This window comes from Talpa occidentalis, unplaced genomic scaffold (assembly GCF_014898055.3).
Source record: "Talpa occidentalis isolate TD23 unplaced genomic scaffold, MPIMG_talOcc4v2.1 talOcc4.15, whole genome shotgun sequence".
NCBI classification, from domain to species: domain Eukaryota; kingdom Metazoa; phylum Chordata; class Mammalia; order Eulipotyphla; family Talpidae; genus Talpa; species Talpa occidentalis.
In genome coordinates, this window is record NW_023601543.1 from 43,757,195 (window position 1) to 43,827,361 (window position 70,167).

General features: G+C 39.2%; 1 protein-coding gene across 2 annotated transcripts; it reads left to right on the plus strand.

Moving 5' to 3' along the window:
- Nucleotides 1-24,807: 24,807 nt before the first annotated feature.
- RLIM (ring finger protein, LIM domain interacting) lies at nt 24,808-51,678 on the plus strand. 2 transcript variants are annotated; one of them, XM_037512244.2, is made up of 5 exons: nt 24,808-25,003; nt 26,808-26,871; nt 41,174-41,366; nt 42,880-42,963; nt 44,199-51,678. In XM_037512244.2, exons 3-5 carry the CDS (start codon nt 41,198-41,200, stop codon nt 45,815-45,817), a joined length of 1,872 nt encoding a protein of 623 aa, XP_037368141.1. In that variant the 5' UTR covers nt 24,808-25,003; nt 26,808-26,871; nt 41,174-41,197; the 3' UTR covers nt 45,818-51,678. The 2 variants fall into 2 exon arrangements, with proteins under 2 accessions (XP_037368141.1, XP_037368142.1); XM_037512245.2 differs by lacking the exon at nt 26,808-26,871.
- The last annotated feature ends 18,489 nt before the right edge of the window (nt 51,679-70,167 follow it).

Here is a 70,167-nt window from a genome sequence, read left to right on the forward strand (position 1 = left end):
TTTTTTTTTTTTTAATATTAATTTTTATTTTTATATTCCCCCATACAATTGCAAACGCCCCAGTTCGACCCCAATCCTTCCTCTCGCCCCCACCCCCCAAAAGTGTCTCTGGTTCATAGTTTTTTTGTTGATTTGATTTTCACTTTCTTATATTCATTTTCCCTGGTCCCTATTTAAGTTTTCTAGATTCCTGCTATGAGTGAGACCATCCGGTATTTTTCTTTTTCTTTTTGGCTATTTCGCTGAGCATGATCCTTCCAGTGCCATCCATCGTTGCTGCAAATATGCATGTGTTTGATTCTTTTGAATGCTGAGTAATATCCATGGTAATATATGTACCACATTTCTGATCCGTCATCTATTTTGGGCATTTGGGTTGTTTCCAAGCTTAGCTATTGTAAACAGTGCTGCTTATAAACATAGGAGTGCAGGTGTCTTTGGAATTGATGTTTCTGTGTCCTTTGGGTAATACCTAGGAGTGGAATTGCTGGATCATATGGAAGCTCTATGTTTAGTAGGTCCAGAATCTCCACAACAGCTCTCCATAGTGGTTGGAACAGTTTGCACTCCCACCACAGTGGCACAAGAGTTCCTTTTCTCCACATCCTCGCCAACATTTGTTGTTGCTAGTTTTTTTAATATGTGCCATTCTCACTGGTGTGAGATGGTATCTCATGGTAGTTTTGATTTGCATTTCCCTGATTACAAGTGATGTTGAACATTTTTTCATATGTCTGTTGGCCATTTGCATTCCTCTTCAGAGAAGTTCTTTTTAGCTCTTCTGCCCATTTTTGACTGGATTATTTTCTTTGTGTTGTGAGTCTCATCAGCTCTTTGCAGATTTTTGTGATCAGTCCTTTATCATTAGTGTTGGGTGCAAAAATGTTCTCCCAGTTGGTGGGGTTTCTCTTTGTTTTTGTTATTGTCTCTTTTGCTGTGCAGAAGCTCTTTAATTTGATGTAGTCCCCAGCTGTTTATCTTTCTTCACTATCACTGCTTTGGGTGATTGTGTCTGTAAAGATGTCTTTGATGTGCAAATACGTAGTGTTCGCCTATATTTCCTTTCTATGTATTTTATGGTTTCAGGTCTTATGTCTAGTTCTTTAATCCATTTTGAGTTGATTTTTGGTATGGTGTGAGGTAGTGGTCAAGCTTCATTCTTTTGCATGTAGCGACCCAGTTTTCCCCAGCACCATTTATTGAACAAACTTTCTTTGCTCCAATGCATAGTCTTTGCTCCTTGTCAAAGATTAGTTGACCATAAATCTGTGGGTTTATTTCTGGATTTTCTATTCGATTCCATTGGTCTGTATGTCTGTTCTTGTCCAATACCATGCAGTTTTGATGATTATGGCTTTGTAGTAGTAGTTTGAAGTCTGGGAGTGTGATGCCTCCATTTCCTTCTTTTTTTTTCAGTAGAGCTTTGGCTATTCGGGGTTTTTGGTGATTCCATATGAATTTCATCAATAATTGTTCTATTTCTTTGAAGAATGCCATTGAGATTTTGATTGGAATAGCATTGAATCTGTATATGCTTTTGGTAGGATGGCCATTTTAATAATGTTTATTCTTCCAATCCATGAGCAGGGATGTCTTTCCATTTCTTTGTGTCTTTTCTATTTCTTTTAACAGTGTTTTTATAGTTTTCTTTGTATAGGTCCTTTACCTCTTTGTTAGATTTATTCCAAATATTTGATTTTTTTTTGTTTCGATAATAAAAGGGTGGTTTTTTTGATTTTCTTCTTCTTCAGATTTATTGTTTGTGTATAGGAAGGCCACTGACTTTTGCGTGTTGATTTTGTATCCTGCCACTTTACTGAATTGATTGATGGAGTTGAATAGTTTTTCTGTGGAGATTTTGGGGTTTTCTATGTATAATTATCATATCATCTGCAAATAGTGATAGTGTTGACTTCTTCTTTTCCTATTTGGATTCCTTGGATGTCTTTCTCTTGTCTTATTGCTCTGGCTAGGACTTCCAGTATTATATTGAAAAGCAGTGGTGAGAGTGGACATCCTTGTCTTGTTCCAGATCTTAATGGAATTGCTTTCAGCTTTCACCATTGAGAATGATACTGGCTGTTGGCTTGTCATAGATGGCCTTTATGATGTTGAGGTATGTTTCCTTGTATCCCAAGAATTTCAAGGGCTTTTATCATGAATGGGTGTTGCACTTTGTCGAAGCTTTCTCAGCATCTATTGATATTATCATATGGTTTTTATATTTCTTTTTGTTGATGTGTTGGATAACGTTGATTGATTTTCGGATGTTAAACCATCCTTGTGCCCCTGGAATGAATCCAACTTGGTCGTGGTGAATTATCTTATGGATACATTGTTGGATTCTGATAGCTAAAATTTTATTGAGGATTTTTGCATCAGTGTTCATTAGGGAGATGGCCTGTAGTTTTCCTTTTTGTGTTGTCCTTATTCGGTTTTGGTATTAGTGTAATATTGGGCTTCATAGAACGTGTTTGGTATTGTCCCTTCCTTCTCAATTTTTTGGAAGAGTTTGTGAAGGATAGGCACTAATTCGTCTCTGAATGTTTGGTAGAATTCATTTGTAAATCCATCAGGTCCTGGGCTTTTGTTTTTGGGGAGTTTTTAATTACCATTTCAATTTCGCTGCTTGTAATTGGTCTGTTTAGGTGTTCTATTTCTTCTTTATCTAGCTTTGGGTGATTGTAGAGTTGTAGAATTTGTCCATCTCCTCTAAGATTGTTGAACTTGTTTCCATATAACTGTCATAGTAGTTACTGATTATTCTTTTGATTTCTGCTGTGTCCGTTGTGATTTCTCCTCTTTCATTTATGATTCTGTGTATTTGTGCTTTCTCCCTTTTTTCCTTTGTGAGCCTGGCTAGGGGCTGTCTATTTTATTTATTTTTTTTCAAAGAACCAGAGCTCTTGGTTTCATTGATCTTTTGGATTGTTTTTTAGTTTCAATTTCATTTATTTCTGCTTTGGTTTTTATTATTTCTTTTCTTCTACTGGTTCTGGGGTTTTTTTGTTGTTCTTTTTCTAGATCTTTGAGCTTCGAGATTAGGTTGTTTCTTTGAGTTCTTTCTTGTTTTTTGATGTGAGCTTCTATTGCTATATATTTTCCTCTTATTACTGCTTTTGCTGCATCCCATACATTTAGGATATTGGTGTCCTCCTTGTCATTCAATTCAAAGAATTTTTTAATTTCTTCTTTGATCTCCTCGTTAGTCCAGTGGTCTTCCAGTAGTGTGGCTTTTAATCTCCATGAGGTAGGATAGTTCCTTGCCTTCTTTTTATGATTTATTTCTAGTTTGATGCCTTCGTGGTCAGAAAAGATGGTTGGTATGATTTCAATCTTGTGTATCTGTTGATGTTTGTCTTGTGCCCAGTATGTGATCGATCCTGGAGAATGATCCGTGTGCGCTTGAGAAAATGTGTACTCCGTTTTTTTGGGGTTTAGTGTTCTATAGATGTCTGTTAAGCCCAAATGCTCTAGGTCCTTATTTAGAGCTTTAGTTTCTTTACTTATTTTTTGTCTTGTTGATCTATCCATTGTTGATAGTGGTGTGTTGAAGTCTCCCACTACATATGTGTTTTCTCTGATGTCTGTTTTTCAGAGAGGACACAGTTGTCTGATATATTTTGGTGCTCTTTCGTTTGGTGAGTATATGTTAATGAGTGTTATTTCTTCTTGAAGTATTGTCCCCTTAATCATAATGTAGTGACCATTGGGGTCTCTTTTTATTTTTTTGAGTTTGAAGTCTGTTTTATCTGATATAAGTATAGCTGTTCCTGCTTTCTTTTTTGGCCCATTTTGTTGTAGGATTGTTTCCATCCTTTGACTTTGAGCCTATTTTTATCTTTTGTAGCTAAATGTGTTTCCTGGAGACAGCAAAAGGTTGGGTTTTGTTTCTTAATCCAGGCTGCAACTCTGTGTCTTTTTATTGAAGAGTTTAGTCCATTTACATTTAGAGTTAATATTGATATGTTAGCATCTGTATTTGCCATTATGTTTGTCTTTCCTTTGATTTTATTTATTTATTCTTTCAATAACTTTTTTTTTTTTGGTCTTCTTTCGTTGTTATTCGTCCCTCTGAGGTTCTGGCTTTAGGATTCCTTGTAGTATTTTTTGGAGTGGGGGTTTAGTCGCAATGAAATTCCGGAGTTTCTCTTTGTCTGGGAAGGTCCATATTCTTTCTTCATGGAGGAAAGAGAGCTTTGCGGGATAGAGTATTCTTGGTTGGCATCTGTTTTCTTGGAGTCTGTTGACTATGTCCCTCCACTCTCTCCTTGCCCGTAGTGTTTCTTCAGAGAAGTCTGATGTCAGCCTGATTGGTTTTCCTTTGATGTTATCTGTTTCTTCCTCTTGTCAGCTTCATTATTTTTTCCTTGTCCTGGATTCTTGGGAGCTTTACTATTATGTGTCTTGCTGTGTTTTTCCTTTCGTCGTGGAAGTTTGGTGTTCTTCTTGCTTCTTGTATATCAATTTTCAGCTCCTTCTTCTCATTTGGAAAGTTCTCTTCAATTATATCCATGAATATTTTCTCTGTTCCTACATCTCTCTCCTCTCCTTCTGGAATTCCTATAACTCTTATATTTCCTTTCCTCATGGAGTCAGATAGTTCCCGAAGTCTTTCTCATTCTTTTTCCTTCGTACTTCTCTTTCTTTTCTGTTTGGTTCTTTTATTTCTGTGTCTTCAAGATTACTTATTCGTTCTTCCATTTCATCTATTCTGCTTTCATTGCTTTTCCAGAGTTCTTTAGTTCCTCCATTAATTCTTTGATCTCCTGCATTTCTCTTACTTCCTCTTTAGGGACTCAATTTCCTTCTTCTGATCTATCACTTTTTTAATCATGGCAATTTTAAATTCTCTTTCTGGAAGGCTCAGAAGTTCTTCCAAGTTGCTGTCGTTGCAATCTGGGAGTGGTTTTCTTTTTGTGGTGTGCTTCTTTCCTGAGGAGTTTTAGGTTGCGTGTGGTTCTTCTACTCCCTACTGTCTGTTTTCTAATTTGTCGTATGCGTTGGGACACTGTGTTGCTCGGACTGACTGACATCTTGGGTGAACTTCTCCGCTCCCCTCTGGCTCTTCCAGGAGCCATCTCTGTCTTCTGGGGGAGCTTTCTGCTGGTTTTAGGCAGTTTTTACTGAAGAAATGTCCCTGTTCTCAAATGGCGAAGCGGGATGCAGTCCCTGCGCCTCCGGTTTCAGGCACACTCTTCTGCGCACCCGGTCTGCCCGGACGTGGGTGCCTGCTCCCTCTGTGGGCTCAGACTGCTGGTCGGAAGGGGCCTGGCGTGGAATAACTTCCCGGCTGGCCACTGGGTCCTCCAGAAACCTTCTGCCCTTTTCAAGCAGTCTTAAGAAATGTCCTGTTTTATATGGTGTTAGTGACTTTTTTTTTTCCTGGTCGCTAGGTGGCGCCAGAGATCTCTCCTATTGTCCTTGGGGCTGTTTTTCGCCTCCCCCCACCCCGTGGGACAGAGAACAGAGCGGGAATGGTAGGGTACACCTCAACAGCTTTGGGGTGCTGTGTCTGCCTTGTGCCCCACCGTCGTGGAGAAACCACGCCCCGAATTTTCGTGCCCCGGGTCTCAGTTCAAAGCCCTCAGTTCCAGGACGCGGGCTGTAGCCCAGTTCAGTGGCGCGGGAATGGCGCCTTTTGCACCGCTCCCGTGCCTGGGCGCCTGGATCCTGCTTACTCAGGGAGGGACCTTCACCTCAGTGAGGACCTCCACGCGTCTCCCCGCAAGCCTAGGTCGTCTCCCCGCAAGCCTAGGTCGCAGGCGCGGGGACCTGGGCAGCCGCGATCCAGGTCTGCACTTGCTTTTCAAGCGCGCCGAGTGCGCCGAGTTCCCGCGCCAGCTTACCGGCAGCCCGGGCTGTGTGCGCGTCTCCCGGGTCTTTGTTCTTCTCTAATGGCGCCCGGAGCCGTTCGCTCACCGCCGTGGCGGATCTGCAGGGTTCGCCTCAGCTCCCGTTCACGGGGTGTGGTGGCTGCAATAGTTCCTTTCCGCTCACAGTCCCGCTTGCTGCGTCGTTTGTTCTTGTGGGTCGTTTTGGTTTGTTGTTTCCTCCTCTCTGCGGGTCGGAGAGTGCCGCCTCTGTGGGCGGGGGAGGGGCAACACTGTATATGTTTTAGGGAGTGCAAGTTCACACTTCTTCCATTGCATGTTCCTACACCATGCCCACCGCCGAATCCCAAACTAACATTTCTTAATTTTTCTCCCATCTATTGACTTGGATTAATTGAAAACTGAAGCTGTTCTTTTCTAAAAGAAAACAAAAAAAGGGGGGGGCCTACTGGAGGCGCAAGGAGTTAAGACACAACCTATAAAGGTATTCACAGCCACCAAAGCACGAGTTCGATCCCGGGCAGAGAGCTACCCACATGACGCAGCAGACCTCTCCTGTCTCTCCCGCTGCTCCCTTCAGCAGTGTATTTCAGTCAGTCTGCCTGTTCTGTCCCCCACTCTGTCTCTGGTGAATCCTCTCGCCCTCCACACCTCTGGCCTATACCCCAGCTCTTGTATGCAAAAATAAATAAATCTTTAAAAAGAAAAAGAAAACAGGGCCTCTCTGGTGGCACAAGGGGCTAAGCACCACACTATGAAGCAATCCGCAGCCTCTGCAGCACGAATTCAATCCCCAGCTGGCCAGGGAGCAACCCACATGGTGCAGCAGACCTCTCCTGTCTCGCCCGCTGCTCCCCTCAGCAGTGTATTTCAGTCAGTCTGCCTGTTCTGTTCCCCATTCTGTCTCTGGTGGATCCTCTCACTCCCAACCCCCACATCTCTGGCCTGTACCCTGGCTCTTGTATGCATAAATAAATAAATCTTTTTTAACAAAAGAAAACAAAAAAAGGAGAACTTTTGTCAACTCAAAGACATCACCAAGATGGTGTGTATCATGGCCTGCCAAGGTTTAATCTAGTTTCAAGCCTTCAGCCAATGGAGTATGGGCTTTGCATCCCACATCGAAGGATTCAAACACTGCTTAACCTGTTGAAAAAGTTTATATCTTCCAGGTTGCAACATTGGGTTGATGTTGATGAAAAGTTTCCAGCCCACCCCTACCCAAGATGTCAGCCACATTTACTGCTTGCTGCAATAGCAGCAAGAGATTTTCACTCCTCCAGACTTAGGGACAATAACCCTAGCCAGCAGGAAGCAGCGATAGAATGAAATTCCCGTAAGATTAAGAGGGTAATTTCTCTTAGGGGAGGATGAAACCATCAAGGTAAAAGAAATCACAAACCAATGAGCTGTAAACTGCCTAGGCATCCTGTTTAAACAACTAAATTGGATCTCAGGCTGAGTTGCCCCAGCATCTGGCTTCAGCAAGGGGACCAAATCAGTTCTTCCTTTCATCCTTTTCAAACAGTTTGGCCCACCGGTCTGATCAAAGGTGCTAGACAAAAGAAAACAACAACAACATTAAATCATGACTTACACTTTCCTAGAGGGGCAAAACCCATACATGCAGCTGGAAGAGAACCTGTCTGTGCATGCCAGGGAGTAGCCCAGCCCAGAACAAGGTATGATGCTGCTCTTCCTAACTCAACTCCTAAATTTCCTCTAAGTCCCCTCAGGTTGCCAAGCTAAAGTTTTCCTTCCCTACCACTGGTCTGTCATGCACGAGCCCCAATAAAGCCTTGCCTGATTCGGTCAAAACGCTGGAAAATTTGTTCTCCTAGAGTAACTCTGGGCCCACACATTTTGGAAGGTGAGTAACACCAACAAACATTCTAATTCCTGTTTCTATGAATTTGACTGCCGTAGATATCTCGTATAGGTGGAATCATAGAGTAATTGCCTTTTTTTGGCTGGCTTATTTTACTTGGCATAATATCCTCATCATTTATACACATAATAACATGTGTCAGAATTTCCTTTTTGTAAGGCTGAATATTATATTGTATGTATTAAAATCCAAATCATTGCAAATAATGGGAGTATGTGTCTTTAGATCTTTTGACCCTGGAAACAAACACGATGTTAAAAAATAAAACAGTTCTAGAACTCACTTAAACATGATTGAAATAGGGAAGATAACCAAAGCAATGCCCTATACTTCAAATCAGAAAAGTTGGGGTTTCCAAATTGATCTGGGAATCTTCCATCTTTCCCATAAGAATTAATGTTGCTGCTTGAACATAAAGTATACTGCTAATCAGGCTTCTCTTTGGTTGGGGAATGATATCTATAGCTGGCTGGAAAGTGTTTCCTGCACACAGCTCAGGAAGGAATTTCCAATGGTGAAATACCTGTTAAAAGAGCTAGATTACCCAGCTCAAGCCTGGTGAGTGAGTTACTGATCTAGAGCAAGACCATGCTCACAACCCATTCCGTTTCGGTCCTAACCACATGTGTAGCATGCGGTGTGCCATCCCAAAGCCCATGCCCATTGCGACTAGCATTTCTAACTCCTGGTTTACTTGACAGCAGCAGGCAGGAAGCCATGGCGAGGGTGGTCGGAGCCACACTGGCGAGCTTAAAGAATACAGAGGTCGTGGGTAACAGAGTTGTGCCAGAGAAGCTAAGGGCTCTTCAGTTACTGCGGAGTCCTACCTCTTCTACCTCTGTTTAGAAAAAATGTGCTTTTAGAAGAGGCTTAGAATTCTGAATGCCATTAGTTCCTGGTTGGAAGGCGTGATCCTGTCCTGACTTAGGATTCACTGAACAAACACTTTTCCTTTTTCATTTCCTCATAGTGTCCCTTGTGCCTGCAACTTGCCCCTCGTGGGTACAGACAGCAGGCTAATAAATTCCTATAAAATAATTTTGCACCATATGATAAAAAAGATAAAACTGAATCCTTAAGTGACATTACATTTGAGGGTGCACAATAGATGGATTAAAGAACTAAAAGAGAAAGGTCACTCTATAATAGAAGAAAATGTAGAAAAACATATTTGTGACCTGGAGGTAAAGATTGGGTTGGGGGAAGAACTTTGTGAATAAATTCTCAAAAGCCAGGCTATGGAGGAGGGAGTAGGATCAAAGCAAGGTGGGGGGTGGGAATTGTATGGCGACTATAACCAAGGTGAAAATGCATACATTGTGCAAAAATGAAAAATGATGTAAAGAATATATAAAATTAAAAAATAATAATAAATAAATTCAATGAAAAAAAATCATCAACTCCAGTAGAAAAGTTAGGCAAATGCTATGTACAAGCATTTTATAGAAGAGCAAACCCCAAAACATATATATCTAGAGATGCTCAAATTCATTCATAACTGGAGAAATGTAGATTAAAAAATGAAAGATCGGCCTCCCCAGTGGCGCAGCGGTTGAGCGCTGGGCTAAGAAGCTGCCCACAGCCTCTGCAAGCGCCGGTTCGATCCCCAGCCGCCGGACGAGGGTCCCACATGGCACGCAGACCTCTCCTGCCACCCGCTGCTCCCCTCAGCAGTGTACTTCGTCGGTCTGCCTGCTCTGCTCCCTGCTCTGGCTCTGGTAAATTCTCTCACCCTCCCACGCTTCTGACTGTACCCAGTGCTTGTATAAATACATTTTTTAAAAAATAATAAAATTAAAAAAATAAAAGAAAGATCACTTTGTGCCTATTAAACTGACAAAAATTGGGCAGTAAGAAAATCCCAAGTACTGGTAGAGACTGGCATTATAGGAACTTTCATGCAGCTGGGAATGTAGATTCGTAGTATCATTCTGGAAGAACGAACTGGAAGTAGTTACCTAAAATGTTCCATCCCTCTGCAGTTTTGTTCCTGAGTCCTTATCCCAAAGGTATATGTTCACTGTGGCAGTGATAGTGACGTGGGGAGTAGAGAGGCAGTGAGAGTGGGTGCAGCAGATGAGACAAGGGCCTCGATGCATACACAGAAGCACAGATGGAGCTTTTAAATACAGTGCTGAAGAAGAAAGGAGATATACGACATAATGCCATTTGCATATATTTGAAAAAAATGTGTACAGAAAATAATAAACATTTTGCAAGAATACCTATACATGAAAAGATACGCACTAAACATATGATCATAGTTGAATAAGCAGATTGAGGAAAAAAATGGAAGTCCAATATAGGGGTGAAAAGAAATCAATAAACAAAGAATGGGCAATGCATTCACATTACACCAATGGTAATGTGAAAATAAAATACAAAATATAAGCTAGGAGGCAGTAAAAGTAGCCAGGGTGCAGATTTCAAGAACTACAAAAGCCAAGTTTCTGACTCTTCAAAATCTGTAGGATGAGGAACAAAAAGAGTAGAAGTGAGTGACTTAACTTAGAAGCCGAGCTGCTAACAAAAAATATTGTAGAACTGATGCTCCAAGGCTCAGTGGTCATTTTCAGACAATCTCTTTTTTTTCAAGGGTCCATTCTTCATTGTTAGCCACATATTTTATGATGGAATAAATTTTGAAAGCTCACATACTCTTTAACTCCAGCAGACTCTGAAGAACACCCTGTCCCTAGATTCATGTATACATTCATCTAACAAATATTATTTAATGTCTAGTATGCAAGGGTGAAACTGATGGTGTAGTCACTAGATGATGATGATGATGATGATGATGATGATGATGATAGAGTGCATCTGTATTGGTACAAAGTCTGCCAGTGGAATAGAAGGTCTACAGGACAAGGGTGTGAGTACAGCCACAAGCTTTTGGACCAGGGAAGTTATTTTTCTTTTTCTTTTTTTTTTTTTTCCATTTTTTTTTTTAATAGAGGCATGTTTTATTTATTTATTTATTTATTTGTTTGTTTGTTTGTTTATACATGCACTGGGTACAGTCAGAAGCGTGGGAGGGTGAGAGAATCCACCAGAGCCAGAGCGGGGAGCAGAGCAGGCAGAAGGACTGAAGTACACTTTGAGGGGAGCAGCGGGCGGCAGGAGAGGTCTGCGCGCCATGTGGGACCCTCCTCTGGTGGCTGGAGAGCAGCCGGGGATCGAACCGGCGCCGCCGAGGCTGCGGGCAGCTTCACAACCCAGCGCTCAACCGCTGCGCCACCGGGGAGGCCCCCAGGGAAGTTATTTTTCATTAAATGTATTACTTAGAAACCCTGTAATTCTCCCTGAACCCTGTGTCAGTTTTTATGTTTTCTTCATAACAAGGGCACCCCTACATCTCCCCATAAAACACAAATTATTGGGCTTTAGTGGGTATCACTCGCAATGTGAGATCTGGAATAGTTGAAGGGGCCTCAAAATCAGTTAGGGTTTCAATTATTTACAAGTAACACTTCCTGGTTAATTTGAAGAAGGAGTAAGCTGGGTCACGGTCACATGAGACCTCACTAGTGCTCTCTGTTATTAAATCTTTGCTGAAAGTAGGGGTCCTGCTGCCAAGATTTGGGTATGGGAGACTTAAAGAGCTTGCTGATGAGCAGAGGGAATATTAAGCCAAGGTCTGCTGCATGGTGCTTTGGCTTTTAATAGTGGCAAATTTATACTTTGACAACCCAATAAATAAGTAAGGCACAAATACAGCCTCCAATGGGTTAACATAATGAGGCAGTATAAATTCATAGTAGGTAAATCGGCACAGATTTCTAAACTCCCACCACTTCAGTTCTCAATTCACTGTGTAATAACATCCCACAGAAAATTTCAGAATCAATAATTCTCTATCAGAGGCTTTGAGGAAGCAGAAGCAGCCCTATTCCGATAACTACTATGTCTCTGAGGGAAGTCCGAATCATGATTAGGCTCCAACCCATGTACTCAGTTCAACTGCAGTTATAATTAAGGATAAGTCATGATCTGCCTTTAAAATATCTTCCACTTTCCATGCCTTCCTTGCACAGCCATAACTATTTTTTAAAAAATCAAATCATCAAGGGCTTCAATTGGGTCTTTATCCTATCCTCTTATTTCTGATGTCAAATGTGTAAACCCTTGAGCTCTGCTGTCTGATTCTGAAGAGCCTGTTAAAGGGCTTTTTAATAATTTAGTGATTGAAGGATTTTACACTCATTCCCTCTTGGCCACATCCTGATATCCTAAAATACAAACTTTTTACTCATCTCAGTTTTGATTTGGAGTATGGAGTTCTGGAGAGGAGAAATGAAAAATGACTAAAAACCTGCAATCTTGTCCTGCTTGCCAGCCTCCCAACAGGATAAGGCCCTTGTCACTTAAGCTGATTTATAATTGGCTTGGAACAGAGAGCCCAGAGTGGGTACAGGGAGTCTATTTACCAGCTGCAGTTGTATGTGGTTTTTATTTAAATATTTCCAGAAAAGTGCCCAGGTCAATTGGTAGAGCCACACAAGATTTGTACTCTATTACCCAAACAAAAATATTATGAGAAAATAATTGCTTGGGAAGAAATTGACAAACTTGACTAGCATAACCTCAAAATCTTTGGCGGTGACTATGTACCCTAAGCTATAGCAAGTACTTTCCTTCCCCAAGATATGACCAAAAGCATATAGACATATAGCACTTTCAAAAACCTCTAATTTCACTTTTTTTCTTGTTACCGATGAGAAAGATGCTGGCATATTTAAATATGCATGCCCTCATAAGTACATGGGCTTATGCGTATGCACATGCATGATTGCAGTTAGTCAACATTTATTGAATGTAGAACACTATGTGGCAGCAAGTACCAGGGGAAATTAAAAAAAATCTAATCTCTGCCCACATGATAGTTACAATCTAATGAAGAATTTACGATGCACAGGAAGATGAGCAAAAATTGATTACTCTAGAGATAAAAACCTCTCTTTTCTGTAACTTTTTTTTCTTCTGAGTCCAAAAGTAATGCGTTTCTTTCAAAAACATGGAAAAATAATTACCTGTAATGCAAGTACTGAAAAATATATATTAACAAATATATGTCCTTCCAGATTTATTTTTCCTAGGCTTATAAAATGTCTTTAAAATAAAATTACAATCATACTATACATATCATGTTATAAGCTGATTTTCTCATTTGATAACAAGTCATAAAAGTTTCCATGTAATTTTCCATAAAGTAAATAAATTATTTAATGATGCTATAATATTCTATTGTAAAGTATGCCTTAATTTATTAGAAAATTTCCTAATTCACAACAATGTGAAAATAATTAACACTATTGAACTGTACACTGAAAAATGGTTAAGGTGGTTAAACATTTTTAAAAAATACTCTCATTATTGAAAGGGTTTTTTTTTTTTTTGCTTTTATAAATAATTCCATAATGAATAATCCCTGAGTGTTATTTTGTGCATGTGAAAATCTCTGATTCTTTAAGAAAAATTCTTAGAGTTGGAATTACTAAGCTAAAGTGTATGGGCACAAATAAAAATATCTTTGTTGTTTTTTTTTTAAATTTAAGTCATGCTTGTAAATTTTTCAGAAAATGTAAAAAATATAAAAAAGAAAATAAAACCTACTTTTTAAGGCCCCCCATGTCCAGAGATAAGCAATATTATGATTTTGGTGATTATATAGACTTTTTTCTTTGTATATGCCATATGTATAAAAGGGACCATATTATATTTGGTAACCTACATTTTCATATTAAATATATGATAAATATCTTTCCAAGCCAATATATATGGCAGGTGTATAATCATATTTAATTTCTGAAATAAATTTCACTGCAAATGTACCATAAGATATGTAACCAATACCATATTTCTAAATATATTGGTTTTTGTTTTGCCTTATTAACAACACCGTTCCCCCCCCCCGAAAGGTAATTTTTATTATTACAGCAATTTTCAATTCATACCACAAAATGGGTAAAAAAAAATAAATGAGCTGTTAGAGACTACTAGGTTATGCATTATGGAACAAGGTTTTGATGAGCAGTCTTTTATATACAACTTTGTTCACTTATGTGATTATTTCCTCAAGAGAAAAGTCCTAAATACAGAATTGCTAAGTAAAAAGGCAAGCACATTTTAAAGACTTTGGGGCTATAATGCCAAATTTTACTTCAAAAAAGATGGACCAGGGTACACTTTCATCAATTCCAGGAGTTTCATTTTTTTGTATAAAATGGTTTTATTCATAGGGATGTTATTGCTGAACTTTTTGGTTCAAAGTTACTTAATTCCCTCAACTGATTTAAAAGTAATCTATCATTCAGTTGATTTGAAATGTCATCTTTATCAGATACTTAGAATATTTGCCTATCATTCAGGCTTTATACTCCTCCCCCCTCCAAACACACACACAATGTACCCATTCTTGTATCTGAAACTACTTTAATACAATAATAATAATACACCTCATTGGCTTTCAATTAAATTCTTTCTTAGGTACAAAAGTCCACAGAATTAACCTTCCCTGTGGTAATTGCCTACAGTGTGATTTGACAAATGCCATCAAGCTCTCTCACCTGAAAATATTTTCCCTACCAATCTGCTGTGCTCCCCGCCACCGCCTCCCAAAAAATCTCTCTTCTGATTATACCAAACCTCCTCAAAATGTTGCAAATTTTAATTATTTAAGGAGGTTTGTTTGTTTTTAAATACAGATATCTAGACCCCTCTTCAGGCCTACCGAGCCAGACCTGCCAGGGTAGGCTCTGGCATCAGTGATTTGAAGGTTTGGAGAATCATTGGTTTCAAGGAAAAGCAATTATTTTAAGAAGGCAAGAGTAAAATCCTACGTATTACCGGCAAAGAATCTTTCCCTGTTCCTTTCTTCTAAGCTGGAAAATGGTGTATTCAATTTGAGCTAATTGTCTACTTTGGAAGAGGCCACCAAGGAGGCTTGAGCATTATGAAGAAAAACTTTAGAACTGACTTATTGGAAGGGAGGGGAGGAATCTAAAGCAGTATTCTCTGGACCGCATTGGGTTCTAGGCCAGGAAGACCAATGCAAAAACAAGACTTCCCTTGGTTATGTGAGTCAACATGTTCACTGTGGTAAGCATGATCTTAGGTGAACTTCAGATGAATATTCTGTATTTTACTAATTATTTATTGATTTTCTGATTATCTCCAGTTTCTATATATCAAGCAATACTGGTTTTTATGTATCATAGTAATACAAAATACCTTTTTAATAAATATATTAACATTTTAAAAGGCAAATCAATTTTTTTAGAAATTATTTCTTTTTTTAAGATTTATTTATTTATACAAGAACTGGGGTACATGCCAGATGCAAGGAAGGGTGAGAGGATTCACCAGGAACAGAGCAGGGAACAGAACAGGCAGACTGACGAAATACACTGCTGAGGGGAGCAGCGGGTGAGACAGGAGGGGTCTGCTCGCCATGTGGGAACCTCGCCAGCCAGCCAGGATCCAACCGGCACTGCAGAGGCTGCAGACAGCTTCACAGCGCTGTGCTCAAACACCTGCGCCACCAGGGGAGGCCCAAAAGGCAAATCAATTTAAAGGGAAAAAAATCACTGACAGCAAGGGGACATAACAAGACTTTTGAACATGGTTAGGAACAACTAAAGTTGGGTAAACACTGACAATAAGATTCCTGAAGTAGATGCTTGGAAATCTAGTTAAGGGAAGGATGCCAAATGATCAACCAAAATAAGTTTTGTCTGTCTAGAAACTTTGCTCAAGGTCAGCACTAATACAAACCACAACGGTCTCCCTTAGGTTCCTCACCTCGTTTGCATCAACTTTTACTGCCTATATTCAGCTGGAGCGCAAATCAGTTCTAACTACGATTTTAGCTTACCAGTTCATCTTCTCTACTGCTTATGTCTGATGTTCTGTTTATGACTTTGGGCTTCTTGCTGAACCAAGTTCTGGACCAAATAAAAGGGTAGGGAATCTAGTTATATACTTAGTGTAATGGAATGTGTTATTGAAAATCTTTTTGTAAAGATTTTCTTCAAAATTGGAGTAGCAAAGCAAGACTCTGGCTTCCAATAACACAAGACTTGGCATCCAGATTCCTTACTCTCTGCTCTTCAAGAAATAAGATCAAAAAGTACAAATAGAACTACCATCTGATCCAGCAATTCGAAGATATGAACACTACCTAAGCATCCAACAATGGATAAATGGATCTTGCCGTTTGTGACCATATGGAAGGACCTTGAGAGAACAAGTAAAATAAGTCAGACATAAAAAGACAAATACCACATGATTTCACTTACATTTAGAATCTTAAAAATAGCAAAACAGGGGCCTCCCCTTGTGGCGCAGCAGTTGAGCGCTGGACTGCAAGGCTGCCTGCAGTCTCTGCAGCACCGGTTCATTCCCCGGCCGCTTGCGAGGGTCCCACAAAAAAAAAAAAAAATAGCAAAACAAATGAACAGCAACAACAAAAGATCATAGACACCAAGAGCAGAATAGTGGTTGCCAGAGGGGAGGGACAGTTGGGGTAGGTAAAAATGGGTCAATAAAGTCAAGAGGGTAAATCCTAAGTTAACTTTGTATAGTGATGGATGGTAACTAGACTTATGGTCATTTCATAGTGCATATATAAGTAGTAAATCATTGTGTTGCAAAGCTGAAACCAGTGAATATAAATAGGCACACATCTGTCAGGAAGAGAGGTTGTAGGTGTTCATAACCAGGCAGATCCAAGCAATAATCCTTCCTTTGAAATGTGCTTTCTAGTATGGGAGTAACTGAGAGACTGTGACAGAAAAGACAGAGCTTTGAGTGAAAAGGAATACAAGGTATGTCATCTCTGCTCAGTCTTCAAACTACTGCGGGTAAGGTAGTGGTCCACTTGAAAAGGATTCAAGGGGGTGGACACTTCACATTTGAGAAATGGCCCAGAGCCCCCTGAAGAGAACAAAAGCATCCAAAATAAAAACATTTTCTTCCACTCCCGAGTCTACATCTTGCAGGTGCATCTCTTTAACCAACCAAAGGAGTTCTTTTTCTGTCTACAAGCTGCTGTTTTCTGAAAGGCTGGTTTTTGAAGTTTTGATAGAGTAATTGAGCACTTCACCTGGACTCTACAGCCACACAGACTTGATTTGTATCCCCCACATCTCTACTTAGTAGGTGTACTGCTTGATAAAGTTACTTTAAATTTTCATTTTCCTAACTCTAATATGGATATCAGAATTCCTACATTGAAGGTTTACCATGAGCCTCAAAGAACTGCTTAGTGTTAGTGTACATTTTAACTGCACAATGATATTGTTATTGGGCCTCCCTCGTGTCGCAAGGGGTTAAGTCTCAGCACTATGAAGCTATTGGCAGCCACCGCAGCACAAGTTTGATCCCCAGCCGGGGAGGTGACCCACATGGCGCAGGAGACCTCTCCTGTCTTGCCCACTGCTCACCCTCAGCAGTGTATTCAGTCAGTCTGCCTGTTCTGCTCCCCACTCTGTCTCTGGTGAATCCTCTCCTCCCCCACCCACCCCTGGCCTACACCCCAGCTCTTGCATACATAAATAAATTTTTAAAAATATTTTGATCATCTACTTATTTATATATAGGTGGTAAGGTGTGTTTTTAAATAGCATTCTGTTTTCTCTGTGAAATATAAAGTGATGGAAGAGTGATAGACATTGCTCACAGCTGGATTATCATGAGTGTTCAGAAGCAGATGAGCACTTCCTGGGCTTTCCTGGAGTCAGACACTGCAACCTTTTTCAGCTATTTCCAAGTGCTTTTGTCCTGCCAAAAAAAAAAGAGAGAGAGAGAGACAAAGGGAATTAACCTAGCCAAAGAAATAAGTGACTTTAGCTGATTTCAGCAATAGAGAAGAAACAGGGTAGAAATGGAGCAGGAGAGAGAACTTATATTTGAAAAGACTATACCCAGACAAGATATGTAGTATTATATGATATAGAGAATGTCTGAGGAATAACATTTCCAGTTGGATTTTCTGTCTTTTCTATCATCTTTAAGAGAAAAATTTTAATGAATTATTCACTTGAGTCCTACTTTAGGTGCTCTGGAGAGCTCCTGCCTAATGAAGCAATATCATCTGGAGAGCTTTAGGAGAGCTGGATTGTGAGAAATAACATCGCTAAGTGAGACCAAATCTATGTCACTATTTACTAGTTGTGTAATTTCATGTAAATTTGGGTTTTGTTGGATTTTTCTTTTGTTTTACTGCTTTGGGTTTCATTTTCCTCAAGCATAAAATGCTCATAACATCTTTCCAGATTTTTTGGTGAAAGTTAAATGAAATAATGTACATAATGTCCTTAGCACATAGTAGCGGCACAGTGAAGTTACTATTATTGTTTTAACTAAGGTCCAACTTCCAAACACTTCTCTGCGGATATCTGTAACTGAGTTTTCTGCAGAGTTTGCTGAAAACGAGGGTTCCTGAGTTCTATCCTAAAACTTCTGAATCAGAAACTTAGGGTGACTCTAGCCTAAGAACCTATATTTTAAATCAGTACCCCTCCTACCTCTCCTTCTCGGTTTGAGAAGGCTGTGTGATTTAAAAAAACGTCTGTGCTTGGGGTTTTTTTCTTGGTGAGTGTTGGAGGAAGGAAGTCTTTTGGAAGCTGGCACTTTTCAGTCAAAGTTTTGAGGAGATAACTTTTTACAAAGACATTAAGAAAGTAGGGGAGTGTGTTGGTATTGAATGTGGCTATCCCAGAGGACTGGGGTGGGGGTGTTTAGGAGGAAGTATTAAGTGGATACAAACAGAGTAGACAGAGAAAGAAATGGATTTACAGCTGATCTCTATGGAGATAAGAGTTTAGGTGGGTGCAGGACCAGAGGGGCTTGAGGCTTTTATGGTGACTGAAATAAGGAGGGACAGGGTCATTCTGTCTTCAAGGAGAAACTTGATATATAGTGTTTAATTGCAGAACTTCTACTTTAAACATTTTACTCTTCACAGTTTTAATAATTAAATGACAATGAACTATTTATTAAAATAGATTACTAATTGGAGAAAAGAAGGATGTATCTTCTCTAAATCCAAGCTTTCTGTCTTTTCCCTGTTGTACTGCATTTAATTTGTCACAGGAAAATTACTTTCTGGTCATTTTGGTATGAGTTGGAAAACCGCTCTGTGCTTTCTAAACCAGAGCATCTAAAACCTTCATGTTTAGATACAGAAGGCACTTGATATTGCTTCATTAGGCAGGCTATTTTTGTAGTCTCAGAAAGAATAGAATGCAAAGACAGACCTTACACTGCTGCTATAGTAGCTGACAAAAGGCATGACAGTAAATCTGCTGAGTTCCCCTGTTACTAATGTAATTAACCAAACATCAGTACATATTTTCTCACCACCATGTTTGAATATTTGTAATACTTCAATTCTAGAGTTTATTTTACTGGAAAAGAACAACCTCAGTTAATTAACTTACAGGGCATTTGTGGGCGGAAGAATGCACAATCACTATATGCCTTTCTCAAAGAAATACGCTGAGTTCCAAAGCAACTATGTTTCTAGTAACAGTGCTAGTAGCTACATGGCACCGTGCTGCTAGAAAGTAGAAATTTTTCTACTAACTTAAGGTGACTACGCAAGATGTAGTTCTTAAGACTTTTAGTTAAAAATATCTTCCAAAAGGGCTTTACTCATGCTTTGTTTGCTTCACTCCCCAATCATCCATTTACTTTTAAGATCTCCAACATTCTGTAAATACAAAGTTGTGGGTGACTTTCTAAAGAATATTTGCTTGGCCTCCTAAAATGTAATTGACAGATCAGCTTTAACTTCCACATATCTTTACAGAATGACTGTATATGAAACTACGTCCCTCTGGACTGTGAACTTCCTCAAGACAGAGACTATCATAGCTCTAGCCCTAAGAACTAGCACAGTGTTGAATGAATGATTAAACTGAGTGAATGAATGAGTTACTGATTACCTTTCACTGTCCCTTCCCATCCTGCTATCCCCTTGTCAAGGCAAACAGATGAAAACTTAGAATTCATTCTTGTCTTGCATATCATTGTGAACTCCTAAGGGAACTGAGGCAAGATGGAAGCACTAAGAGACAGACATTGGTTTTCTGGTTAAATTGATTTTGGTCAGTGATTTTTAGTCAAAAAATTTTTTAAATGCTCCTGAGACACTAAATGCAGCATCTAAACTAAATAAATACGTATGTGGTGGGTGTCATTTTTCAAAACAAAAGCAGTAAGGTTTCCTAACATAAAAGAGTATTGGAATGTTTATTATTTTTTAAGATTTATTGTTATTTATTTATGCATACAAGAACTGGGGTGTAAGTCAGAGGTGTGGGGGGGTTGGTGAGAGGATTCATCAGAGACAGAACGAGGCAGAACAGGCAGATCTATTGAAATACACTGCTGAGCGGAGCAGTGGGCAAGACAGGAGAGGTCTGCTGCACCATGTGGGTCACCTCCCTGACTGGGTATGGAACTCATGCCGCAGTGGCGATAGCTTGATAGGGCTGAGACTTTAACTCCTGTGCCACCAGGGAGGCCCTGTTTTGTTATTCTTTCAAAAAATTTTTTGGAGCATTGGAATCTTAATACAGTAAGTATATCCACTATACAGAAAATGCAGTCTTGAGCACATAGCAGTCTTAAAAAACCTTTATCAGATTATTCTTATATAATCTCTTTCTAAAACTCTTCAGTAGGATGAGATTTAAATTTTCTAATATGAACTACAAGCTAATTTGTTGATTCATTTAAGAAATATTGATTGAGAGCCTAAGATTTATGTTAGCATCCCACAAAAATACAGCGGTGAAGGGGTGGGGCAAAACCTTAGTTCCCATAAAACTTGACACTGGGGGCTGGACAGTGGGAAAACAGACAGACTATAAACATCAAAATATAATCAATAAGCAGCACAAACGAATAGACAAGATAAATTCCTATGTGCTTAGCGCTATCAAGAAAATATAATAGAATGATATTCTAGAGAAAATGAGTCATTTGGTTCCATTTTCTCATGCCAGGGAATTTCTATAGGTTATTCCCTCTCCCAGAGCTCCTTTCTCATCTTCCATTCCTCTCAGCATCGTTCTTTCAGCTTAGGTCTCAACTAAAAATTAAATGATCCTGTTATATACCCTTCCCATTGTGCCCACATGACTCCTTTGCTGTGTTTATTCCATTTATAGATATGTGTTCAATGTCTTGCCACAAGAGGGAAGTCTTCTGTCTATGGTCTACTGATAGACCAAATAGTTGGTGATCAATACAGTTTGTCAAATAAATGAACACAAAAATTGGGAAATCCTTTCATTTTTTTCCTGTCAAGCACCATTTTACCAGGAAGGGGTAAAAGTCATTTGAAGTTCATATGTAAAAAGTTCATGGGAGAAAAATGCAATTAGGCTAAATGGACGCCAGATGAGAATTGCTCAGTGATTGCTTTCTCAGGTTCTAGGGTAGCACTGAATGTCATCAAGGAATAGATTGTTTTAAGAGGAAGCAAGTCATTTCCTAACTATGGGAAGTAAGCACCTCCTTTCTTAAAAAGAGCATAGAAAAATACATACAAGAGAAAAAGAAGTAAAATGAATGCAGCAAAGGAGTAAGTGGACAGGGGAGATGTTCTTTTATTTTAGCAGATTTTTCTCTCAAAATGAAAATGACACATTATAAAATATTCTAGACAATCCAAAAAAAGGTAAAGAAAAATATGGCTAATAAGTGGTTCACATTTTATTTGCATGTATACTCATCTAGACTTCCATGCATATTTACACATATTTTAATATATAAAGGGAACAATACATTCTATTTTGGAAATTGCTTTTAAAAAATTATTGAAGCAACATTGGTTTACAATGTTATTGATACCGGAATTGTCAGGCCTAGTCTCCCAGCCAGGAACGGATCCCAGGCTGCAGGGGCAGCGCTGAGTCCCAGCCACCAGACCCCCACGGGTTGGTGTTTCACGAAGCCGCAGCAGGAACTTCGCAGATGCTCAGGCAAGCAAGCGAGAAGAGGCGGTTTGTTTAGAGAAAGAAAAAGTTTATTGAGGAGAAAAAGAACAGAAATAAAGTGGGACTCCCAGGCCAGGGAACCAGGCCTGGGAGGGGCAAGGAAGCCAAAGTGGAGTTATGTCTCAGGGAATATATACCTTTTTTCCCTCATTATTCTAAAGCTCCACCAGTCTCTTTGTGATTGGTAAGTTCTCGGCTGTCACACTTAATTTGCTGCTGAGTGGGGGATCTTCACATTCCTTATCTAACAGCTTTGTCTTTCCCCATTTGTTGCATCTTTATCTTTATGGCCCAGTCCTCTGGATGGACATCCCTGCATTGAAGTTAAACAGCTGCCATTCTAAGTTGTCCATAAATTAAACCACTCTCCATTTCTCCAATCTCCGCCTCCCTTTACCACCTGAAGGAAACCAGGACCAGCTTTAACAATGTTGTCCTTGGTCCTGAGATGTTTGTTTTTCCTAATGGAATTGGTTACATTCCCTTGGTTGTCCTTATCTCTGAAGCCTCCCTAAATTCTTCAGAAGTCCCCTCCTGCACTGTCCCTAAAACTGCATAATTCCTAGCTTGCCCTGTGTCTCATTATGTTTTAGGGGTATGTTTCCCACTCTTCAATTGTATGTTACTACACCATACCCACCGCCAAAGCACCCAGAACCCTCCACCATTATTGAACTCCCACTTTCTTCTCCCTCTGTTAGCCTCAATTCTGCAGTCAGATTCAAGGGTTACTTTTGGTTTGGTTTTTGTATTTTCCTTTGCTTTGTTTTATCATATTCCATATAAGAATGACATCATCTGGTATTTGGCTTTCTGCTAACATATTTCATTTAGCATAATACTCTCCAGTTCTATCCATGTTGTCACAAATGGCAAGATTTCATCTTTTTTTAATAGCTGAGTAGCATTCCATTGTGTATATATACCGCATCATCTTTTTTTTTTATAATGTATTTATTCTTTTTTTTTAAAGCTTTATTTATTTATTTATACAAGCACTGGGTACAGTCAGAAGTGCGGGAGGGTGAGAGAATTCACCAGAGCCAGAGCGGGGAACAGAGCAGGCAGAAGGACCGAAGTACACTGCTGAGGGGAGCAGCGGGCGGCAGGAGAGGTCTGCGCGCCATGTGGGACCCTCCTCCAGTGGCTGGGGAGCAGCCGGGGATCGAACCGGCGCTACAGGGGCTGCAGACAGCTTCGCAACCCAGCGCTCAACTGCTGCGCCACCGGGGAGGCCCTATACCACATCATCTTAATTCACTCATTCATCATTGGGCACTTAGATAGTTTCCATAAATCAGATATAGTAAATAGAGCTGCAATGATCAGAGAAGTGCATGTATCCCTTTAAATTAGCATTTTTGCATTCTTTGGGCACAAAGAATAGGTGGAATTGCTATAGGTGGAACTGCTGGACTGCATGGTCCATCTGTTTTTAATATTCTGAGAAACATCCATACTATTTTGCTTAGGGGCTGCATTCCCACCAACAGCACACCTGTGTTCCTTTTTCCTTCCACACTACTGCTACTAAGCCTAAGATGGAGGTTATGGTGATAACATTAGCCACTCCCTGGCATGTTCATGAGGCAGTTGATTTAATGTAAAATATGAAATCATATTAGGCTTAGTAGCAGTGGTGGGCCATTGAAGAAAGAATTCATTTTACACATTCCTGGTAAAAGGTCTAATACATGATTACATAATATAAGACAAAACTGAGTAGAAACACAACACCTAAATTATATACACATAATGCAAAATGACAATGTCAAGCCTGCTGGGGACAGGGCATGGAAATTTGAGGCATATTGTTTTAACTGCTTAGGGTGAGATACTTATATTGTGGACCGATGAAACCGTCATCATGCAGAGGGGGACAGTTTCTCAAAAAATATTTACGGGCTCACTATGAGCATATTGGGGATATAACAGTGAACAAAACAAAGAAATTTACTGCTCTTCAGGGGTGGGATAAACAATATACTTTCAGATTAAGTGCTTTATAGAAAATTAGCAGATATGGGAATGGGGGAGTTATTATTTTAAATAGTGTAGTTAGGGTAGCCTTCTCTGGAGAGATGAAAATTGAGAAAAGGCTTGGGTGAAAAAAAGCAAAGATATGAAGGAAAAATATTCCAGCCTACGTAAAGTTGCAGAGGTGGAACAAGTCTGGTTTGTGGGAAAGTCAGCTTAGCTGGGAGCACCTGAAAACACAGAAAACAAAAATGGAAAAACACGGAAACACCCAAAAAATTTGGGGTAAGGTTGTTTTTAACTGTGAAAATGGCAGCTGGCAGGATGGCTTATTCCTTAGCTTCCTTCAGGCATTACCATCTGAAAGGCCTTCCTCAACCGCCCTTTCAGAAATTCCAAAGTTATCAGATTTTCCCACCCTTTTAGAATCGCCGCCCCTTTTAAGCATTTCAGTCACCACCGCTGAGAAGGCGCTGCCGACTACTCATTGAAATTGCAATTACCTCCCCCCGCATTTTCCCACCCCCTTTTCTCCTTAGCATTTATGACCGATTAACTACCACATATAAATTCATGCTGCCTCACCAACCCCCTCCCAAGTAGGACACAAAGATCCACAGGAACTGAGATATTTAGTCCGTTTTAAATTCCCGCTGTACCCCCAACCTATGAAACAGTGCTTGCTATACAGTTGGCGCTCAACAGACACGTCAAATACAAGGGAGGCGGCGGTGCTCAATGGGCCTGGGGTCCGCGTCAGCTCAGCCCAGTATCGCAGTCCTGGGGCTCCGCGAACGCCTTCCAGCCGTCAGATCGTGACGTCCTTCGGTTTTCAAAATGGGAAAGCGAAGGTTCCCACAATTCTCTGAACGCGGATTTCTCGCAGCCGTTCAAAATGGCGGAGGAGGGTGGGGCCTGTCACATGGTGGGCGTCACAGCCGCTTTCCTTTTCCAAACCGCGACCCGCCTCGCCGCGTCACCCGCTCCTTCCCTCCTCCTCCCACCGAGCCTTTTCGAGGAATCGCCTGGGATTGGCCGACGGGCTGGGAGTGGGGCTGTGGGCCGGGACCTGGCGTCATCACTTCCTGTTGTGGGCAGTCGTTTCCTGTCGCTGCTTGGTAACAATGGGGAAGATAATGGCTGCCTGAGCAACGTCTCGGAGCAGGCGCTGGGCTAGAGGCGGGTCTCCACCAGCGACTCATCGGAGGCGGGCTCGAGAGAGGCTGCAGGGGAGGCGCGCAGGAGCCTCGGCGGCGGCGGCCGAACCGACCAAGACGAATCCGACACTAAACCGAGTAAGTGTAACCTCGGGATCCTCCGAGAAATGGATGGAGAGCGAGGGGAAGACAGCGGAGCCGCGCTCTCTCAAAATGGCCTATGTGGCGCGTCGTGGCGGAGACTCAGCGCCGCCTCCGGACCCCGGGCGCCGGTTGCCGCGGGGGGCTCCGTGGCGTCGTCGCCGCTGCCATTTTAGTTGGGTGTCCAGTACAGTGCACAGGCTCTGTCGGGGGAAGGAGGTGGGGAGTACTTCCTCTCGGCCGCGCGAGCTGCAGCCTGGGCCTTCCTTCTAGAGGCCTTAAGAATTTGTGGGAGACGATTTTCGAGTGTTGGCCTCAAGCGTGAGAGTCTTTGATTGTCTCAGGTGTACTCTCCTCGGGTCTCCGAAGGCGTCTCTCATGCCCCCCCCCTTATGGTGGGCTTGGGTTTTGGGGAAGGGAGGGGGTTGGAATAAGACTGCTGTAAGTCAGATGCTGAGAACTCTTGGGCCTTTACATTTCCCAGGGTTTGTGAAACCCCATTTTGAGCCCTTCGGCAGGGCACTATCAATTAAGCGCCCCCTGGGGCCCCGATGACATCTTCCCTATAGATTTGAGGTAAATGTGGTTAACTCCCTTGCTTGAATAACCCTGGCGTAGCTTTGCCACAGATATCACTGCGAGGATTTCCCCCATTCCAACCCGCCCCCCAATAACACGGAGGGAAAAGCCGTTGCGTGTTTGTTGTTTTTCCTTGGGTAAGGGTGGGAATTGGGCCAAATGATTTTCAGGTTAATTTTCGTTCTGTCCGCACACAGGCCACCAACCCCTCCCCCCTCAAAAAAAGCCTAAGGGTCTTGGCTTCTGCGGGCGGTACCTGCCACGTACGCCATAGCTTTAGTAACTAGTATTAACCGGTTGGGCTTCTGCTTCCTGAATACTCAGTCCCTTTTTCCCTTATGCTGATTAATTTCAAGATGGAGGAGACAGCCACGTTCCTTCCCTAGACAGTTTCACCATACTTATTCCACAGGTTAGTCCGGGAATCTGAGGCCTAGCAGGCTTGTTATTTAGGTCATTCTTTCCTTTTGGGGCAAGAGGAAGCCTTTCTATCAGGTTGTCATCCACCATTTGCAAGGCCTCACAATAATTTTTTGCTGGAAATAGAAGCCCACATTTCCTGTATCAAAGTTAACCGCAGTGGTTTTGAATGATTGAAGGGAGGAAGAAATAATAAACGCACTACTTACTACTAATCATTTACTTGACTCTTAGTGACTAGAGACAAAACAACTACTCATATCACCCCATCGGGTACATTATGTCCGTCCTGGATGACTTGAGAGCAGGCAGGCACAATTATAGCACCTAATCAGTTTTCACATTTTTTAAATTAAGTACCCAGGAAGACCAATTCAGATACTTTAGAAATCTGATTTTAGGACCTCTTATTGAAAAACTGATTTAAGCATTCTTTAACCGAAGATGTTCTGATCACCAATACTTTAGTTTCTGCCTGAGGCTAGTGTAACATCCCAAATAAGTCCTTGAAAGTAACTGTCAGAATCTGAAAATAAGTACTGGTCTGGTAAGGAAAGGCTTATTTTAAGCACTCTTATATTAAAAAGTAGATTGTCCCTCAGCTTTTAAAGGTTCCCTCTGACCTTTTCAGTTCCCCCAAATAATATGCTAACACTGAATTTGATTGGGTTATGGGGTGTGTGAGTGTGTGTGTGTGTGTGTAAGTATAATACATAGGATGTGTATTTTCTTAGGATGTCTATTTCAAAGAAAATGTCTATCTTATAAAAGAGAAAGAATAATGGATTCTTTTTTTTTCTAGAGCAGAGAGTGAAGAAAACTAAAATCCAGTTTATTGTATTACAATACTATGTCATAACAGTCAGGTAATTTATTTTTTGTTGCGTCTCCTGATGATTTATGTGTAGAATGCATGTTTAAAAAATACTGTTTTGCAGACCCTGTAATTGAATGGAATTATTTGATGTTTTAGTTGGTGTTGGGCATTCTTCATGATGAGAATTGTATTTTCACTGGGAATTCAAATGGTAATGTTTCTTGAGTAGCTGGAACTCACTAGTGTTTTGTTTTGTTTTGTTTTGTTTTGTTTTGAATTTTCCTTTTTTAAATAATGTCTGAAGTTTACCAGTACCTGTATAGAACAGAAAAAAGAAAAAGTAGCAATTCACTGCCTTAAATCAATGTTGGAATGGGATGGTTTTAAATAAACAGCATTTAATTGTAAGTGAAATATCAGTAGAATACCTTACAGAATTATAATCCTAAATTATTTTCTGTGGTGTTTCATTTTTTTCCCCCCTACAATATACAAAAAGTTGTTATTGACATATAATATCCTAATTGTTATTAACTCCCTTCAGCAGCAGCAGCATCGTTAAGGTAACCACTTAATTTATAATTTAGTTCCCTAGCTAGAATACTTTTAAGAGCAAGAGAGGTATAATTAATAATTACCCCTGGACAACAGGTGCAAACCTGGTTTGTCCCAGGCAAACTGGGATGGGTGGCCTAAATTCAGAATTAACTTATATTGAACACTTCTATGTGAGGCCCTGTGCTTCATCATGCATGATTTTGTAATTCTTACAGCAAAGCCTCATGAGGATATTAACAGTTTGGTAGAGATAAGTGAGACTCAGAGAAGAGGTTAAGTAATTTGTCCTCAATTAAATAGCTAGTAAGTGGTAGAGTCCCCATTTTAATCCAGGTCTGTCTGATGCCAGTCACTAAACTTTAATACCTCTAAACTTAATTGCTCTCTAATTAGATTGGAAATGCAAAGAGAATGAAAGGTTGTAATAAAAAATCAACGGGTTATGTTACATCAAAAACTAGTTAACACTTCAGGTAAATCTGCTTTATGAAGTAAGACTTCATTTTTGGTCTATCACAGTTCCTGTTTCAACTATTACCACATATAATTTGATTAAAAAACTTAAAATCAGAAATGGCTTTAAAGAAATGACTTAATGAAATATCTAAAAATGTTAGACTGGTTGAATATATTCTTTCATGTTTGTGACCATGTAGTAAGATGGAAATAGTAATACAGTAGGTCAAATGGAAATCTGCATTTATTGGTATAATATGTATAATATTTTTATTTTCCAAAACCCGAGTGGATTAGGAAATAGAGCAGGTCACCAGCTGCATGTTCCCTTGATTTGTCATGGACTGGATAACATATTAGAAAACGAAATGTCCTCTGTCAGTGAGGTGCTAGAATTTCAGGATATTTCCTAGGACTAGGACATGTTTTTTTTCTGTAAGTCTAGCCCTTACATTTCTTGTATAACAAAAGGATATCCAGAACCTTATGACCCATTGGTTTCAAAACGTATCCAGTTTACATAATCCCTTGAAGTTTTAATAACCAGTGTAAGAAAGCAATAGTACATGTGTATTATTCGAAAAGAAAACATTGTTTCCTCTGCCTTAAATATGGATGTACCCCTATAATCAAGCAGTTCATTTTTCCTTTTATCAACAAGATATTTCTAGACATAAAAAAATTGGCAATTTTGAAGTAGGAAATATATTGATGAACTTGTGGTTTTGCCCCTGAAATGTATAGTTGATATTTATGTTGTAGATTCTGCCATATTTTAGTGCTCCAACTCAAGATAAATATTTCATTAGTCGTAATAGCACCTACAGGTTAATTCATTAGTCACAGTAACACCCACATAATGTTGAGACAAAACATCTGTGTAATGTGTATATAAATTCTTGGACCTCTTGCATTAATTTCATTGCTATAAGCTGGGTTATTATTAAAAGGTTTACATGGTGATGAATATGATACTTTCAGTGTTTTTAATTTTTTTGTAATGAAAATGAATCTATTACCACATATTCTCCACTTTAACCGTAGCAAGAAAGGAAATAACTCTTAACTACAATTTTCATTTTTTTATTGACCAAAGTTGTAGTTAATGTTAATTACATCTAAGGTGGCTATATAATTTATCCAAACTGGAGCAGTCATTGGTGTACATAATATTTCCCTTTTTTGGTCAAGTGATTTTAATTTTTAAAACTAGCTGGCTTCACTCATTTTAAAAGTTAATTTTTGATGGAAAACTCGCACCCTTAAAATAGTACTTTAGTTACTGATGAACACCAAAATTGCTAGTAGTCAGTGACTTTACATCAATAACTTTTTTTATAAACACATTGAACCTTTGAGTTTTTGAGTCGTGTTTTGAATTCTTCAGAATAATGAGATGTGCTTGTCCTAATTGAGTTTGTATGGATAAGAACACATTCTAATTCAGTGACATAGTTCAATGATGAAAGAATATGTAATGGGTAATCAGAGATTAAATTCTCTGTCTGAAGTACTTGAATAAATTTAATGTTATCATCATGGTTTCCTTTTTTTTTTTTTTAAACTAACTTGATCCTATGAATCGACAGCATTTGTCATGGTCTCCATTCTTTAATTTGTTGCTGTTCTTAATACTCTTTACATGTAACATGGTAGAAGGCTCAAGTACAGTCAGAATTGTTTGTATGCTGCAAGGTCAGTAGACCTATAAGGTGATTAGATATGTGAGGGACATTTCTGAATCCTTTTGTTTTTTTCCTGCTGTCCTTTTCAAGTGGTTAAGATAGAAGACTTTAAGCAAGGTTAAGTTAACTACCCAACAGCTGCTATTGTATAATCTCACATTGCTGTAATAGTACCAGCAGTGGTGGAGGCCTTGGTAGCATCCTGTGATACAGGCCAATATTGGAAATAACCAACAAGTGATGTGGGTGTTGAGAAATATTGTGCACTTGGTAAAAGCTGTGAAACATCAATACCCAGGTTTCTGAAAAAGGCATTATATTTCTCTTTTAAAAGATAAGATAGTCATAAAAGGGAGATAGAAGTACATGATTGAAATGACAGTGAGAAAAGCAAAGATTCTAAACTCATAGCCTAGTTTTTTCTTGTTTTCTCTTTTTTTTTTTCTTAGTACGGTAATGTGACCTAGACTATATCATTCATCTTTAAAAAGATTCCAAGAACTGGAAGGGACCTTTATAGGTGGTTTAATCCAATACTGGTGGATAACTGAGGCACAAGAGGCTAAATGAATTGGCCAAATTCACATAGCTAGTGAGTTAAAACGGAGACTAGAACCCAGTATTTCCTGTTTTATTCCTTTTCACAGCTGAATTCCACCTTGCTACTCATAGAATTTAAAAACCTATCTGGTTGTTACCAGCCTTTTATTTGATTGGTACAAATGCTGTAAAATTTAAATTAAACATTCTGTATATGAAGAATTCCCAACACTTTTAATATCTACATATATGCTGATACTTTATATCCTGACCTCGTATTCAGCAGTTGTTTGTGATTTGACTTTTTAAAAAAACTGCATTCAATGTTTTTCATTTGGGTGATGATATTATTGAGCTAACATTTTCTTTGTTGGCAATGGTTGCATGTCATTAATTTTCATCTACCTTTTGAGAGTCTTAGTAAGTTGTATTGCGAACAGACTGATGCTTGCCCTTCTCTTCAGTATAACACATTTTTATGTTGATGCCTATTATTTTTAAAAAAAAAATAGCATGTTTTGCTTTAGCACTGTTGAGTTTGAAAACTGTATGAATACATACGCAAAAGGTGAAAATGCTCAAGGTACTTAGTAGTTGGTTGATACTAGGTTGCCTCCCTCCCACCCCCTTTTTTGTAAGAGGTCATTTCTAACAGACTTAATAGATGTGGATTATTTTTTAATTGATAATTTACACAAGCATTTGAATTTCAGAATTCAGTTTTGTAAAGTTTGTTGTTCTATTAACTGTATATTTTGATGCCTTAAGTCCCCTTAATTTGGATCTTAGGAAGCAGTGTATTAATTGAATATGTGTGGGTTTCTCCTCAGCACCAGGTCTCCTGACCCATTAGTGCTGAACGATATGTTTTAAGGGACTTTCTTAATACCATAACCATACCATAACAAAATTACATTTTTAAAGATTGGTGTACATGGAATAGGAAAATTAAATGAAGTACTGCTTTTATTGGTGTTAAGAAACCCTAATCTGCATATTTTATAAATGACTAGGAGAAATGGAAATCATTAACAATGCTTTAAAATTCTCAATGTGAATAAAATTGTTTCTACTTCCTTATAATTAAATACAAATTTCCTTATTACTGAATCCATCTCAGGTTTGGTTTTCTTGCTGGCTTTTCCTCCCCAGAACTAAATTTACCTGACACAGTCATACATTCATTGACCAAATGAGTAGGTTTTTGAGATGACTGGGCAGAATTTCTGATTTGGCTGCTTGTTTCCAGGAATAAGTTTGGATATATTGTCACACAGTACTCTGAAAGAAATAGGTTAATAGACTATGTTATTTATCCAAGGGGCAATCATATTAAAAAATACTAAAAGTTGACTTTATAAAAATAAGTCCTACTGGGTTTGTGGCTGCTTATAAAGGGTGTTTTGTCATTTTGGAAGTTTTCATACCAGGAGAAGACAGGGTATAAAAAAGCTTAGAGTAAGGTTGAATAGTCCAGACATGCCTATTGGGATTAAAAGGATATATTTTTAAAGTGTATAGTCTTGGGATATATTGGGAGGCAGTTGTCAATTTAGTGAAATTTGATTAGATTTGGAATTAGGAGACCTAAATTTAATTACTGGCTCTTTACACTTACCACCATGACCTTTGGTAAATCACTTCCTCTCTGCTCTATTTCTTATCTTTAAAGTAGAGGTGGTGATTTCTACTTCATGGGTTTATAATGAGAATTAAATGAAATATAGATGAAAGGGCTTTGTAAATATAAGGTGATGAATGTTTCTAGAAACTAGGAAGAGACCTACATGACATATATGTTATCTTAAAATTGTTATATTGGTAAGCTTTTATGGATATACTTACGTTTATAAGTGGCTAATTCTGAATACTCAACCCAAAATTTCTGACTTAACGTACATAAATATTGTAATGAAGAGATAACTAAATATTTTGAAGAGCCTCTCTTAAGATTCTAGGAACCCAGGGGTGAGTGTGAATTCTTTTTTTCCTCTTACTAGTTAAACTGGAAATGTATCACAATAGAGTAGACTCTGGAGACCCATTTTGTTAACAATTCTTGACTAACATTTTCACAACAAAATGGAGACAGATCTGTATCTGATCATTTGGACTATGATCTCTTGATAGCATTGGCATGCCTTGGTCTTTAAAATGTTCATTTTTTCACTTAACCAGACAATATAACTACCAGGGACTGAATTTTTTCAGTTTTTGCCACTTAGTGAAGGGACTGTTTAAAATGAGACATTTTAGGGGCCTCCCTGATGGCACAAGGGGTTAAGACGCAACACTATGGTGCTATCCGCAGCCACTGCATCATGAGTTCAATGCCTGGCCAGGGAGCTGCCCACGTGGTGCGGCAGACCTCTCTTGACTCTCCGGCTGTTCCCCTCAGCAGTGTATTTCAGTAAATCCACCTGTTCTGTTCTCCACTCCACCTCTGGTAAAGCCTCTCACACACACCCCCCCAACCTGTGGCCTGTACCCTGGTTCTTGTATGCATAAATAAATAAATCTTAGAAAAAATAAAATGAGACATTTTATAAGGAAGTTGAAGGCCTTACTTACATTTGAGATTGCCTTTTCTTTCAAAATGTAATTCCTGTAGACCAGCAGACATCTGCAGGTATTGCAGCCATAACATACCTCCTTAAGTGTCCTTATTGGGTAGAGTTTTCTTGCCAGTGCTGAAATCTCTTGACTCTTACTCCCAGTCCAGATGAAATAAAGAAGGCAGAATAGAAGCTTAGGGCAAATGTGGGGAAGCAAATCAGATTCTTTTCTCCCTGTCCCCTAATCTGCTGCTGCTTTAATTGAAACCTCTGCCTTAGCAAAAGCATTGTTTGTTGTTCCTAGTTGAAGCTTTTTAGTTTGGTTGCAATTTTGAAATAAAAGTAAGTGTGCTTCAGGGTTATCATGTGGGCAAATAATTTTCCATGATTTTCTCTGCCGTATGTCTGGGAGGGTAGGGGAAAAGAGAGCAGCATGTTAACATGAAAGTAATAGTGATTTGGATTAGTTCACATGTTGCTTTGTTTGTCCCATTGTTAACATTATGAATTAAGAAGTAATACTAAACCAAAATAAAAATCCCTCTTAATAGAGTAAACTAACCCCTGGCTCCATCAGGCAAGTACTGTTGAGGATTCAACAATCTAAAATCAGTGTGGAGGGTCTTGAATAGAGATACATACACTGTTTTATCTCTAGTTTCCATGTAGGAAGTTACAGAAATTCTAGAAGATGAAGAATAAATCTTGAAGATTGGTGAACATAGGAAAGAATCATCTGTGCCTCTCTGTAGAGTAGTCATCATTAATTTTTTAAAAAATAAAAGAAATGTATAAATAGTGGATTATTGGAGCATAGACTAGAAACATGGAATAGTTTCCACCTGCGGAATTTCTCTACCTTACAAGCAAATAGTTTAAAATTGTACTGTCCATTATGGTAGCCACTAAATACATGTGGCTACTGTACATTTGTAATGTTGGTAGTATACCTGTGGAACTGAATTTTTAATTCTAATTAAAAAACTGGAACAATGTAAAATATTTTTCCATTAAACACAACTTTGGTTGTTTCGGTAGGACTGTATTTCACTTTAAGAATTTAGCATCTACCTTGATGTGCTATAAAACACCTAGTTTTTTATATTGGTAACCTTTTGAAATAATGTTTTGATTATATTGGTTAAATAAGATATTAAAATTAATTCACCTTTTGCTTTTTAATGTGGCCCCTTGAAATTTTAAAATCACATGGTTTGCACTATATATCTATTGGATATGTGCAACTTCAGGCAGGTTGTTAAGGGAAATGAACTTAATATTCACATTGGATTTGGTTCAGTTATTTCGATATCTACAATGTGTGAGAAGCTGTATTGGTGGCTTTGGGAAGGATTTTAAAAGGACTGTAATTCTGCTTGTTTTCCTAAGGGAAACTGCTTGGAAAGAGAAGACAATTGCGCTTCAAAAATGTAGAAGACCACGTAAGACAGGAAGTATCACATTCTAGTGGCACGAATGTTGTATGAAGAAATGGATGGAAAATTTACGAGCTGAGAGTAGTAACTTCTTAGGAGGTAGTATTTCATTGAACGTTGAAGGGTGAGCCCCCCTAAGAAGGGGCTGAGGGAACATCATTTGTACGAAGACAGTAAACCACAAGGTGTGCAGGAGAATAGGGATGGGGCAACATGAGTGGATCAGTTTTTTCAAGAAAGTATTAACACAAAATTGTGTCACTAGAATATATAGCTTAATATGGCCTTTGGTCCAGAATAGGAAGCCAAGTGATTTATCCTTCCTTAATGACGTTTTAATCTAGACGGTCTTCTGAAATCTCTGTTCAAACTCTCTCCTAGTAAGGAATCCTCTCTTTAAATATCTAGCCTCAACTTAAAAATTTCTGGAGATGGGTAGCTTGCTTGCCTCAAGAGGTTGTTGCCATCTCCGTCTTTGAATAACATTTTTTTGTTGTTGGACTGTTGTATTAAAAAAGGAAGAATCGGGGCCTCCCTGGTGCAGCAGGGGTTAAAATCTGTGCACTGTCAAGCTATTGGCAGACCTTGCCTGTCTTGCCCGCTGCTCCCGTCAGCAGTGTATTTCAGTAGATCCACCTGTTCTGCTCCCCACTCTGAATCCTCTCACCCCCCACACCTCTACCTACACCCCAGTTCTTATATGCATAAATAAATAAATCTTTTAAAAATAAAATAAAAAAGGAAGAATTATTTGCTTCCATATTTCTCCAGTATTGGCCCTAGTTCCACCCTGTGGTTCTTCTATCTTTCATGTTATAACTCTAAATATCTGAAGATGTTAATCATGCCCGTTTTTAGTCTTTTCTTCAGGCTGGATATCTCCAGGTAACTCAACTACTTCTTACATAGTGTCTTTTCACCATCTTGAGATAGTTTCCTGTGCTTACCAATGTCCTTTTAGAAGTATTTAAAATGTTTCAGATATTCCAGGTATAGTCTGAACAGCATGTTGTACTGGTACTGTTACCTACCTTATTTGAAGACTGATTTTTGAAAACAGCAGGTAACTCTTTTAGGTTTCTTGGCAGTTGGGTCAAATAGACATTTTTTTAATTTTTTATTGGGGTAACATTTGTTTACAACACTATGTGATTCACACCTGCTCAGATGTCACCACACCCACCTCCAAAGCACCCATATTCATTTATCATAAACTGTGGGCCCCTTCTGTACTTTGTTCCCATCCCTTCCATCCCCTTGCTGTAACCTCAATTCTGAGGTCATACTTCTATGGTTTGTTTTGGTTTCGTTTTATCTGTTTCTTTATATTTCAGTATTGAGTAAGAATCATTCAGTATTTGTTTTTCTCCTTCTGACTTGATTTCACTTAGCATAATTCCCTCCCCCTCCAGTTCCATCCACATTGTTGCAAATGGCAAGACTTCATCTTTTAATATAACTGAGTAGTACTCTGCTTGTATAGATACTACTTTTTCTTAATCTACTCATCTGTCACTGGGCACTTCAGTTATTTTCTATAAGTTGACTGTTCTTAATAATGCTGCATTGAACATAGATGTGCATATATATCCCTTCAAATTAGTCGGTTGATTTGTTTGCTTTTGCAGTCTTTAGGTATATATATATGCTTAGGAGTGGAATTACTGGATTGTATAGTTTGTCTGTTTTTACTTTTTTTAAAAAACGAATTACTATTTATTTTTGTAATTTTATTGTAGAATTTTTATTTATTTTGTGTAGAAGAACTGGAGTATAGGCCAGAGGTGGCGGTGGGGGGGGCGGGGGAGTGAGAGGATTCACCAGAGACAGAGTGGGGAGCAGAACAGGCAAATCTACTGAACTACACTGGTAAGGGGAGAAGCGGGCAGGACAGGAAAGGTCTGTTGCACCATGTGGGTCACCTCCCTGGCCAGGAATTTCAGGCCATCGCAGTGGGCAGGTGGGCCGCTGCAATAGTAACACTGAGACTTAACTCCTAGGCCATCAGGGGGTCCTGGTTGATATATTTGTAATATTTTGAGAAACTTCTGTACTATTTTCCATAGGGGCTGGACCAGTCCACATTCCCACCAGTAGTGTATGAATGTTCTTTTTCTCACTCCCTGGGCAACACTTACTGCTAGTCTTTTTGATATGGGCCATTCTCACAAGTGTGAGGTATTATCTCGTGGTTTTGATTTGCATTTCCTGATCGGTGATGACAGGCATTTTTGCATGTGCCTATTGACCATCCTAACAGACTTTTTATTGTGTTTGTATTAACTAAAAACTTCGTGTTTTCTTCGTGTGAATTGCCAAGAGAGGTCTTCCCCTACTCTGTACACTTAATTATTATTTTAACTTGATAACCCTTAATAAATATTCAGGGTCACACATTTTTCATTTTTGATGATTTCAGCTCATCCTCAGTCCACTGAGAATTCAGAATATCACATACATGTTCAGTATTAACTCCCAATTTTTGCATTGACTATCGATTTGGTTAACTTGTCTTTGATAAATTCATCTAGATGGTTCCTTTTAAACTGTTAAAGTATGGGTCTAAAGTTTGAGTGGTGGTTAACAACTATGAGTCTGTTAAACTATTGTCATCAAGTTCCTTGCCACTCAGACTGATTCTGGGATCAGCAGCATCAGCATCCTCTTGGAGGCTTATTGAACATGACTTTCAGGCCCTACCCCAAACCCACTGAGTCAGAATCTATATTTTAACAATCTTCCCATGTAAATTCAAAATACTAAACCTTGACAAGCGCTGTCCTACCCCACATTTCTCCAAAAACAATGAGAAACCTTTCCAGACTCTGTTCAGAAACCAAGAATGTAGTCAGTAGTATAACAACACTATCTGGCCAACCCCAGAGAAGCACTCTAGGTGATACTAATGTGCAAGCCAAGGTTGGAAAATATTCCTATGTAAAGCAAATGAGGTTAATTTTCAGAGAGCCCCACTTCTGGTGAATATACTTCTCTGTTGTGATCTATCTGATAGTCTGTGACAAAATTTTCTTCCTAGGTTTGTTGTCAGATTTTGTGCTAGGGGTTTATAGACTTCATTTTCATTGAAGATTCAGTCATTTTTAAATCTAGTATTTTATCATCTCCCTGTTCTCTATAATTTCTCAAAGATTATCATGAGAAGTTTTTACAGTTTTGTCTCTTGGTTCTCTCGGAGTTTGTTTTTACCATTATGTCCAGTTGGAATGTGATTCACAAAGTTGAATAAATTACAAACGAAATAGAAGTTGAGTGCCTCTACCTTCCATCTTCTGCTACTATAATAACTCCCCCACACGCTCAGTACAAGACCCTTTGTTTTAGATTGTTTTTCAAAGACATTTAAAAAGTTTTTCCTAGGTTTTTGCAAGTTTCTGTTTTTTAATGGGCTTTAACCTGCCAGATGCTATTCTTTTGTGTGTGTGTGTGTGTGTGTGTGTGTGTGTGTGTGCCATTCTTATAACAGTGAGTTTTCTCTTATTTTGGTTTATGTTCTTATCAGACATTTTTGCTTTTGCTTTATATGTTTAACACCTTTCAACCCTAGAGAGTTGAACTTTTTTGTAAATTATTTTCAAACTTATTTATTGCTCCTTCACAAGTGGAATTCATCCTAATTTCATGTTATTAGTGTTCAGAATTTTAACTGCTAAAGAACATTAGCCAAATGTTACGGGTAGTTCTCTTTGGTTTGAGGAATTATGACTGATGTTTCTTTTTCCTTTGATCTTTTCTGTTTTTTAAACTTAGCTGCTTACTATTATGATACCAAATTGTATTAGCTACATATGGAAATTTGGCCGTTGTTTTCATTTGCCTGGCCTAACTTTTATGTGCATTTTTTAAGCTGTTGATTTTCAGTCTTCTCAAAGTTTTGGGTTATTATAAAAACAAATTTCAAAAATGTCTAGTTTATTCTTTAAAAAAAAAAAAGATTTATTTATTTATTTATTTATGCATACAAGAGCTGGGGTTCAGGCCAGAGATGCAGGGGTGAGAGGATTCACCAGAGACAGAGTGAGGAGCAGAGCAGGCAGATCTACTGAAATACACTGAGGGGAGCAGCAGGCGAGACAGGAGAGGTCTGCTGTGCTATGTGGGTCACCTCCCTGGCCGGGGATTGAACTTGTGCTGCAGTGGCTGTAGATAGCTTCATAGTGCTGCATCTTAACCCCTTGCACCACTAGGGAGGCCCAAAAATGTCTAGTTTATTCTTATCAAAAGTAAGGAATCTTAGTTATGCGATTAGGAATTCCAAAAATACTAATCTCCCCCTTCCTTGAGATGTTCATTATTTCTTCACACAATGATAGGATAGTTCTAAGAATAATGATCTAAGGAAAACAGTAGAGGTCTGTAATATACCCATGTCTAGACTGAAATTTGTTTAGGCGCAGCAGACAGGTAGCAGGGCTTCTTTGTTTAATTATATGCAAGAGTTTGTTTTTATATTTTTCTTTAGTATTGACTTCTGAACTTCATGTGTTCTGTATGAAGTTAAATCCTAAAATCAATGTATACTACCTCTTCCACAAATCTTCATATGTTCGTGGGATTAACTTTTGAGAAACTGGGGTTAGAAGGAAACAAGAGAATGACATTTTCATGTATTATCTATAGCAAGACTTGGCAGGCTTTTTCTATAAAAGACCAGATAGTGAAAATAAATAAATAAATATATTGCTTTGCTGATCAAAAAGCAAAATTGAGTATATAATTATATAAGGAAAGAAGTCAGATTTCTAAGAAGTATTTCTTGCTATACTTAAAATGTAATGATAATGGAGTACAGTGTTTGGTAATACAGGTCTGTTGAGAAGAGTGGCATTCTTTTTAGTGGGTGTATATAACATCTTGCTTTGCTAAGCTTCAGCATGTTCCTTATCAGAACCACTTGCAGATGTCCATTTATTGTTGCTGACTTGAAATGAGGATGTTACATATTTCATCTTAGATCATGTCTTTTCACACATTGGTATTGTATAATCAGTACACACATGCTTTTAATAAAGCATATTCTTCACTTGGAAGGCATTCTGTTAAGGTGTTTTTTTTTTTTTACCTTTTTTTAAAAAATTTATTTATTTATACAAGCACTGGGTACAGTCAGAAACGTGGGAGGGTGAGAGAATTCACCAGAGCGGGGAGCAGAACAGGCAGACTGATGAAGTACACTGCTGAGGGGAGCAGCGAGCGCAGCACGAGGCCATGTGGAACCCTCACCGGCAGCCGGGGATCGAACTGGCGCTGCAGAGGCTGCGGGCAGCTTTGCAGCCCAGCACTCAAGCACTGCGCTGCCACCGGGGAGGCCCTGTTAAGGTTCTTAATGCTTACCTTAACATCATTACATTGCAGAGTTAATTGAGGTTAAGGTTGAAGCTTCTGAATGGATTTCCATATAAGAGAATACCCTTTATACTTGCATTGAAGTCCAGAAACACTGCTGGAACTATAATTTGTGCTCAGAAAATATATCTTCTATAAATTTGTGTAGGAATGGAGCTTTCATTTCTTTGATAGTACACAAGAATGCACAAAACAGGGCCTTCCTGGTGACGCAAGGGGTTAAGCAACACACTGTGAAGCAATCTGCAGCCTCTACAGCATGAGTTCAATCCCTGGCCGGCCAGGGAGAAACCCACATGTTGCAGCAGACCTCTCCTGACCCCTGCTGCTCCCCTCAGCAGTGTATTTCAGTCAGTCTGCCTGTTCCGCTCCCCACTCTATCTCTGGTGAATCCTCTCACCACCTGTATCTCTGGCCTGTACCCCGGCTCTTGTATGCATAAATAATTTATTTTTAAAGTGCACATAACAGCTTCACATTGTGATTCCAATGTTAGTTATTGTTGAAATGACTTTGCCACAATATAAGTTTTGCATATAAGCACTGTTTTGCTGTGTCATTTTAGGTTGAATTCATTAATAAACATAGTCTGCAGGTAATTTCCCAAGTCATTTGTTGGTAATAGTAATTGAAGATAGTTGTTCGCATTCAGAAAAAAAATTTTCAGTCTTGGCCCTGAGTACAACAAATCACATAAAACTTTACCAATGTTAAGACATCAAAAGGAAATTCAATTTCTGTTTCTGACAAAAATTCACAGAATTGATGGTTTAAGTCCACGGTAGTGAAGTTTCACCATTGACACTACTGTTTCAGATATTTTCTACAAGCTATCTGCTGATGTATGATATAACAAATAGACATTAAACCCCTTACATTTTCACAAGCTTTGTGAATTCGTCCAATTATATAGTTTTCTGCTCTACACATGTTTTTATCACCATTTCAGTTGTAATAACACATCTTAGCACATTCCTCTTCAGGTTCTACTTAATTAGTGTTTTCTCAACTTCTTTGAAAACATTATCACTTGTAGTTGTTCCATGCAGACCATTCAGAGAGGCTACACCTTGTAGTTACTTCAGAATCTTTGAGTTCCTTCAATAACCACTCAAAATCATTTGCTGCCTTGTTTTTTTACTTGATAATTGCTATATCCCAGTATCCTCACTTTTGAGCAACTGTTCTCACCAAAGGCTTATAATCCTTTAATAAGTTTATTTTCTCTGGACTTTTAGCTTCTGTAGTCAAGCAATATTTAACATCAGTGGATGGCTTTCCTTTTCTTAGTCAACAAATGAGTGACTGGGATACTTACTTTGGTTGAAGCCTCATTTTTTACTTTTGTGAAGAAATATTTTATGATTAGAGTTGGTTGAAAATTTTCTGATATTTCAGATCTTAGCTTTCTGATTTTCAGATGAAAGCAGCCATAGACAATACAGTAATGAATGTATATGACTGTTCCAGTTAAACTTGATAAAAGTGAAATTTGTATTTCATACAATTTTCACAAAACAACACCATTTTAAAAGTATAAAAGACATAAGGAGGGAAAGAGCAACACGGCTGAATCTGGCCCATGAGCCACTAGATTGCTGACCCCTAATCTAGTCTTTTTTTTTTTTTAATGTATAACAGTACTTTTCAGGAGTTTTTCTATCATGAAATATTCATATGAGGTCTTAAAATCTGTGTCCTGACCCATATTCTGGATTTTCACATAGTTAAAATGGCTATCTCCTTTCTCCTTTTAGATAATTTTCCACTTGTTCATCAAGATGGAAAGCTCAGATTCTAACGATAAAGGAAGTGGTGATCAGTCTGCAGCACAGCGCAGAAGTCAGATGGACCGATTGGATCGGGAAGAAGCTTTCTATCAATTTGTAAATAACCTGAGTGAAGAAGATTATAGGCTTATGAGGGATAACAATTTGCTAGGCACCCCAGGTATGCAATATATACTTTAAGAATTTATATGTGTAAGTTGCTGTTTCATTTTGGGTTTTTATATTTGAAACTTGTTTTAAAAATCTATTTCTTTTTTAATTATTATTTTTTTATTTTTTACGTTATTGTTCATTTTTAAACAATATTTGGTCCCCCCGCCCCCTCAGGTGTAGTCCCCGTAGAGTTACCTTCACCAATGCACCGGTGCACCATCACCACAGTCCCCTGTTGCTCCCCCCTCCCTCCCTCCGATCCCTCTCCCTCCTCCTCCCCTGCAGTATGTCTCTGATTTACAATTGTCTGTTTTTGCTTTGCTGTGTTTTGTACTGTTGTTATTTTTTTTACACTGATGTCTTATTTGGCTCCCCTATATTCCTGCTATAAGTGAAACCATCCGGTATTTTTCTTTTTTCCGTCTGGCTTATTTCACTGAGCATAATTCCTTCTAGCTCAATCCACATTGTTGTGAATGGCGTGAGTTTACCTTTTTTGATAATATTCCATTGAATAATATTCCATTGTGTATATGTACCACATCTTCTTGATCTAGTCATCTATTTTTGGGCATTTGGGTTGTTTCCAGGTTTTACCTATTATAAATAGTGCTGCAGTAAACATAGGAGTACAGGTGTTCTTTTGAATCAGTGTTTAGCCATTTTGCAGTATGATTTCAATACAAATGACATTTACAGCTGTACTTCACTACTTGGTTCTATTCACCATGTTTAGAATTATTCTGTATCAGATTTATATGTTATGAATTATATTATGAATTTCTAGTGAGCTTAATTGAAATGGAAAGAATAGAACAATCTTTTCATTGTTAGTTAAAGCTTTATTTAAGTAACTGGACGTGAGTCCAAGTGCGGAATAGCTAAATGGGGACTTTAGTTCCTAGGCAGGCTTGTTTTATTTTGTCATTTCTGACTTCCTGAATATGTCCCAATAATAATCCTTTGGAGCTAGCCTTGAGTAAAACTGTCAATTATTCAGAATTTTGTGCTTGGTTATTCTTTTTGCCCAGTCACGTTCCATTTGATTCTAATTAAAAATTTATTATCTCTCTTCCTCCTTTCTATTTAGTTCTACTATGTTTTGGATATTAGCTTAAATTTTAAAGGTATGGTATTAGCATGATTCTATAGAGGGAGTGTACTTTGAGCCAAGAATACCAGACTTGAATCAGAGTGCCTAAGTGTGACATTCTGGCTTTACCATTTATTAGCTGTGACTTCTGGCTCATCAGTGTCTCACTCAGTCTCAGTTCCACTGTTTTAAGATGCAGATAATAGTCGTATCTACCTTCTACAGTTGCAGTTTTGAAAAGTGAGATACCATATGCAAAAGCATTTTGTAAACTGGAAATACACTTGTAGAAACGTAAGTTGTAATATCATGCTCCCAAAGAAGTGAATTTTACCAGATTTCCTGTTTATGCCATGGTTTTCATCACAGGGTTAAGAGTCATTGTTTTTAATTTGTAATTTGGCAAACATTTTAAAACTATTTTCAGGTGAAAGTACTGAGGAAGAGTTGCTAAGAAGACTACAGCAAATAAAAGAGGGCCCTCCACCACAAAACTCAGATGAAAATAGAGGTATATTTTGCTTGGGGTTACAGGGATGGGTAGAAGATAGAGTTAATAAATAACATAATAATAAATGTGAGGCAGACATTATCCATAATTGGAAGTTTTGAGGCTAAGTAACTGCTTATAAAAAGAGAGTGACATTTTCTTGAGATCTGGTGAGAATGTCAACATGGTTTTTTTTTTTCTGCTTCACCTTTGGGTTGTTTGTGTTAATTGGGATACAGTGAGAGATGGCCTATTTAAGTATGTGACTTATAAACATGCGACTTCTTCACCAGCAGGAAAAATGCTTCATTTTTTTACCAAGTGGTTTTCAGTTGGGTATAATTTTGCCCCCTAAAAGAGATTAGCAATATCTGGAGGCATTTTTGGTTGTCATGACTGGGGTTTGCTACTGGAACTGAAAGGTAGCAGCCAGGGATGCTGCTGAAAATCCTAACATACTAAAATATACCGCACTTCCCCCCACAATAAAGAATTCTCTTTCTCAAAATGTTATTAGGGCCACTGTGGAGAAATCCTGCTCTGAACCCAGGTCTAATATCCCCTCCAATGTGAAGTAAGGAATTTGACTATCTAACTTAAGAGGCTGTTATGACAGTTTGGTTCTTGACTATGCCATTATATATTCTGTGATAGGTTCAGATTGTACATTTGGTCTGGTCTCCAATTTCATGTCAAGTTTAAATGTTGGTAATATGGAGAAATATTCAAATACTTTTAAGCCCATAAGCCTTGTTTATACTTTTGCAATGGCTATAACAGTCTTGTATTTTAAAACATCCTATATTATCAAAGTTCCTTAAGTTAAATGCCTTGAAGTAATGTTACAGATTTATGAAAATTTGACAAAAATGTGAACCAAACTATAATACTATGCCTGTACCTTAATTGGTGCTCACCTTGCCGATTGTGTTAGTGTTTTGCCAGTGGACTGAAAAAAAACTGTCTTCTGACAGTCCACAGTATATGAAGTACTGAAAATAGACTTCCTCCAGATTCCCTTTTGAAAAAATACCCTAAATTCCACTAAGATTAACTTGCCCTTTGAAAATGGAATTGACATTTTCTTGCCTTTACTTGCAGATCTTCCCAGTATAATATACAAAAATCTGTAAATGAGAAATCTGTTCATAATCTTTCAGTTCTTTTTAATACAAAGTTTTAGAACACTATTACATGATTGTCCTAACTTTAGTAGTCCCATTTTCTCCCTCTCCCCTCCTTTTTTTAAAAAACAGGTGGAGATTCCTCAGATGATGTGTCTAATGGTGACTCTATAATAGACTGGCTTAACTCTGTCAGACAAACTGGAAATACGACAAGAAGTGGGCAAAGAGGAAACCAATCCTGGAGAGCAGTGAGCCGGACTAATCCAAATAGTGGTGATTTCAGATTCAGCTTAGAGATTAATGTTAACCGTAATAATGGAAGCCAAAATCCAGAAAATGAGAATGAGCCATCTGCAAGACGTTCTAATGGAGAAAATATGGACAACAATAGCCAGAGGCAAGTGGAAACTCTACGATCTGACTCAACATCTGCAAGGCCATCCAGATCAGAACGAAATTCAACTGAAGCATTAACGGGAGAAGCCCCACCTACGAGAGGTCAGAGAAGGGCAAGAAGTAGGAGCCCAGACCATCGGAGAACCCGGGCAAGAGCTGAAAGAAGTAGGTCACCTCTGCATCCAATGAGTGAAATTCCACGACGATCTCATCACAGTATCTCATCTCAGACTTTTGAGCATCCTTTGGTCAATGAGACTGAGGGAAGTTCTAGAACCCGGCACCATGTGACATTGAGACAGCAAATAAGCGGACCTGACTTGCTAAGTAGAGGTCTTTTTGCAGCTTCTGGAACAAGAAATGCCTCTCAAGGAGCAGGTTCTTCAGACACAACTGGCAGTGGCGAATCTACAGGATCAGGTCAGAGACCTCCAACCATAGTCCTTGATCTTCAAGTAAGAAGAGTTCGTCCTGGAGAATATCGGCAGAGAGATAGCATAGCTAGCAGAACTCGGTCAAGGTCTCAGACACCAAACAACACTGTCACTTACGAAAGTGAACGAGGAGGTTTTAGGCGTACGTTTTCACGTTCTGAGCGGGCAGGTGTGAGAACCTATGTCAGTACTATCAGAATTCCCATCCGTAGAATTTTAAATACTGGTTTAAGTGAGACCACATCTGTTGCAATTCAGACCATGTTAAGGCAGATAATGACAGGTTTTGGTGAGTTAAGCTACTTTATGTACAGTGATAGTGATTCAGAGCCTAGTGGCTCAGTCTCTAGTCGAAATATGGAAAGGGCAGAATCACGGAATGGAAGAGGGGGTTCTGGTGGTGGTAGCAGTTCTGGTTCCAGTTCGAGTTCCAGTTCAAGTTCCAGTTCCAGTTCCAGTTCCAGTTCCAGCCCTAGTTCCAGTTCCAGTGGTGAAAGTTCAGAGACTAGCTCAGAGGTGTTTGAAGGCAGTAATGAAGGAAGCTCATCATCAGGCTCATCAGGTGCCAGGCGAGAGGGTCGACATAGGGCCCCAGTAACATTTGATGAAAGTGGCTCTTTGCCTTTCCTTAGTCTGGCTCAATTTTTCCTCTTAAATGAGGATGATGATGATCAACCTAGAGGACTCACCAAAGAACAGATTGACAACCTGGCAATGAGAAGTTTTGGTGAAAACGATGCATTAAAAACCTGTAGTGTTTGCATTACAGAATATACAGAAGGCAACAAACTTCGTAAACTACCTTGTTCCCATGAGTACCATGTCCACTGCATCGATCGCTGGTTATCTGAGAATTCAACTTGTCCTATTTGTCGCAGAGCAGTCTTAGCTTCTGGTAACAGAGAAAGCGTTGTGTAATTAAGGTCTGAACTGTCAGCTATGAAGCTGGTATAGTGATGGGCAAACAGGAATCACTTGCTTTATGTCCACTTTTTGAGTGGTGCTTAAATGTAAAGTAGCAACCTGAATTGAGTCACTGCTTTCTGAATGAATCATTGTCCTTTCTCCAGTTTCTGTTCCAGAATAAAAGGAAATATTTAAAAAACAATGTTTTAGGACACAAAAATCTGATTTCAGTATCAGTAATTGGTATTACTGATCATTTACTATATACACTTGGCATTTTCTCCTTTGTTATCTTAAAAGATCTGCCTTATCAATGGCTCTAATCTGTTTGACGTTGATCTTTAAAGTTTCCCATGCCATAGGAGAGAGGGCTGAAGGAAATTCCCAGTTTAGAATAAGTTACAGTAAATGTTTCCTAAGTGATTGCTTAAAGCTATACTGTTCCCAGTTATTAGTTGGCACAAATTCAACTACGTTATGAATATTATTTGTTCGCCTTTCAGATGAGGTGATATTGGACATGTCAGTGTAAATAACACTAAGGTTAGGATCTTCTAAATGTATAACTGTCTCCTAAGCCCATCACTGTGGCACACTGTAGAGTGAGCTTATAGTTTAATTGAGATATTTATCTTGTGGAAATATTAAAAAAAAAAAGCTTATGCTTGTGTAAGTGAAAAAAATCACATTCATTTCTTTAAAAATGTAAAGCTATTTTGTAGAGGCTCAGTACTTTTCCAATGCACTGTTGTATTAATGCATTAAAAATTGTAAAGTACCATGCTTAGAAATGAAAAAACTGCTTTTTGTGAGCCAACATAGTAAAAAACACACCAAACAAAGTACAAAGCTGCTTTTGTAAGTGTGTAGATGTCAAGAGCAGAACATATCTATAATATTTAATGTATGTGAACAGCTACTGTGACATGCAAAGGAAAGGACAGAGTGCAGAATTGAACTGCATTGAAGACCAATGGAAATTGTGTATTTTAACTTGGATTTAGGCAGGAAATGAAAGATGGGAGGAGTAAAGAAAATTGCTCTAAAGAATTTAAACTTTTCATGAAGACAGTAATCATACAGATGTGGACTGCTTTCATTCAGTGAGATCCTTGACACAGTATTCTACTTGAGCAGATGAAGTAGATCAGCAAATTTGGCAGAGCTTTGGTTTAAGAAAAACTACTACCGCCAGGCACAAGTTACATTGATGTTTTCTGGGTTTTTTGGTTTTTTTGTTTTTGTTAAAGTCTGCTCCTCAAAAAAAAAAGGAAAAAAAGGATGGAGGAAAGGGACTCTAAACCACTCTTAGCATAAGAATTGAGATTGGTAAAAATCTGTATTCTAATCAGAATGTCTCTAATTTGCATTGTTTTTTGAGATTTGAAAATTAAGGTACCAGTGCACACTTATTAATGTTTTATTACTGTCTCTAACACAGACCTAACATCGCACATTTAAAGATCAGTTGAAGAATTAAGGGGCGTTTATCCTTAATTGAAAGTGAGTCTTGTTGGGTTACTTGAAATTCAAATTTCAGTTGTGCTGCCCATATTTGAAGATGAGACTGTTGTCATGAGCTATGGGACAGGCACTTTATGTTTCCTTAGTACTAAGAATAGGTTTGTGAAGAACCCTAGTACTCTTGCTGAATTTGTCTTGAGGCCAGGTTGGGGTTAGGATTAGTCTGACTGTGGAGGGCTGTTTTTCTGGGAAATTCTAATAGGCCCAAAGAGGAATTTAACACATCCCTGGCCTTGAACAAAGTGAGCTAACTACCCAGGCATAGTCAAATACTCTACAAAATAAGCAAGTCTGCTTTAGGAATTATTTGGCTATCTTAACTGTTACCAGTTTAGCTGTAAAGATTATTTCAAAGCTCATTCTTTCATGTTTTCCTCTGGCTTTCAATCCTACCTAAGTATCAAGGAAATTTAATTTGTAAATACAGTAGTTGTTTACTAAGGATATGTACTGCTCTTGCAAGGAAATAATGTCCAAACAAAGCTTCACTTATTTTTTTTTATATAAGCAGATTTCACTGCTTATGGCGCTTATGTAATACATTTTATCTTTTTAAAAAAAATTGTCCATGTGAAAGTCAGGATTCCTTTATATTTGTGAGCCTCCTTGTCTCCTTTCCTAAGGGTATAATCTACGGTTTTCAGATCTGCAAGATAGTCCTCATTGGCTAAAACCAAACCCACTTTTTTCTTGATAAAAAATGTCCCATTATTATAGGGGTGTTCATTTAAAATAGGTTTAAAAACACCTGTAGCACATTCTAAGCATTAAAGAAAGTTATTGACAACAGGTACCTCCCTAACCTCCCAAGATGTATTACTCATTTGTGAAGTATTAAAGTAAGAGGTAACTCATGCAGAATGCTGGTTATGAATGTAGATATTGAAGCTATTCATAAACACTGGAAATAGATTTTTAAGTTTTTAGCCTCCAGTAGAATGCACATTGGACATGTGCATGTGGACACCTTTTCCAGCCGCACTCATTCATTTCCTTTGAATTATGTAGAATGGATAAAAATATTTCAGTGGAATTTGCTACTTTTTATTTCACAAGGTCCATAACTAATATATACTTAATAATATTGTGGACATTGAAGACAAGGTCATTTGTAGGTGTCAGATGTACAATGGAGAACAAAAATATTTTTTTTCTACCAGCATCCAAACACCTGTTTTCTCGAGGGAGCATTTTCTTGCAAAAGACTTTACATTTCATTTTGTATCTTTGCACTTTTTCTTTATTACAGAAAGGTTCTGTCTTGAAGACCTAGTTTGAACTTCATGCAGTAATAGGAACAAAAAAGCAAAGCTGGGAGATTACATTGTTCAAGGCATAGGGGAAAAGTACTAAAAACTGAGTTTCCTTGAATATTTCAGATATTTTTAAAAATTTACTGGCCCGAAGTGTCTGAAGTGTATTGTTAACTCCAAGCAGCTGACAAGTTGAGATTTTTAGGTACTAAAACCAAAATTGAACAAGTTAACTTTAAAGTTGGCGGGCTTTATCTGTAGCATCACTGGAAAATGAATCATGTTAATTTGGAATATTTGCTCAAAAGAGAACACATTGGTTGTACCTCAGTGGTATTAGTGGTTAATGAAGGTGGGGATTGAAAAAAGTGTTCACATTAGTGTTGACGTATAGGTAATAATCGTGCAACTAACAAAAAATGTTTAGCATCAGGATTTTATATGAATATATATATATATATATATGTTCTCTAAAAACATGATTGTTGGTATTCACTCAAATTGTAAGATTAGGAAATTGATTAGGTATGTTACCTCGGATAATTTTTTCCACTGGGAAAATGCGTCCTTTCCGTGCCAAGTATTCTCTTCTAGTGTCAGTTTCTCAAATAATATTTATCAAAGGTTATCACTTAATATGCTCTGTACTTAACCACCTGCTTCCCACATATCCATGATGTAAGTTGGGTCAAGCATCAACCGTGACTTAAAGTCAGTTCCCAAAATACTCAGGTGATAGGGAGGTGAATGTTGTGAAATGTCTCTTAAAAGTCCAATTTTTCAGCTTGCCTAAAACACTGGCAACTTGTGGATGTTAATTGCTACTTTAAGGATGGAGGATATTTTTACCCTTTCCCCCCAACACACATTCATTTGTTTTCTCCCTTTTGTGAACAAAAAATATTTGTAATCTGCCTTGTTAGATTTTTTTTAAAGTGTTACCTTACTGGCTTTCCTGTCAAATGTATTACCAATATTCAAGCCACATTTGCCAGGGTACTTTTATTCTTTTCTTGTCTTATGAAACTATGCTGATTGCTACTTTTTAAAGTATTGGGTACCTTAGTAATGCAAGAGGTTGACAAGGCACATGTCAGGCAGTTTCCCCCTTGAGTATAGTATGATTCTTCAGTATGTTTAATATTCAATAACAGTGTTGTAATTCACTGAATTAACTAATAAATTGCGTACATTTGAAAAAAATTAAAAATTAAATCAGCATTTTTATTTCGAAAGTTGAAGGGAAAAGTGAGAAACTAGTATTTTACTTATTTTAAAGTCAGACTTAATAAGGAACTAAGAAACAGTATGAGCTTGGTACTGGTCCTTTTAAAGTCTAACATTCTGAAATAAGAATTCTTAACTGGAATGCTTCTAAAATATTATCTACTATCCCCAACAAGTGGGCGATTTAAGTTACTCCATTTTGTACTAAAATACAGCATAGGATAGAACTTGTTACTAAGGTGTTGGACCTCTCAAGGAATAACAGATTGTATCAGTTTTACGAATATTTTCATTTTGTTTCATGTTTTAATTCAAGTTTGAAGGAAATAGGCACACCCTCCAACATCAAAATTAGTGAGATATTTGCTTTTGATTAGGATTTGTTTACTAACAGACCTATAAGCTGCTTTAGAGTCACTTGGATTGAATGAGACGCAAAAGACATGCAGTGAAAGCGATCCCCATTATGCCACTGTGCCTAGTTATTTCAAGGTTCCTCTGTCATTTCCTCATCTTGCAGATTATTCCAGGTATGGTTAAACTAGTTGCCCAGCCTTAACTCTTTAGTGCCCCTTCACTAACATCCTTTTAACTGATTGATTTATACGTGTTTTAACTATCCAGTGTTTGGATTTTACCTCTTGATAGCTCCATTTGTCCCTGGTGCTGCTTTTAAAGATGTAGGGTCATGTGATCAGGTATCAGGTTGAGTAGGTACGCAATTGGCCTGATTATGTATCTGTGCCTGTTTTATCTTCTCCCAGGAAGAGCTGCTTTGGTATAGATGTTTACTTGGATTCATATAAAGAACTGGGCAGCAATCTTGGGAAGCTTTCTGAAACCTATAAGAACCTGAAGGGATTTGGAGGGGAACAGGAACAAAGGCTGCCTTTATGTCTTTGAACATGAAGCACATAAATGTATGTTCTGTCAAGAATAAAGTGATTGTTATACCAGGGCTTCCCGACCTCTGGGAGAAATTTTCAAAAAATAAAAAGCAGAAAGGAGCACAAAGTGATGAGAATTCAATTGGCTTGCTTTATCTGGTTTCTGGTTTTCTTTCCATTTAAACCTGAACATAACACCCTTCTCATATATATATATATATATATATATATATATATATACACACACACACACACACACACACACATACATACACACACACACACACACACAGCAGACTCCTGGTTGGGAAGCCCTGTATTAAATTTTGAGAATGTACCCAGTTTCCTTTTTTTTGTACAGTGCTTTTACACCTGCTAAAAATTAACTTGTTTAATGCAAAACAAGACCTTGAAAGGTCAAGTCATATTAAAGCTGGTTTGATTATTAATAGTTATCTTTAGGAAGAAGCTTTTTCCCTATGTAAGATGTCATACTGCAGACTTAAAATATAGACTATCAATAAAATGCATGAAGTGATCATTTGTGCTTGATCATCTCTCCTTGGGTTTTTCTTTAAAAGGGGGAATCTGATAAAGATTCTGTTGCTTCAAGCTGATACCGAGTAGATGATTTTTAGAATGAAATGGAATCACAGTGAAACCTTGATTTTGATTCCCCTCATTATCTATGAGTACGGGCAGGTACTGGTTTATGGGACATAACTTGTGTGTTTGTATCGTTTAGTGGCTTAATCTTGAAGTGGTAAAATAAAAGATTGAAAGTATATACCAATACAAGGATCCTGGGAAAATTTATGTAAACATTTTAAGTAGGTACATCTTCGCTGTTTCCTTGTATTCTCACCATTGCCCTGACTACTCCCTCGCTTGGCCTGTATAAATACAAAAACTTGGCTAGGTGTGCATGTGTGATCATGCAGCTTCTCTTCCATCCCTACTTCCAACCTTCATGCGTATTTCTTAAACCACTAAGATGTCCTTGTTTATAAGTAGGTCATCACATTGTGATACTTTTATGAAATTTCCTCTTGGTATTCATTTAGCCAATGGTGAAATTTATTAGAGGTTCATTTTCTCTGCTACCTACAAAACTCTTATTGTTGGCAAAGGAACTCAGTTCCTTGGGATAATTTTGGTGTAGTCACCTCTTCATGACCTTCCCAGGGTTTTGTTTTTAGTGTTATTAATGTTTCTATTCTTTGAAACTCAAGACCACCACTGAAAAGTTGACCTAGGCAACAAGCCAGTGCACAGGCTTCTTGGTGACAAAGTCAGTGAAAAGGACCTTTACCCAGAACAGGATCTAGTAGAGCAGATCGTAAGCTATTTTAAATGTCATCTTAAAAAATAAGAAATGAGAATTAAAGTCCTTTGAAGTCATTGAATTCAGGCAAGATTTAAGTCTAAGACCTTGCAAATGGATCACTAATAGCTACTATTAAATAGCTAAAATTTTTCTGATTGCACTCAGGTGTTGTGTTAAGCACTCAATATAAATCATTTAATCATCACAGTGACTCCAAGGTGTAAATATTACCACCTTGTGTTACAGGTGATGTAACAGGGTTACAGATGTTTGGTAATTTGCCCAAGGCATAGTATTCCCAGTCAGATGTCAGACTCCAGGTTTATGGGAAGATCATTGTCCTTCATCATTTGAAGAAGATTCAACTTTGAGAAGATCATTGTTCTTCATTCATTTGAAGCACTGGGAGAAAGACGTATAATCCCTGTTCACAAGGCCCTGGCATTTATTTCAATGAGGAGATATGTAAAACAGTTGATAAAAGCATTACAGGTAAAGTATCAATCCCCATTCAAATAGTGTTTGAGGGGAGCAGTGAGAAGTAATGGGGTGAAGGGTTCATCTGAATTTGAAGTTTGTTTTCACAGCTAATTAAGAGGTAAGTGTATTTATCTCTTACAACACTTTAGGCATGTTGGTCTGAGGTTTCCTTTGTTTTAGGCAGGATGGGTGCCTGAAGCCTCTGAAATACTGCTGAGTTTCTCAGTGGATAGTGATGGACCTACTTTTTAAGAAAATTCACAAGTGATTCCCTGTGTACCAAATGTTCTAGAATAGGGCAGCCCAGTAGGAAAATAATGAGGGTCACATTACAAAAGATAAAAAGAGGTGAAATTTATTTTAATAGTTTTACTTAACCCAATAAGGTGAAAATATTTGACATGTTGATATAAAAATGAGACATTCACACCTTTTTTTTTCATGCTAAGTCTTTAAAATCTACCATTTAACACTTGTATCTCATTTTAGACGAGGCACATTGAAAGATATGCACTAGCAACAAGTGGCTAGTGGCTACCATATCAGACAGTGCAATTCTAAATATAGGAAAGAGTGATTAAAGTGGGTAGGATGGAAATGGCGATTTGTTTTTGAAAGTTCACCTGTGGATATCCATACCTTATCTGCTTACCTACACTACCCTAAAACTAATTAGGCATCTTTCTTTTAAACTGCAGCTTAAAAGAGTATCCACGCTTACAAAAGTACCATCTCTCCTCCCCTTTTGAAGTTAGACTACATTTCCAATGCTTTAAATCTAACTTTGAATTAGCAAAAAACAGCAGGTTGAGGCTTCCATATTTGAAAATTAAAGAAGCCGGCTATGACTGCAACATTATGTAGCAGCCAAAAAGTAAGTCGTTACTTTTATTCCAGGGATAAGCACCCATAGTTTTATGTGGATTCTTATAATTCAGTTACAGTAATACATGTAATTTCCAAGCAGTTCTATCTGAAATTGCCACATTTGAATGAATATCTGGCTTTTGTTAGAAACAGCTAACCTGGCCTTAAAATCTGCTTTCACTTTGTAGTTAGATAATGACAGTATGTTTAAGTGACAGCAACAGTGAGAGCGAGTATTTCCAAACATTAAGTCTCTGATGCCTCTGCTGAAAGTTTGGAGATTTTTTTTGTTTTGTTTGGCAACATGTTATGAAACATTAACCCCTGTGAAGAAAGAGTCTTTGGAATTGAAGTTTTGGAAAACTTGCATTTCTTGCATTTCTTTGTATGAGTGTACATTGGCCTTTTTATTTAGGAATCTGAAAACCTGTTTAGTACTAGGGAATGGATGCTGGTTTCTAGCATGGGTGACTCAAACACCTCCAGCATGTGAATCTGACCACTTACTTAGAAGCCAGAAGAGCACATCAGCCAACTTTTTTTTTTCTTTCAGAATTTTGTGTGTGGCCCCTTTAGATTAAAGGTGAAAATTCAGTCATCTTGTTTTGTGTTCTTCTGCCCTTTCCTGGAGAAAGAATGATTGTTCCTAAGGAAACATCATCTCGCCAGCTAGGCCCAAATTCTTTCCTATTGCTCTAATGAAAAAGAAACTTCCCCCAGTAATGAATGCTATCTTCTTTAGAATCTGAATTAATCACTTTTTTTTGGAGACCAGTAGCATCTACATTTTAAACAGGAAACTCACCTTAATCTGCTAAATAAAAATACATTCTAAGCTTCACTTTAGTACAGATATTATTTAATAGCCTTTGGAGAGAACTGGACACTGGGCCCTTATTTTTTTAAGTTTGAGTCCAAATTTTCTGGGGGTGGAGAATCAGAAAATACTTGTTCTTTTCTCTGTCTCACCCTAAATTGTTCCCTACAGTTCGGACTATTGGGTTTTGAATACCTTATAGTTGACTGTCCAGCATATATTAACTAGGCCTGACTTAGGCCTTATCTCCTGTTTTAAAATGCCAGTTTACAAATCTGAGCCTAGAAACACAAGTGGGTTAGGTTCCTGAATTCTCTGATGTTTTTGCAGATGACTGAAATACCTACCCACAAGTGTTCCAAAGAGGTACTGGTGGGCCCACTAGAAAGCATGCTGTAATATACAGCTCCTGCCCTCCAGTCCCCACCACAGTATCCACACTTCAATCTCTGAAAAGTTCAATGTGATCTAGCAGCAGGACTAAAGGGAGAGGGGGATGGGAGTGATGGTTATGAATAGATGTGTTAAATACCTACCTGTTACCAGCCACCAGGCTAGGCTTTTCACCTTTGTCCTCTTATTTGATATAACGATGGGGGGGGGCTGGATATTTGTATTTTATAACAGAAATACAGGTTAAGTGACATGCTCCACAACTCGCTATTATTGATCATAAAAAAAAATTACTGGAATCTACATGCCAAGCATTGTTGCAGTTGCAGAGGATAACTGTGGTGAACAAGACAAAGGCACTTGTCTTCTTGGAGCTTACATTGTAGTAGGGAGAGGCGATGATACATTTGTAAGCAAAAGCTAAAATAGTGTGATGTGATTGTAACAGATAGTGCAGGGTGGCTGCAGAAAAGCTGAAGCAGACACAAGCTGAGACGTGGATGAACAGAAAGCAAGCATGCCAGCCCCAGGAAATGAGCTCATCATTTGGAGGGAGGAAAAGGAGCAATACTGAAGGTGGCGAAGCAGTAAGAGATGAGTCAGGCCAGTTCATAAGGGTTTTATAACCCAAGGACGGGAGATAGTTATTCTGAGATGGGAAGCTGTTGGAGTCTTGCTCATGGGAGTGAAGTGCTCTGACTTTACTAAGTGGCAGGGTCGGAGCTGGAAGAGATTTAATCAGGCGGCTGCATGCCCCATGGCACCACAGAAGAGGACTCCCCGCCCTTTCCTTCCCCAAAGTACAGGAAAGCTGGGCCCACTGTAGCCTGGCAATGGCTCAGCAGTTCTCCAAGATTTTGACTTCTGTTTCCAGGTTCCCCTGTTTTCCTAAGAAACTCTGTTTATGGGATTCATATAAGCAATGTGACTTTGTGTTTTTTACTCTAATCCGATTTGAATGGCCCTTTTCTGTCATCAAGAGAGAATCCCCAAGTGTACCATAACGCAATGCCACAAATTAAACTGGGCCAGCATTGCTGTTTTTCTTTGCTAATACCTGCAGGGGGCAGGGTTGCCCGTATAATGAACCAAAGGGACAGGTGAGTTTAAAATTTTTTTATCATATTTTGTATTGCGGTAACATGGGTTTACAATATTGTATATGATTTAACCTAGGAGACAAGGTTCACACCTTTAGGTGTATGTTCTCCCCATGCCCACCACTGAAGCACCAGGGCTCCGCCGTAGTCTATTGAACCCCCAACCTTTACTCCCCCACCCAACACCCTCTCTCTGGTAGCTTCAATTCTGCAGTCAGATTTCTAGGGTTTGTTTTGATTTGGCTTTATCTGACTTCTGGTTTCTCTGTATTCCGTATGTGAGTGAAGTCACCCAGTCTTTGTCTCCTCCTGACTTATTTTCCTTAGCATAATCCTCTCTAGTTCCATCCATGTAATAGAAAATGGAAAGATATTTTTTTGGCTGAGTAGTAATTCATTGTGTATATCTACCACTCATCTGTTATTGGGCATTTAGGCTATTTCCACAAGTTGACGATTGTAAATAGTGCTACAATGAACATAGGAGTGCGTGTATCCTTTCAGCTTACTCTTTTTTTAATTTTTTAAATTTTTTTTAAAGGAGAGAAAGTACATTGAACTTTATTTATTTTTAAATTTTTATTTATTTATTTATTTATTTATTTATTTATACAAGCACTGGGTACAGTCAGAAGCACGGGAGGGTGAGAGAATTCACCAGAGCCAGAGCGGGGAGCAGAACAGGCAGAAGGACCGAAGTACACTGCTGAGGGGAGCAGCGGGCAGCAGGAGAGGTCTGCGCGCCATGTGGGACCCTCCTCTGGTGGCCGGGGAGCAACCGGGGATCGAACTGGCACTGCAGAGACTGCGGGCAGCTTCGCAACCCAGCGCTCAACTGCTGCGCCACCGGGGAGGCCCATCCTTTCAGCTTAGTGTTTCATTCCTCAGATAGATACCTACGAGTGGAATTGGTTGGTCATATGGTAGTTCTGTTTTAATTATTTTGAGAAACCTTGGCACTGTCTTCCATAGGGACTGGAATAGTTTACATTCCCACAAAGAGTTAATTTTTTAAAGAGCTGATTATTCAAATCTTTTTCTTTGGATGACTTGATGTCGTCTTGTCGGTGATTTTACTGGTGAGTAAACTCAACAGACTTAGATGAATCTACATTATGGATTAACTAATATTCTCTGGCATTTCACAAGTGACAGTCATCCAATTCAGCTGCCTGCATCCAAGCAAACCATTCTGAAAGAATTGGTAGCCAAAAAAATGGGAGACTCCAGATTGAACGCTTCTGGTTATTGAGGAGATATGGGGCCTTAACCTGATCATGGGAATGGGGCCCAAATCTTGGTTCCAAATTCCTTTTCCATCTTCTGGGTTTTAGATATGGGAGCAAGGACCAAAGGAAATAGGGTCAAAGGAAGGCAGTTCCAGGCTACAGCACAGGAGTCAGTGCTAGCTGCGTGGAAATTGGCCCCTGTGTGGTTATAATGCTGGATTCCTTAGTGTGGTAGGTGGGCCCATGTTGCAGTCCCCTCTCATCTCTGCAGTGCCACCACTAACTGCTGGAAGGGTGACTTCATAGCCACCATTCCCTCTGAACCCCAACAAAATCTAGGGATTTTCAGGTCTGTAGATGAGTACACGTGGAGCCTGACTTATCTGCAAAAGTGTCATCTCAGGCTAAGCAGCAAGTTTTGGGAAGAGGCCCAAGGTCAATGAATGTAGAAATAGCTACTGAGACTACCTGGACCCTAGCTTGCTATGACAAAGGGCTTGCAAATAGCGTATTTAATATGGACCCTAGTCCTATGTATGAAACTCGCCAAGGAAAGTTAATTCCTAGTGGCTTGTCCCCCATCCCCAAACTTCCCTCTATCTTTGCTCCTTCAAAAGAATCTGTTCACAGGACATCCAACTGAATTATTTAAATTGTACCTGGCTAATAGCGCATGGCCTCAGGGATGTTATTTAAGAGGCAATATAGGGGTCCTCCCTGGTGGCCTAGGGGTTAAGTCTCAGTGCCATCACTGCTAAGGCCTGAGTTTGATCCTGAGCCAGGGAGGTGACCCACATGGTGCAGCAGACCTCCCCTGTCTCACCCACTGCTCCCCTCAGCCGTGTGTTTCAGTCGATCCATCTGTTCTGTTCCCCACTCTGTCTCTGGTGAATCCTCTCACCCCCAACCCCGCACATCTGGCCTACACCCCAGTTCTTCTGTGCATAAATAAATAAAATCTTTTTTTTTTTTTTTTTAAAAAGAGGCAATATAAGCGTCCATGGCCCTAAATAATAATGATCAACAATGATCCTTTTGAACAAATGGCCCAGGGAGAAGTAAGATGGGGACCTGAAGTTTCAGTGAAAAGAACATAGGTTTAGGAGCCAGTTTTAGGTCCACGTGCCTCTTACAAGCTATATCATTTTAGATAAGACACTTCTTTCAACCTCAATTTTCCTTTCTGCAAAGTGGGGGTAATTCCTATTTTGTGGGGAAGCTTAGAGATCCTATCGGTAAATTCCCTAACACTTCAGTGGTGGAGATATTCTGTTGTGATATTAATAAGAGAAAAGAAGTATTGCCTTAAGAAGTGGCTGAGCCAACATCTAATACTGAAGTCTGTACATAGGATTTTGAGATATTTAGAAAAGACTGAGTGTGTGGTCTGGGATACCAGCTTCAATAAAGATAAATGCATGTGACCAATGTTCTTTGGATGCCCAAGGAAGCCTAGTATCTGTGTCAAAGAAACAAGGACATAGACATGGTTACTCTAGAATAAGATGTAACCTGTCCATTATGAGATGGTGGAGGTGGGGAGAGGGGAGTCCTTGTAAAATCTGCTTTACCAGGTAAACCAGGATTACACCTAATTGCCTGTGAAGCAACAAATCAATGACTGAAGATTTGTTGCTAAGGCAACTGTTTTTTCTTTGCTCAGCATCTAGCAACTATTTGGAGGCTGCGGTTGGAGCTGAATAGGCAAATAATAAGATATACCTGGTGGGAAGGGAGGGGAGGGACCAGTACCAATCTAAAAATATCTGATGATAAAATAGGATAATAGGTAAAAGAAACATCTTTTTTTTTGATGGTTGCATGTAGTGCAACAAAGATTCTGCACATGCTGACTGATGCTAAACAAGTAATCTTTGATACAATTGCAGAAGACTGAGAAGGAAAAGAAATGTGAAATGTAGATCTTAGGTGCAGGGGAAGCTTTTGTCAGAAACCAGCAACTCCCAGAATTTTACCTAGAATTTCTGCTGTTTTCCCTTCTCTGATAATTTGGGGTTGCCTTTGCTCAGAACAACGTGAGTATCCATTAGCAGTCATTTAGACACTATTACAAATCTTCTGTTTGCAATCAACATGCCCAGATCTGAGTGAACTGAAATTTTCTTTTGTTCTTCTAAAAGGAGAGAAGCTACTGCTGGGGTCAGAGGCAGACAACATGTAAAATACCACTGAGAAAATATATCCACTGGATGTCCTGCTTGCATTACCCCATCCATCAAATAAAACCCTGCTCCTTTCTTCAACATGCTTGAAATGATTCAAGGCTTCAACTACCAGAGATCATAGCTCAGATAAAACAGCACTATTCAACATTCGGTTCTTCCCCAATAGTTTGACTTTACCCCTATGGTATATATACCATGTGGGAATTGTTTATCTTATTATATGGAATAGAAGGAACTTCACCCATTTTTTAGAATTTTTTAAAGGATTTATTTATTTATGCATACAAGAGCTGGGGTGCAGGCCAGAGGAGTGGTGGGTGAGAGGATTCACCAGAGACAGATTGGGGAACAGAACAGATGAATCGACTGAAACACACTGCTGAGGGGAGCAGCGGGCAAGTCAGGAGAGGTCTGCTGCACCATGTGGGTAGCTCCCTGGCTGGCCCGGGGATCGAACTCGTGCTGCAGAGGCTGCAGATTGCTTCATAGTGCGTTGCTTGCGCCACGAGAGAGGCCCCATTTTTAAAAATTTATTAAGGTAGCATTAGTATCATAACATACTGTGTATGATTCAGAGGTAGGGGATCACACTCTTCAGCGGTAAGTCACCGCATCACACCCTCCACCAAGCAACCTGTAGTCCTCCCCTATCATCAAGTGGGCACTGCGCTTTCTTTTTTTTTCCCCAAAGATTATTTATTTATACAAGAACTGGGATACAGGCCAGATGTGCGGGGGGTGGGGGGGATGACAGGATTCCACCAGAGTGGAGGGCAGAACAGGCAGACTGACCGAAACACACTGCTGAGGGGAGCAGCAGATGAGCCAGGAGAGGTCTGCTGTGCCATGTGGGTTGCTCCCTGGCCCTCCAGGGATGGAGCTCAGGCTGCAGAGGCTGCGGACAGCTTCACAGTGCTGTGCTCAACCCCTTGTGCCACCAGGGAGGCCCGGCACTGCACTTTCTACCTTGGCCCTTGCGCTCTGGTATCTTCAACTTTACAGTCAGATAGTTTGTTTTTGTCTGTTCCTTTGTTTTGTTTTCCTAATTCCACATATGACACAGACCCTCTGATATTTAACTTTCTCCTTATGACTTTACACTTAGCATAATTATCACCAGTTCCATCCATGAGGTCAAAAATGTCAAGAGTTCATCTCTCTTTTTTTAAAAAAAAAGATTTATTTATTTATTTACACAAGCACTGGGTACAGTCAGAAGCACGGGAGGGTGAGAGAATTCACCAGAGCCAGAGCAGGGAACAGAACAGGCAGACCGATGAAATACACTGCTGAGGGGAGCAGCGGGCGAAGCAGGAGAGGTCTGCGCGCCATGTGGGACCCTCACTGGCAGCCAGGGATCCAACCGGTGCTGCAGAGGCTGCAGGCAGTTCCGCAGCCCAGCGCTCAACCGCTGCGCTCAACTCTTTGGGGAGGCCCAAGAGTTCATCTCTCTTATAGATGAGCTTGTTCCATTGGGAATCTACATCTTCTTGATCTATTCATCTCTTCTCGGGCTTTTAGATTTCTTGTTTAAGTTGGCTGCTGTAAATAGTGCTGCAATGAACATAGGAATGCATATATCCCTTCAAATTAGTGCTTTTGAATTCTTCAATTAGATACCTAGGAGTGAAATTGCTGGATTATAGCTATTTTAAATATTTTTTTAAAGATTTATTTTATTTATACAAGAGCCGGGGTACAGGCCAGAGGTGTGGTGGGTAAGAGGATTCACCAGAGACAGAGCGGGGAACAGAACAGGCAGACTGACTGAAATACACTGCTGAGGGGAGCAGCGGGTGAGACAGGAGAGGTCTGCTCGCCATGTGGGTTGCTCCAAGGCCTCGGGGATGGAACCGTCACTGCGGAGGCTGTGGACAGCTTCACAGCGCTACGCTCAACAGCCTGTGCCAACCGGGAGGCCCTATTTTGAATATTTTGAGAAACGTCCATACTGCTTGCCAAAGAGGCAGGACCAGTCTACATTCCCACCAACGGTGTGTTCCTTCGTCTCCACGCCCTCACCAACTTACTGTTTCCAGTCTTTTCAATAGGGCCGTTCTCACAGGTGGGAGGTGGTATCTCATTTAGGTTTTATTTGCATTACTCTCATGATAAGCGATGATGAACATCTTTTCATCTGCCTATTGGCACATGTTCTTTGGAGAAATGTCTTATTTAGCTCTTACGCTCATTTTTGGATTTGTTTTTTCGCTGAGTTGTACAAGCTCTTTTTGATATTGGATATTTGCCCCTTATCAGATGTCTGTTGTGCGAATAGTTTCTCCCATTTGGTAGGGTGTCTTTTTGTTTTAACGATAGTTTCTTTCTCTGTTCAGAAGTCTTGTAGTTTGATGTAGCCTCATTGGTTTATTTTGCTTTTGTTTCCCTTGCCATCGGAGTTGAGTCCCCAAAGTCATCCCGAAAACCATGTTTGTGTATAGTTTTCCTGTTTAGTATTGTCTTTGGTTTTAATATCAGGTTCGTGCAGGCCTCATAAAATCAGTTGGGAAGTATTTCTTCATCGTAAGTTTTCTGAGTTTTTTTTCCTCCTAGAAAAATTGCTGTGTAACATTGTTTTGAATTCCTTTTTGGATGTTTGATAAAGTTTCAAATGACTTTCTTTTAGGGTAACTTTTCAATTATAACTTCAATTACTTTCGTGGCTATTCAGAGTACCTATTCCTTCTTGATTGAGTCCTTGTGGTTTGTTATTTTTCAGGAACTTGTCCAATCCTTCTAGTTATTGAATTTATGAGTGTAAATTTGTTCAGTATCTTTTTAATTTTTTTAAAGATTTATTTATTTATGCATACAAGAAGTGGGGTACAGGCCAGAGTTATGGGGGCTGGGGGTGTGTGAGAGGATTCACCAGAGACAGAGTGGGGAGCAGAACAGGCTGATGGACTGAAATACACTGCTGAGGGGGGCAGCTGGTAAGACAGAAAAGGTCAGCTGCACCATGTGGGTCACTTCCCTGGCCGGGGATCTAGTGGCTGGTGATAGCTTGAGAGCGCTAAATTTAACCCCTGTGCCACCCGGGAGGCCTAGGTATAAATATTTTTTTTTAGAGATTTAATTTATTTATTTATGCATATAAGAACTGGGATGTAGGCCAGAAATGTGGGGGGTGAGAGGATTCACCAGAGACAGAGTGGGGAGCAGAACAGGCAGATGGACTGAAATACACTGCTGAGGGGAACAGCAGAAGAGGCAAGAGAGGTGTGCTGCGCCATGTGGGTCACCTCCCTGGCAAGGGATCAAACTTGTACTTCATAATGCTGAGCCTTAAACCCTTGTGCCACCAGGGAGGCCCTGAATGCTATTGTTCTTTTTTTTTTTTAAAGATTTATTTATTTATTTATACAAGCACTGGGTACAGTCAGAAGCGCGGGAGGGTGAGAGAATTCACCAGAGCCAGAGCGGGGAGCAGAGCAGGCAGAAGGACCGAAGTACACTGCTGAGGGGAGCAGCGGGCGGCAGGAGAGGTCTGCGCGCCATGTGGGACCCTCCTCTGGTGGCCGGGGAGCAGCCGGGGATCGAACCGGCACTGCAGAGGCTGCGGGCAGCTTCGCAACCCAGCGCTCAACGGCTGCGCCCCCGGGGAGGCTCTGAATACTGTTTTTTAAAGAACTTTTTGTTTCATTGATTTTTTCCATTTTTTTCTATTTCATTGTATTTATTTTTGTCTTGTATTATTTCCATCTTTTTGCTTGTTTTGAGCTTATTTTGCTTTTTTTTTTTTTGGTGGTCTCTTGAGGTACGAACTTACATTGTTGATTTCAAATCATTCCAAAATTATAATGCAATATTTAATGCTCTAAACTTCTCTTTTGGTACTGCTTTAGCTCCTTTTTGTTATATTTAATTTCCATTTAGTTTTTAAATTTCCTTTGAATCTCCCTCTCGAACCTATGCATTATTAAGAAGTGTGCTGTTTAATTTCCACTTGTTTAGAGATTTTCAGGTTGTCTTTTTGCTTTTGGTTTCTAATTTGATTTCATTTTACTGAGAAAACACACTACATATGATTTAAATTATTTTGAATTTGTTGAATTGGGTTTTATGGCTCAGGACACGGTCTATCTTGTTATATGTTCCATGTCTGTTATTGTGAGGTAGAGTGCTCCTTGAATGTTGATTTGATCTTCCTTGTTGATGGTATTTTTATTTCTTCTATGTCCTTAATGATTTCTCTGTCTAGTTTTTCTATCAGTTTTTGAGAGAACGTGTTGAAGTCTCAAACTATATTGTGGACTTTTCTCTTTCCCCTTAGGTTTTCACTTTTCTCTGTTTTTCTTTGGCTATATCTTCCTGGTAGGCTCACCCTTTTATCATTATGTTTTATCCTTTTTCTGGCAATTTTCTTTACTTTGAAGTCTACTAGATCTAAAATTAATATGGTCACTCTCACTTTCTTTTTATTGATGTATGTATGGTATATTTTCCCCATTCTTCTATTTTCAACCTACCTGTCATATATTTGAGGTGAATTTCCTGGAGACAATGTGTAGTTGTGTCATTTTAAATATCAACTCTGCTGATCTCTGCAATTGATGTATTTTCACCATTTGTGTATTATGTAATTATTGATATGTTAAGGCTTAAGTCTGCCATTTTGTTATTTGTTCTTGTCTTCATCTCTAGCTTTTATTCTTGCCTTCCTGTGAGTTATTTTAAAAATATTTTTAAAATTCTATTTAACTTACTAAAGTGTTTTTGAGGTACCTCTTTGCATAGCTTATTTAGTGGTTGATCTATTGCATTATGTGTACCTAATTTATCACAGTCCATTATTGTCAATATTCTATCAATTTGAATGAGGTAGAGAAAATTATCTCATTTTTTCTTTTTTTTTTATTAGATAATAAATTTTATTGTTATTTCCCATACAATTGCAGCGCCCCATTCTGACCCCAATCCCTCCCCTCCCGCCCCTGCCCCCCTAAAAGTGTCTCTGGTTCATAGTTTTTTGTTGATTTTGATTTTCACTTTCTTATAGTTATTCATTTTCCTGGTCCCTTATTTAAGTTTTCTAGATTCCTGCTATGAGTGAGACCATCCGGTATTTTTCTTTTTCTTTTTGGCTTATTTCGCTGAGCATGATCCCTTCCAGCGCCATCCATGTTGCTGCAAATTGCATGTGTTTATCTTTTTTGAATGCTGAGTAATATTCCATGGTATATATGTACCACATCTTCTTGATCCAGTCATCTATTTTTGGGCATTTGGGTTGTTTCCAAAGCTTAGCTATTGTAAACAGTGCTGCTATAAACATAGGGGTGCAGGTGTTCTTTGGAATTGATGTTTCTGTGTCCTTTGGGTAAATACCTAGGAGTGGAATTGCTGGATCATATGGAAGCTCTATGTTTAGTAGGTGCAGAAATCTCCACACAGCTTTCCACAGTGGTTGGACCAGTTTGCACTCCCACCAACAGTGCAGAAGAGTTCCTTTTTCTCCACACCCTCGCCAACATTTGTTGTTGCTAGTTTTTTTAATATGTGCCATTCTCACTGGTGTAAGATGGTATCTCATGGTAGTTTTGATTTGCATTTCCCTGATGACAAGTGATGTTGAACATTTTTTCATATGCCTGTTGGCCATTTGCATTTCCTCTTCAGAGAAGTTTCTTTTTAGCTCTTCTGCCCATTTTTTGACTGGATTATTTTCTTTGTCGTTGTTGAGTCTCATCAGCTCTTTGCAGATTTTTGTGATCAGTCCTTTATCATTAGTGTTGGGTGCAAAAATGTTCTCCCAGTTGGTGGGGTTTCTCTTTGTTTTTGTTATTGTCTCTTTTGCTGTGCAGAAGCTCTTTCATTTGATGTAGTCCCAGCTGTTTATCTTCGCCTTCACTATCACTGCTTTGGGTGATGTGTCTGTAAAGATGTCTTTGATGTGCAAATCACGTAGTGTTTCGCCTATATTTCCTTCTATATATTTTATGGTTTCAGGTCTTATGTCTAATTCTTTAATCCATTTTGAGTTGATTTTTGTGTATGGTGTGAGGTAGTGGTCAAGCTTCATTCTTTTGCATGTAGCGATCCAGTTTTCCCAGCACCATTTATTGAACAAACTTTCTTTGCTCCAATGCATAGTCTTTGCTCCTTTGTCAAAGATTAGTTGACCATAAATCTGTGGGTTTATTTCTGGATTTTCTATTCGATTCCATTGGTCTGTATGTCTGTTCTTGTTCCAATACCATGCAGTTTTGATGATTATGGCTTTGTAGTATAGTTTGAAGTCTGGGAGTGTGATGCCTCCATTCCCTTCTTTTTTTTCAGGAGAGCTTTGGCTATTTGGAGTTTTTTGTGATTCCATATGATTTCATCAATAATTGTTCTATTTCTTTGAAGAATGACATTGAAATTTTGATTGGAATAGCATTGAATCTGTATATTGCTTTTGGAAGGATGGCCATTTTAATAATGTTTATTCTTCCAATCCATGAGCAGGGGATATCTCCCATTTCTTTGTGTCTTCTTCTATTTCTTTTAACAGTGTTTATAGTTTTCTTTGTATAGGTCCTTTACCTCTTTTGTTAGATTTATTCCCAAATATTTGATTTTTTTTGTTTCAATAACGAAAGGGATGGTTTTTTTGATTTCTTCTTCTTCAGATTTATTGTTTGTGTATAGGAAGGCTACTGACTTTTGCGTGTTGATTTTGTATCCTGCCACTTTACTGAACTGATTGATGAGTTGAATTAGCTTTTCTGAGGAGTTTTTGGGGTTCTCTATGTATAATATCATATCGTCTGCAAATAGTGATAGTTTGACTTCTTCTTTTCCTATTTGGATTCCTTGGATGTCTTTCTCTTGTCTTATTGCCCTGGCTAGGACTTCCAGTATTATATTGAAAAGCAGTGGTGAGAGTGGACATCCTTGTCTTGTTCCAGATCTTAATGGAATTGCTTTCAGCTTTTCACCATTGAGAATGATACTGGCTGTTGGCTTGTCATAGATGGCCTTTATGATGTTAAGGTATGTTCCTTGTATACCAAGAATTTCAAGGGCTTTTATCATGAATGGGTGTTGCACTTTGTCGAAAGCTTTCTCAGCATCTATTGATATTATCATATGGTTTTTATATTTCGTTTTGTTGATGTGTTGGATAACGTTGATTGATTTTCGGATGTTAAACCATCCTTGTGTCCCTGGAATGAATCCTACTTGGTCGTGGTGAATTATCTTATGGATACATTGTTGGATTCTGATAGCTAAAATTTTATTGAGGATTTTTGCATCAGTGTTCATTAGGGAGATTGGCCTGTAGTTTTCCTTTTTTGTGTTGTCCTTGTTCGGTTTTGGTATTAGTGTAATGTTGGCTTCATAGAACGTGTTTGGTATTGTCCCTTCCTTCTCAATTTTTTGGAAGAGTTTGTGAAGGATAGGCACTAATTCGTCTCTGAATGTTTGGTAGAATTCATTTGTAATCCATCAGGTCCTGGGCTTTTGTTTTTGGGGAGGTTTTTGATTACCATTTCAATTTCGCTAATTGTAATTGGTCTGTTTAGGTGTTCTATTTCTTCTTTATCTAGCTTTGGGTGATTGTAGAGTTGTAGGAATTTTGTCCATCTCCTCTAGATTGTTAACTTGTTTCCATATAACTGTTCATAGTAGTTACTGATTATTCTTTTGATTTCTGCTGTGTCCGTTGTGATTTCTCCTCTTTCATTGATGATCCTGTTTATTTGTGCTTTCTCCCTTTTTTCCTTTGTGAGCCTGGCTAGGGGTTTGTCTATTTTATTGATTTTTTCAAAGAACCAGCTCTTGGTTTCATTGATCTTTTGGATTGTTTTTTTAGTTTCAATTTCATTTATTTCTGCTTTGGTTTTTATTATTTCTTTTCTTCTACTGGTTTTGGGGTTTTTTTGTTGTTCTTTTTCTAGATCTTTGAGCTTCGAGATTAGGTTGTTTCTTTGAGTTCTTTCTTGTTTCTTGATGTGAGCTTCTATTGCTATATATTTTCCTCTTATTACTGCTTTTGCTGCATCCCATACATTTAGGATATTGGTGTCCTCCTTGTCGTTCAATTCAAAAAATTTTTTAATTTCTTCTTTCATCTCCTCATTAGTCCAGTGGTCTTCCAGTAGTGTGGTTTTTAATCTCCATGAGGTAGGAAAGTTCCTTGCCTTCTTTTATGGTTTATTTCTAGTTTGATGCCTTCATGGTCAGAAAAGATGGTTGATATGATTTCAATCTTGGTGTATCTGTTGATGTTTGTCTTGTGCCCCAGTATGTGATCGATCCTGGAGAATGATCTGTGTGCGCTTGAGAAAAATGTGTACTCCGTTTTTTTGGGGTTTAGTGTTCTATAGATGTCTGTTAAGCCCAATTGCTCTAGGTCCTTATTTAGAGCTTTGGTTTCTTTACTTATTTTTTGTCTTGTTGACCTATCCATTGTTGATAGTGGTGTGTTGAAGTCTCCCACTACGTATGTGTTTTCTCTGATGTCTGTTTTCAGAGAGGACAACAGTTGTTTGATATATTTTGGTGCTCCTTCGTTTGGTGAGTATATGTTAATGAGTGTTATTTCTTCTTGAAGTATTGTCCCCTTGATCATAATGTAGTGACCATTGGGGTCTTTTTTTATCTTTTTGAGTTTGAAATCTGTTTTATCTGATATAAGTATAGCTGTTCCTGCTTTCTTTTGTGGTCCATTTGCTTGTAGGATTGTTTTCCATCCTTTAACTTTGAGCCTATTTTTATCTTTTGTAGCTAAATGTGTTTCCTGGAGACAGCAAAAGGTTGGGTTTTGTTTCTTAATCCAGGCTGCAACTCTGTGTCTTTTTATTGAAGAGTTTAGTCCATTTACATTTAGAGTTAATATTGATATGTTAACATCTGTATTTGCCATTGTGTTTGTCTTTCCTTTGATTTTATTTATTTATTCTTTTAATAACTTTTTTTTTTTGGCCTTCTTTCATTGTTATTCGTCCCTCTGAGGTTCTGGCTTTAGGACTCCTTGTAGTATTTTTTGGAGTGGGGGTTTAGTTGCAATGAAATTCCAGAGTTTCTGTTTGTCTGGGAAAGTCCATATTCTTTCTTCAAAGAGGAAGGAGAGCTTTGCGGGATAGAGTATTCTTGGTTGGCATCTGTTTTCTTGGAGTCTGTTGACTATGTCCCTCCACTCTCTCCTTGCCCGTAGTGTTTCTTCGGAGAAGTCTGATGTCAGCCTGATTGGCTTTCCTTTGAATGTTATCTGTTTCTTCCCTCTTGCCAGCTTCATTATTTTTCCTTGTCCTGGATTCTTGGGAGCTTTACTATTATGTGTCTTGCTGTATTTTTCCTTTCGTCGTGGAAGTTTGGTGTTCTTCTTGCTTCTTGTATATCAATTTTCAGCTCCTCCTTCACATTTGGGAAGTTCTCTTCAATTATCTCTTTGAATATTTTCTCTGTTCCTACTTCTCTCTCCTCTCCTTCTGGTATTCCTATAACTCTTATATTTCCTTTCCTCATGGAGTCAGATAGTTCCCGAAGTCTTTCTTCATTCTTTTTCCTTCGTACTTCTTTTTCCTTTTCTGTTTTGGTTCTTTTTATTTCTGTGTCTTCAAGAGTACTTATTCGTTCTTCCATTTCATCAATTCTGCTTTCATTGCTTTTCCCAGAATTCTTTAGTTCTTCCATTAATTCTTTGATCTCCTGCATTTCTTTTACTTCCCTCTTTAGGGACTCAATTTCATTCTTCTGATCGTTGATTATTTTTCCCTTATCATTGTTTTCCTTTATGACTTCTGTCAGTTTTTTAATCACGGCAATTTTAAATTCTCTTTCTGGAAGGCTCAGAAGTTCTTCCAAGTTACTGTCGTTGCCATCTGGGGGCTGGTTTTCTTTTTGTGGTGTGCTTTTTCTCTGGAGAGTTGCTAGGTTGCGTGTGGTTCTTCTCCTCCGTACTGTCTGTTTTCTAATTTGCCGTATGCGTTGGGACACTGTGTAGTTGGGACTGGCCGGCATCTTGGGTGGGCTTCTCTGCTCCACCCTGGTTCCTCCAGGAGTCATCTGTCAGTTTCAAGCAGTCTTTACTGGAGAAAGGTCCCTGTTCTAAAATGCCGATGTGGGGACACACTCCCCTGTGCGCCTGGTCTGCCCCGGCGGTGGGTTCCTGCTCCCCCTCTGGGCTTGGACTGCAGGCCAGAGGGGGTCTGGCGTGGGCGAACTTCCCCCGCTCACCTCTGGCTCCTGAGGAAGCCTTCTGCAGGTAGTCTTTACTGAAGAAATGTCCCTATTCTATAATGGTGATGTGGGACACACTCCCTGCGCGTCCGGTCTCAGGCACACTCTTCTGTGCGCTTGGTCTGCCCCGGCTGTGGGTGCTCGCTCTCCCTGTGGGCTCAGACTACTTGTTCGGAAGGGGCCCGGCGTGGGCTAACTCCCCAGCTGGCCACAAGCTCCTTCAGGAGCCTGTGCTGGCTTCAAGTCGCTAGGTGGCGCCAGAGATCTCTCCTAGAGCCCTTGGGGAGCTGATTTTCCACCCCGTGGGACAGGGAGCAGAGCAGGGATGGTAGGGTACACCTCAACGGCTTTGGGGTGCTGTGTCTGCCTTGTGCCCCACCGTCGTGGGGAACCCACGCCCCTAATTTCATGCCCCGGGTCTCAGTTCCAAAACCCTCAGTTCCAGGACGCGGGCTGTAGCCCAGATCAGTGGCGCGGGAATGGCGCCTTTTGAATCCCGCTCTCGTGCCTGGGCGCCTGGTTCCTGCTCACTCCGGGAGGGCCTCCGCGCGTCTCCCCGCAAGCCTAGGTCGCAGGCGCGGGGACCTGGGCAGCTGCGATCCGATCCGCGCAATCCGCGCCGCTTTCCCCCGCGCAATCCCGCTCCGCGTCTGTTTTTCCGGCGTGCGCTTTCCGCGCAGGCTTACCGGGCGGCCGGGGCTGTGTGCTGGGGCTGGTCTCCTCCTGGGCGGGGCTCTCTTCAATGGCGCCCGGAGCTCACCTCCGCGGCGGATCCTGCGGGGGTTCTCCACAGCTCCCGTTCACGGGGTGTGGTGGCTGCAATAGTTCCTTTCCACTCACAGTCCCGCTTGCTGCGTCCTTTGTTCTTGTGGGTCGTTTTGGTTTGTTGTTTTCCTCCTCTC

Coding starts and splice junctions, on each gene's coding strand:
- RLIM (XM_037512244.2), top strand. CDS start 41,198: ATGGAAAGCTCAGATTCTAACGATAAAGGAAGTGGTGATCAGTCTGCA. Junction 41,367..42,879: donor CAATTTGCTAGGCACCCCAG/GTATGCAATATA, acceptor AACTATTTTCAG/GTGAAAGTACTGAGGAAGAG. Junction 42,964..44,198: donor AAACTCAGATGAAAATAGAG/GTATATTTTGCT, acceptor TTTAAAAAACAG/GTGGAGATTCCTCAGATGAT.